At 44.5% G+C, this 62821-nt stretch overlaps 2 long non-coding RNA genes across 3 annotated transcripts; one reads left to right on the top strand and one right to left on the bottom strand.

Annotated features, from left to right (window-relative positions):
* The first annotated feature begins 18044 nt into the window (after positions 1-18044).
* LOC121001154 lies at positions 18045-27906 on the top strand. 2 transcript variants are annotated; one of them, XR_005778994.1, is made up of 4 exons: positions 18045-18139; positions 27379-27436; positions 27562-27723; positions 27850-27906. It is a non-coding gene; the product is annotated as an uncharacterized LOC121001154 (long non-coding RNA). The 2 variants fall into 2 exon arrangements; XR_005778993.1 differs by having other exon boundaries at positions 27781-27881.
* On the bottom strand, positions 27081-50481 carry LOC121001159. Its single transcript, XR_005778995.1, has 5 exons — positions 50471-50481; positions 46766-46772; positions 40033-40041; positions 36222-36227; positions 27081-27254 (listed from the first exon to the last, which is right to left on the bottom strand). It is a non-coding gene; the product is annotated as an uncharacterized LOC121001159 (long non-coding RNA).
* Positions 50482-62821: the final 12340 nt, after the last annotated feature.

Here is a 62821-nt window from a genome sequence, read left to right on the forward strand (position 1 = left end):
GGTTGCCACGAGTGCTTGGAGAGGACTACTTGCCAGCCTCTTACCATGCGATTATGGTCCCATGTTGTATGCACCGGTTTTGTGCAGAAAAGCCATGAGTACAGCCAGGCCAAAGAGACTTGTACTAACTTTTGAATTCCTGGTCTAATTCGTGTCATTTTGGGATGTGTTAAATGTCTATGTGTATTGTAAAGGGTGGGACATTGTATGTTTGAGTAAGTGATGTCTGTTCCATTGTCTCTCTGTGTGTATTGGCGATTGTCCTCTGTCCTGGAGACAACCGAGTTGTAATTCGATTGTCTCTCAGGACAGAGGGCAATGTGTATTCTCCTGCCTGTGTTGATTATGTTAACCATGGTGTCAATGTGGGTTGTAACCTTTGTGTTATGGGTTAATGTATGTTTGTTGTGGGTGTCTCCCTTGCATGGGAGCAGGGGATAAAAGCAATTGTATTTTTTCAATGTGAAGCCTTCCAGTAAAGTATTTCTAGCATTCAGCTTCGGCTAATGTATAGACTTATTTGGCGATACCGGCGATACTAGCGATAATAGCGATCTATTGCTCTGTGGATTACTTGGCGGTGCTATTTCAAGGGGAGAAGGGAACACTAGACGGTGAAACGGATGATACCGTCACAACTGGTGGCAAGCAGTGGGATTTTCCCTTCTTTTTCCCTGCACAGAGGATTCAAGGAAGGCACTAGTGTATGGTGCATGGAGGGCAACGCTGGCACTCGTGCAGCGACCCTGGCTTTGAAGGTGCTCAAGGGACAGAGCTAGCTACCGGGCAGCGTTCCTATCCACAGCAACATGGAAGAGGAGTTTCACTGGAGGTTGCAGCAGTACTTGGCCCAACAGGATGGGCCTTTATCAGAGGAGGGCATACTGGACTACAGAGATGCCACTCGAAAGGGAGAGATGCCACTCAGAGGAGGTACAGCGGCAGCGGAGAGAGAGTCTTCCCAGTGAGGAACAGAGGCTCCAGGTACTCGTGGCCCTGCGGTCACCCTTCCTAGGAAAGCAACCCTTGGCTGAGTGGGTGACAGAACTGTGGACCCTGAGTTGGAGGGAGTTGTGGCTGGACAAAGCGTACCGGGCACTAAAGTGGTATGCCACCCAGCGCAACCCATGGATGACTAACCACTATCTGCCGGAGGGAGAGGATTATAATGGTTCGGGCTTACTGTGGGAAGCCTTTGATGAGGGCGATGACTTTGGATGCCCCACAGAATGTCGGTTCTGGCACATCCACGACATCAGGGAAACCGAGCTGGACCTTCCCCGAGCGGACGACCTTGGGCCAGACCTGAATCATCTAGTCACCATAGAGTGGGAGCTGGAGCAGAGCTACCGTCAACTGTTCAACCTATCTCAACCACCATCCCTCAGCCCAGAGGATTGCCTGGAAATGATACCCTCTTTTGCCCAACCAACCTCAGAGGTGAGCAACCTCATAGACTTGCCCTGGGACGACCCACAGATGGCAGGTGGAGATGGGACCGAGGTCTCTCTACCAGCCCTACAGGGATGCTGGGCCGCCTGCCCAGATCTCCAGCGGCAGTGCATATCTGTCACGAGGGTATCAAGAGCCACGTCTGACTCCATTATACCCGGGGTCAGGAGGTCGCAGCGGGTGGCTGCGCGCTCTATATCTAAAGATCACGTTGTTTCTTAGTGATTGTTTTCTGTGTTTGCCTTGCTATCCTTTTTGTCTCAATCAGGGATCCGTAGCTTCTCCTCCTCAGCTGTTTCTTGTCTGCCACTCCCAACCTCCTTATATTCTCCCCTCACACTTCTCTAGTTGCCAGTTATAGAGCTTCCTGCCTGGACATCTATACTGACCCACTGGAGTTGTGAATCCTGGTTGTCGTTCCAGAGTGCTACCCTCCGGATCCCTGTTGGGCTTCTTGTTGTCTCCTGTTGTCGCCCACCTGGGATTATATGTTGAGTTTGTATTGTCTGTCCTTCCCTTGGTGTTTTCCTTTAGAGCTAGTGGTGCGGACTAGTGTTCCCACCGCCCTGTTCACTATCTAGGGCTCAGCTTAGGGAAAGCCAGGGCTTTAGGCACGTGATCGGCGTACGGGTGAGGAACCCGTCTAGGGACATCAGGGCAGCCAGGTTCCAGCGCTAGGTGAGTCAGGGGTCACCACCTTCCCTCTCACTTGGGCAGGGCCTTCCTTGTTCCCTCCCTCTGCGTCACGTATGTGATAGTCACGCCGACCGTGATATTATAACTGGCCTTTACTTTTTGAGAAAAAAAAAAATTTTTTTTTTTTTTTTTTTGTTGTTTTTTTTTTCTCTACTTAGAATCCAATATGGATCCTATTGCTGCCTTGGCAAAACAGCTTCAAGGCCTGTCTTTGGAGGTGGCAGGATTGAAGTCGTCTGTCCTCCAACAACAGCAGCAAATGCAGCAGACCGCACCCCCTGCGGTTGCTATGGGTAACCAGGTAGTTACAGAACCCAAGGTTGTTCTTCCTGACAGATTTTCTGGGGAAGGGACAAATTTGCGACGTTCCGTGAGGCCTGCAAATTATACTTTAAGTTGCGCCCTTACTCCTCAGGTAATGAAGAACAGCGGGTAGGGATTGTCATTTCCCTGCTTCAGGGGGACCCACAATCCTGGGCGTTCTCGTTACCCCCTGGTTCCCAGGCTCTCCGGTCAGTGGAGGGATTTTTTGGGGCTTTGGGTCTCATATATGATGATCCTGACCGAGTCGCCCTGGCTGAGTCGAAGTTACGGAGACTCCTACAGGGAGATCGGTCAGCAGAGGAATATTGCTCAGAGTTCCGTAGGTGGGCTACGGATACTCAGTGGAACGACCCGGCTCTCAGGAGTCAGTTCTGCTCTGGGTTATCTGAAAGGGTTAAGGATGCACTGGCGCTGTATGAGACCCCCCTTTCCCTTGATGCTGTTATGTCCCTCTCTATCAGAATAGATAGGCGTCTTAGGGAGAGATCGAAAATTCCTGAGCAATTGGTTACCTCTCCCAAACAACAATTAGTCTGTACTGACTTAGATGAGCCTATGCAGCTAGGCGGAACTTCTCGTCAGGTCCGTCCTCCTGAGGTTCGCCGCAGGGGGGGGGCTTGTTTTTTCTGTGGGGGGAAGGGTCATTTCATTAATGTCTGTCCCTCTTTTCTCAAAAACAAAAGACCGTCGGAAAACTACTAACCCCAGGCTGTGCGGAGGATGTCAGCCGGGGGGTATACGTTTCCTCCATACGAACATCTCAATTTGTGTTACCAGCGGTTATTGTTTTTGGTGTTAAGACGGAGTCTATTTCTTTTTTTTCTAGACAGTGGAGCAGGGGTAAATTTGATAGATGCCCATTTTGCCCGCACTATGGGTTTGTCTCTCTGCACGCTGCAGAGACCTATTCCCGTATTCGCTATAGATTCGGCTCCTCTGTCTCAGAGAAACCTCACCCACATTGTTCATAATTTACACCTTCGGGTAGGGGACCACCATAATGAGTGTCTTTCATGTTACGTTCTGGAGGGCCTTCCCTCTCCTGTGGTATTGGGTCTTCCCTGGTTGGTAGCGCACAATCCAGTGGTGGATTGGCAGGCCAGGGAGATATTGGAGTGGAGTGAGCATTGCAGAGAGAATTGCTTAAATAACAATTGCTTAATCGCCTCCATAGCTTCCCTACCTACATTTATTTCGGACTTTGAGGACGTTTTTTCTGAAAAGGGTTGTCAGAAGCTACCACCTCATCGTCCTTATGATTGCCCGGTTAACCTGATTCCCGGTGCAAAATTACCCAAGTCCAGGTTGTATAATCTTTCGGGTCCCGAGAGACAAGCCATGAAAGATTATATCTCCGAGAGTCTGGCTAAGGGACACATCAGACCCTCTTCTTCACCCGTGGCTGCAGGGTTTTTCTTTGTTAAAAAGAAAGATGGGGGCCTGCGTCCTTGCCTAGATTTCCGTGAGCTAAACCAGATAACCATCCGAGACCCATACCCTCTTCCTCTCATTCCTGACCTTTTTAATCAGATTGCGGGTGCTAGGTGGTTCTCCAAACTTGATCTTAGGGGGGCCTACAATCTGATTCGTATCAGGGAAGGGGATGAGTGGAAGACAGCTTTTAACACCCCTGAGGGGCATTATGAAAATCTAGTTATGCCTTTCGGTCTGACCAATGCCCCCGCTGTCTTCCAACATTTCGTTAATGATATTTTTAGTCATCTCATCGGCAGGTTTGTAGTCATATACCTAGATGATATCTTAATTTATTCGGCTGATCTGAAAACACATGAGGTGCATGTCAGGCAAGTACTGCAGGTCCTACGGACGAATAAATTATATGCGAAAATTTAAAAATGTGTCTTCGCCGTTCAGGAAATACAGTTCCTGTGATATCTATTATCTGCTTCAGGTTTCCGTATGGATCCTGGGAAGGTCCAGGCAATTTTAGATTGGGATCTTCCTGAAAACCTTAAAGCCCTACAACGGTTTTTGGGTTTCGCAAATTTCTATAGAAAGTTCATTAAAAATTATTCAGTGATCGTTAAACCCCTTATCGACATGACTAGGAAGGGGACTGATTTTTCCAAATGGTCTGACGCCGCTAAAAATGCATTTTCCTCTCTAAAAGAGAGGTTTACCTCGGCACCTGTTCTAATTCAACCTGATGTCTCCCAGCCTTTTATTGTTGAGGTAGATGCGTCAGAGGTGGGAGTGGGGGCTGTATTGTCTCAGGGTCCGTCTCCTGGCAAATGGCGCCCTTGCGCTTTCTTTTCCAAAAAATTATCTTCTGCAGAGAAGAACTATGATGTTGGAAATAGAGAACTGTTGGCGATTAAACTGGCGCTTGAAGAGTGGCGTCACTTCTTAGAGGGAGCAATCCACCCCGTCACGGTGATTACGGATCACAAAAACCTTCTGTACCTAGAATCGGCTAAGCGTCTCACCCCTAGACAAGCTAGGTGGTCGCTATTCTTTACCAGATTTAACTTTGTAATCACCTATCGTCCTGGGGCAAAAAATACCAAGGCAGACGCGTTATCTCGTAGTTTCCCTGGAGGGGGTAATGTTAGTGATCCGGTACCTATTTTACAAAGAGGAGTGGTTGTCTCTGCTGTACACTCTGTTCTAGAGGGAAAGGTGTTAGAGGCCCAGGGGGACGCCCCGGACTCTTGCCCCTCAGAGAAATTGTTTGTACCGTTAAACCTGCGTCTTGAATTATTAAAAGAACATCATAATTCGGCACTTGCTGGGCACCCGGGTAGTAAAGCAACCTTGGAGCTATTATCTCGTCGTTTTTGGTGGCCAAGGTTGCGTCAGGATGTAATGGATTTCGTGTCTACTTGCTCTACTTGTGCACGCGCGAAAGTCTCTCATACACGTCCAGCAGGGTCTTTATTGCCACTTTTTATCCCCAATAGGCCATGGACACATCTGTCAATGGATTTCATCACTGACTTACCGTTGTCTGCGGGTAAAAAAGTTATTTTGGTAGTAGTAGACAGGTTTAGCAAAATGGTACACTTTATTGCGCTACCCGCACTTCCTAATGCTAAAACTCTTGCTCAGGTGTTTATCAGTGAAATCGTGAAGCTTCACGGGGTTCCTTCCGATGTGGTTTCGGATCGGGGAACCCAGTTTATTTCTAAGTTTTGGAAAGCTTTTTGTTCCCGTTTGGGGGTACACTTGTCCTTTTCCTCAGCTTTCCATCCTCAGTCGAATGGACAGACTGAACGTACCAACCAAAACCTAGAAACATATTTAAGGTGTTTTGTGTCTGAAAACCAAGAGTTGTGGTCATCATATTTACCGTTAGCTGAGTTTGCCATAAATAATCATTATCAGGAGTCCACTGGCAAGTCACCATTCCTTGGTGCATACGGTTTTCATCCCCAATTTTGTACTTTCAAAGAGGGGGGGTCTTCTGGGGTTCCCGAAGAGGAAAGGTTTTCTTCATCTCTTTCATCGGTATGGCAGAAGGTGCAAGTTAACTTGAAAAAGATGAGTGGTAAATATAAATGCATGGTCGATAAGAAACGGTCGCCAGGTCCGGACCTAGGAGTGAATGACTATGTGTGGTTGTCTACTAGGAATATTAAGTTGAAGGTTCCCTCTTGGAAACTGGGCCCTAGGTTCATTGGTCCTTATAAAATAGTAGCCGTTATTAACCCTGTGGCTTTTCGCCTGGAGCTACCTCAGACTTTTAAGATCCATAACGTCTTCCATAAATCGTTACTCAAGAAGTATGTTCCACCTCTAGAACCATCACCACTGCCACCTCCTCCTGTTATTGTGGATGGTAATCTGGAGTTTCAAATAGCCAGAATTGTTGATTCTCGTCGGGTCCGCCGCTCTCTTCAGTATCTGGTGCATTGGAGGGGTTACGGTCCCGAGGAAAGAATGTGGGTTCCAGCGTCAGAGGTAAACGCCAACAGGTTAATTCAGGCTTTCCATACCTCTCATCCGGAGAGACCTGGTCCTGAGTGTCCGGAGGCCCCTCGTGAAAGGGGGGGTACTGTCACGAGGGTATCAAGAGCCACGTCTGACTCAGTTATACCCGGGGTCAGGAGGTCGCAGCGGGTGGCTGCGCGCTCTATATCTAAAGATCACGTTGTTTCTTAGTGATTGTTTTCTGTGTTTGCCTTGCTATCCTTTTTGTCTCAATCAGGGATCCGTAGCTTCTCCTCCTCAGCTGTTTCTTGTCTGCCACTCCCAACCTCCTTATATTCTCCCCTCACACTTCTCTAGTTGCCAGTTATAGAGCTCCCTGCCTGGACATCTATACTGACCCACTGGAGTTGTGAATCCTGGTTGTCGTTCCAGAGTGCTACCCTCCGGATCCCTGTTGGGCTTCTTGTTGTCTCCTGTTGTCGCCCACCTGGGATTATATGTTGAGTTTGTATTGTCTGTCCTTCCCTTGGTGTTTTCCTTTAGAGCTAGTGGTGCGGACTAGTGTTCCCACCGCCCTGTTCACTATCTAGGGCTCAGCTTAGGGAAAGCCAGGGCTTTAGGCACGTGATCGGCGTACAGGTGAGGAACCCGTCTAGGGACGTCAGGGCAGCCAGGTGCCAGCCGCTAGGTGAGTCAGGGGTCACCACCTTCCCTCTCACTTGGGCAGGGCCTTCCTTGTTCCCTCCCTCTGCGTCACGTATGTGATAGTCACGCCGACCGTGATAATATCACAGGGAGAGGAGACAACCGGTCTCTCTCCCCAGCGGCAACCTGAGTTCCAGGGGGAGGAGATGCTGGGTCCCTCTGCCCTACAGAAACCAGAGTCCTGGGGAGGAGAGGCAACCGGCCTCACCTTCCAACAGAAGCCGGAGATACCGGGAAAAGGGAAACACAAACCCCTCTACACGGGCGCAGATGAGACAGCGGGCTCTGTGCCAGTCCTACAGGGATGCTGGACGGTCGGTCCAGATCCCCAGCCATCTCCGCAGGGATATTAGGAGGAGGAGGTAAGTGAGCCCTCCCCTTCCCAGCTACTTCCCAACCGAGTTCTGGGGGCAGGGTATGAGCCTGCGATGCCCACTGATCCCTCCAGCCGAGTTCTGTTGGCAGGGGATGAGCCTGCGATACCCACTGATCCCTTCCCAGCAGAAGAGCTGGCATCCGGGCAGAGCGCCGCTAGCCTCTGCTCCACCGACCCCCTTGTTACAGGACTGGATTGCACCCCCCTCGCCCCAGCAGAAGAGCTGGCATCAGGGCAGAGCGCCGCTAGCCTCTGCTCCACCGACCCCCTTGTTACAGGACTGGCTTGCACCCCCCTCGCCCCAGCAGAAGTGCTGGCATCAGTGCAGGACACCGCTGGCCGCTTTTCCCCAAGTAGCCCTAGCGGTTTGCCTAGCTGCACCAGGGAGACTGAGGATGCGGAACTGTTTCACCACAACCTGGGACCTACAGACCAGTACTGTCCCTGGTGGGTGAGCTACCCTGTTAACTATTTACAGTGGGTGGGCAACTCTGCTAATGTTTCTTTGTGGGTGGGCTTCCCGACTAATCTAGGTACTGACCGACAGGAGGTCAGATACCTGTTTAGTCTTAACCCCAAAGGGAAGATATGTGACAAACTCCCCTCTTTTGAGGTTGCCACGAGTGCTTGGAGAGGATTACTTGCCAGCCTCTTACCATGCGATTATGGTCCCATGTTGTATGCACCGGTTTTGTGCAGAAAAGCCATGAGTACAGCCAGGCCAAAGAGACTTGTACTAACTTTTGAATTCCTGGTCTAATTCGTGTCATTTTGGGATGTGTTAAATGTCTATGTGTATTGTAAAGGGTGGGACCAGGCCCGTCGCTAACAGACAGGCAAAACAAGCAATTGCTTGGGGCCCCGCAATTGCTTGGGGCCCCGAGCTGGCCCGGGGCCAAGCAGAGCAGGTGCTTGTTTTGCTTCCTTTAAGGCTGAGTAACTCAGAAGATCCGATGGTATATTCTATCCCCCAGGCGTTCCTATGGTGACGAGGACGCTTGCCTGGGGGTTAGAATATACCATCGGATCTGCTACTCTCCCTAGGAGTGGCCATCCTGTAAAGATGACTGCAAGAGCACAGCACAGACTGCTCAATGAGGTGAAGAAGAATCCTAGAGTGTCAGCTAAAGACTTACAAAAGTCTCTGGCATATGCTAACATCCCTGTTAGCAAATCTACGATACGTAAAACACTAAACAAGAATAGATTTCATGGGAGGATACCACAGAAGAAGCCACTGTTGTCCAAAAAAAACATTGCTGCACATTTACAGTTTGCACAAGAGCACCTGGATGTTCCACAGCAGTACTGGCAAAATATTCTGTGGACACATGAAGCCAAAGTTGAGTTGTTTGGAAGAAACACACAACACTATGTGTGGAGAAAAAGAGGCACAGCACACCAACATCAAAACCTCATGCCAACTGAGAATTATGGTGGTGGGGGCATCATGGTTTGGGGCTGCTTTGCTGCATCAGGGCCTGGACGGATTGTTATCATCAAAGGAAAAATTAATTCCCAAGTTTATCAAGACATGTTGCAGGAGAACTTAAGGCCATCTGTCCACCAGCTGAAGCTCAACAGAAGATGAGTGTTGCAACAGGACAACGATCCAAAGCATAGAAGTAAATCAACAACAGAATGGCTTAAACAGAAGAAAATACGCTTTCTGGAGTGGCCCAGTCAGAGTCCTGACCTCAACCCGATTGAGATGCTGTGGCATGACCTCAAGAAAGTGATTCACACCAGACATCCCAAGAATATTGCTGAACTGAAACAGTTCTGTAAAGAGGAATGGTCAAGAATTACTCCTGACCGTTGTGCACGTCTGATCTGCAACTACAGGAAACGTTTGGTTGAAGTTATTGCTGCCAAAGGAGGTTCAACCAGTTATTAAATCCAAGGGTTCACATACCTTTTCCACCTGCACTGTGAATGTTTACATGGTGTGTTCAATAAAAACATGGTAACATTTAATTCTTTGTGTGTTATTAGTTTAAGCAGACTGTGATTGTCTATTGTTGTGACTTAGATGAAGATGAGATCACATTTTATGACCAATTTGTGCAGAAATCCATATCATTCCAAAGGGTTCACATACTTTTTCTTGCAACTGTATATATATATATTTTTTTTTAACAAAGTATCAGTGCAGATCCCAAGGCAGTGGAAGAAGATTTGTGCTGACGCATTTAACTCACAGAGAGGAATATCTACACAGACTGTAACAAACCCTCAGCTGTGAAAAGTATTAGGTCGGGTTGGAGCTTCATTCTCTGGATGTATTCAAATATCCATATTCATTGACAGTAAGCAAATCTTGAAAATAGATTGAAACACAAAGAGAGGAATTTATCACTCCCTGCACTCCAGATTTCTGGAGATTTCGCAAGATAGGGTTTTGCAACTTTTTTTGGTTACTTGCATAAAAAATTTCAGGACTTTTTGCATTCTTACACCACTCCAGTTTTGAAAAGTTGGTGGGAAAGTGGGTACAGTTAGCTATGCTAATTTCTTTCACTCCAGATTTATCACTGGGCAGCAATCATTACCTCTGTATGGGGATGAATGATAGCTACGCGATTGTTTGTTCCTATACAGTTACAGTTTCATTGTTTGTCGGCAGTACACAGGACAATGTGCTGCAGACAAACTAGGATGTTTTTGTGCTGCATAAATGAACAGATTAACCAGCAAATGAGGGATGTTAATTTCTTGCTAACACATTTACTGGCCTGACCATCTGCCTGTGTAAATGGGCCACAAAACATACCTCCAAACTTCTCAAAAGCCCAAGGCAGGAATTTTTTTTTTTACACTAAGCGTTGCATCTAACCACACCTAATGCCTATCTATACTTGCCAAAACCAATCCAGTTCCCTTTGTGCCCCCACCCAGTAATTATTCCTTCATAGTGCCCCCACTCAGTAATTATTCCTTCATAGTGCCCCCACACAGTAATTATTCCTTCTTAGTGCCCCCACACAGTAATTATTCCTTCTTAGTGCCCCCACACAGTAATTTTTCATTTTTAGTGCCCCCACACAGTAATTATTCCTTCTTAGTGCCCCACACAGTAATTATTCCTTCTTAGTGCCCCACACAGTAATTATTCCTTCTTCGTGCCCCACACAGTAATTATACCTTCTTAGTTCCCCCACACAGTAATTATTCCTTCTTAGTGCCCCCACACAGTAATTATTTCTTCTTAGTGCCCCCACACAATAATTATTCCTTCTTAGTGCCCCACACAATAATTATTCCTTCTTAGTGCCCCACACAGTAATTATTCCTTCTTAGTGCCCCACACAGTAATTATACCTTATTAGTGCCCCCACACAGTAATTATTCCTTCTTAGTGCCCCCGCATAGTAATTATTCCTTCTTAGTGCCCCCACACAGTAATTATTCCTTCTTAGTGCCCCACACAGTAATTATTCCTTCTTAGATGCCCGACACAGTAATTATTCCTTCTTAGTGCCCCCACGCAGTAATTATTCACTCTTAGTGCTCCCACACAGTAATTATTCCTTCTTAGTGCTCCCACACAGTAATTATTCCTTCTTAGTGCCCCCATACAGTAGTTATACTCCCTTAGTGTCCCCTTCACAGTAGTATGTTGAGTATTGTAATATAGTGCCCCTTTCACAGTAGTTATGCTCCCCAATGCAGGGGTGTAACTAAAGACTCATGGGCCCTGGTACAAGAGTTCAGCTAGGGTCCACCTAGCCTCAGTGTTTTGTGGGCTCAGTGCCTTCCTACTGCCTGAGGCAAAAATTGAAACGGCACCCCCCCATGCCAAATTCTTGACCTAACTACTTCCCTCCAGCCAGAGGTGTAACTTTAGCTGCATGCACTTTCTATAATACTGGTTTCTTATTATGCGACACAAGGGTCTTTGGGCGCCCTCTGGCTCCTGGGCCCGGTAGTGACTGCTACCTCTGCACTCCCTATACCCACGCCCCTGCCCCAATGCTCCCACAAGGTAGTTTTGTCACTTAGTACCCTCATAAGGTACTTATTCCCCCTTATTGCCCCTTTCACAGTAGTAATGAAACCTTAGTGCTCCCACAAATTAGTTATGTCCCTTTTGTGCCCCCTGACAATAGTTATGCTCCTCCAGTGTCCCACAGAGTAAAATGCCCCCATAGTGCCTCACATAATAGGTATTTCCCTATTACAGCAGTGCTGCCCCTCTTAGTGCCCCCTTACACTAATGTTGCCCCCTTACTGTTAATAAAATATAAAATGAATAGTCACCTAGCCCTGTTTCCCCAATTAACAGAATACATCATGCTCTCCCCTGCAGCAGGTGTGATGCCCGGTGATGTCATATGCCTGCTGAGCTGGGCAGGAGAGTGCACATGATGACTTTCTGGTTGGGGAATGATCCTTGTCCTTTGCGCACTCCTCCACAGCTCAGCAGGCATGATGACGTCACTGTATTGTGCTTGTTGCCAGCAGTGGCGTACACACAATCCATGGGGCCCCGGTGCGAAACTGATTCATGGGCCCCCCCCAGGTCTCAGGAGGGGCATTTCCCCGGGCAATAGGAGATTATGGGGCCCCTGTGTCCCCACCAGCCCTCAAACCACACACACACACAGCCCCACCCATAAATCGCGCCCATACCTCTTACATCCAGTGACGTCTCCTTCGATGTAGATGTTATCTGTCCTCGTCTTCTCCTTTCAGACCAGACCACCATTTTTACGCCGTTTTTAATCTCTGCAGTTTGACAAAAAAAAATCTTAGTTTACTACTTTTCCATCATCCTACCATCTTCTGGACAAAACATCCTACTACCCCAATACTGTGCCCTGTGGTCCCCAATAGTGCCCCCAATATTGTGCCAATATCAAGTTCCAACCGCCCCGTGTGCCAGTATCAAGTGCCATCCGCCCCCCCTCATTTTCCAGTATCAAGTGCCAACTCCCCCCCCTCATTTTCCAGTATCAAGTGCCAACCTTCCCCCCCCTTATTTTCCAGTATCAAGTGCCAACTCCCCCCCTCATTTTCCAGTATCAAGTGCCAACCTTCCCCCCCATCTTTTTCCAGTATCAAGTACCAACCTTCCCCCCCCCATTTTCCAGTATCAAGTGCCAACCTCCCCCACTCATTTTCCAGTATCAAGTAGTGCCAACCTTCCTCCCCCCCCATTTTCCAGTATCAAGTGCCAACCTCCCCCCCCCTCATTTTCCAGTATCAAGTAGTGCCAACCTTCCTCCCCCCCATTTTCCAGTATCAAGTAGTGCCAACCTTCCTTCCCCCCCCCCATTTTCCAGTATCAAGTAGTGCCAACCTTCCTTCCCCCCCCATTTTCCAGTATCAAGTAGTGCCAACCTTCCTTCCCCCCCCATTTTCCAGTATCAAGTAGTGCCAACCTTCCTTCCCTCCCCCCCATTTTCCAGTATCAAGTAGTGCCAACCTTCCTCCCCCCCCCCCCATTTTCCAGTATCAAGTAGTGCCAACCTTCCCCCCCCCCATTTTCCAGTATCAAGTAGTGCCAACCTTCCTTCCCCCCCATTTTCCAGTATCAAGTAGTGCCAACCTTCCTTCCCCCCCACCCCCTATTTTCCAGTATGAAGTGTCTCCTCATGTCCAAAGTAAAGTCCGGTATTAAAAAAATAAAATAAACCCTTATACTTACCTCCTTAGCAGCGATGCGATGCAGGCCTCTTCTGGCCTGTGTCCTGCGCTGTACAGCTCAGGCGGCGCGATGACGTCATCGCGCCGCCTACACCGCTCTGATAGGCTGCCGGCACACTATGGAGATGAGAGCTTCCACAATGGAAGCGTTCATCTCCCTGTCACCTGCCGCCGCCGCTGCCGCAGGCCCACACCTGAGTCTGAGTGGCACTACTGCAGGGGCCAGGGGTCCACAGGCGGCCGGGCCCCCTGGAGTGCCAGGCCCGGTCGCAACTGCGACCCCTGTATGTACGCCACTGGTTGCCAGTGAAGGATGGAGCAGGGAGCCAACAGCTTCCTGCTCCACCGTTGCATTCAAATATATTTGCATCCTCAAGACCAGATACAGTTGAAGTTGGGACATACATCATCTGTCTCAGGACTGCATGGTGTCATAGACTCCAATTAGTAATACCTAAGTGTAATAAAATCAAAATAAACAACCACTCAAAATTAATAATTAAGTTTTATTAATTGATTACAACACTGCGCAACAATGATTTTGCTACTGAGAGAAAAACATCTGATTTATGCTAAAATGAGCGCGCTGATTCCAAATATGAACTCGGAATTTGCCTGACACGTCTAGATTTTAAGTACATGCAAAGCCTATTCAGTTATAATATTAATGCATTATATTGGAGATATTCCAATGGACATGTCAAGAACTGTCCGGACGCACTCAGGCTGATGTTAGCAGTAAGTATATAAGGCAAGTGTGACAAACTCCCCTCTTTTGAGGTTGCCACGAGTGCTTGGAGAGGACTACTTGCCAGCCTCTTACCATGCGATTATGGTCCCATGTTGTATGCACCGGTTTTGTGCAGAAAAGCCATGAGTACAGCCAGGCCAAAGAGACTTGTACTAACTTTTGAATTCCTGGTCTAATTCGTGTCATCTTGGGATGTGTTAAATGTCTATGTGTATTGTAAAGGGTGGGACATTGTATGTTTGAGTAAGTGATGTCTGTTCCATTGTCTCTCTGTGTGTATTGGCGATTGTCCTCTGTCCTGGAGACAACCGAGTTGTAATTCGGTTGTCTCTCAGGACAGAGGGCAATGTGTATTCTCCTGCCTGTGTTGATTATGTTAACCATGGTGTCTATGTGGGTTGTAACCTTTGTGTTATGGGTTAATGTATGTTTGTTGTGGGTGTCTCCCTTGCATGGGAGCAGGGGATAAAAGCAATTGTATTTTTTCAATGTGAAGCCTTCCAGTAAAGTATTTCTAGCATTCAGCTTGGGCTAATGTATAGACTTATTTGGCGATACCGGCGATAATAGCGATCTATTGCTCTGTGGATTACTTGGCGGTGCTATTTCAAGGGGAGAAGGGAATACTAGACGGTGAAACGCAAGATACCGTCACAACTGGTGGCAAGCAGCGGGATTTTCCCTTCTTTTTCCCTGCACAGAGGATTCAAGGAAGGCACTAGTGTATGGTGCATGGAGGGCAACGCTGGCACTCGTGCAGCGACCCTGGCTTTGAAGGTGCTCAAGGGACAGAGCTAGCTACCGGGCAGCGTTCCTATCCACAGCAACATGGAAGAGGAGTTTCACTGGAGGTTGCAGCAGTACTTGGCCCAACAGGATGGGCCTTTATCAGAGGAGGGCATACTGGACTACAGAGATGCCACTCGAAAGGGGCTGTGGTATGAGATGTCCTGAGAGATTACAAATTCCTGTATCAGGGACTCATTCAGTCGCCACTGCCAGGACTTAGGTGCTGGGAGGGGAAATCTCAGAGAAGCATGGAGCATAGCGTGATCAGAGAAGGTCATATAATCCATCGAGGAGGAGGCAAGGAGGGATACTGCTGAATGCCGTATTAGAAAATAGTCTAACCTAGAGTATACATCTCTTGCAGCGGAATAATGGGTATAATCTCGAACATCCGGATTAACCGCCCTTCATACATCCACCAACTGATGAGAGTGTAGAAGGCGTTTGATACGATGGACATAAGAGTAGGCCAGGTGCGAGGCCCCTCTAGATACATCCACCAGAGGGTCCAAGGCGACATTTAAGTCCCCCCCCCCCCGACCAAGAGCACACCCTCTGCAAAACTGTCTAGTCTTGACAGGATTCCCGCTATAGCCTTGTATTGGTTGGTATTGGGTAGGTATACATTCGCTAGAGTATAGAGTTGACCCGCTAGATGGCCCTTTACAAATAGATATCTACTATTATCATCTGTCTGGGTATCTATCAATTCCCATGGGGTGGTTCTAGAGATTAGTATGCTTACTCCTCTTAATTTCGAAACTGAGTAACAGCTATGGTAAGAGTCTGGGTACCTGGGTGATCTTAAGAGAGGTAGCGCTCCCTTGCGGAAGTGTGTTTCCTGTATGAATGCATTTTGTACGTTCTTACTCCATAGGAGTCGGAGGATGGAGGATCTTTTCTCTGGTGTATTCAACCCATTGGCGTTCATAGATGCAAAGTTGATGGCAGACATGATTCTAGTCTATTTGGCAAGGGAGAGAGAGAGAGAGAGAGAGAGAAAAGAGAAAGAAAAAAAAAGGGGGGGGGAATCAAGAGGACGGGGAAGACGGCACATGGGGGTAGAGTTTTTTGGAGAACGCTATAGGGTGGCTTTATAAGCCAAACACCCAAACTAGCTAGTCCAGAGTGGATAGAATAACAATACCAAAACTTGTGGAGTAAACACCACTTAGCAAATCTCAGAGAGCCCACAAATGAGCCAACCAAGAGTTGCGTAAATATGTGGGGAGAGGGAGAGCAAATTGAGTTGCCACCCCTTCCTTTGGCCGGATAGCATACGACAGCATTAGCCCTCTAAAGAGGGTTATGATGACTCCGGTTCGGATCTAGTCTTGTAAGACAAGAGGGGAGACAAATAGTTTCCCGCTCTCTTAGTAAGTAAGGCAGTTCCCAGTTTATTTGGGATCTCTATCATAGGTGGCATCAAAACTTTGGACTAATGTGTTCAGCCACTTTCCATGGCCATTGGGACAGTTTCCATGCGTGCCTCCTGTTCCGGGGGCTATGTTCCTCGGCGAAGTCTGCATGGCAACTTCTCGCTGGTGTGCAAGGGAGGGGAGGCTGGTTGGGGCATGGAAATAGGGACATCCAGCCAGTCTGGCAGAGAGAGGGTAGTAATGTCCAGGAACCGAGCCAAGTCCTCCGTTTGGTTTGGAGAGTGCAGAGCAATGGAGATTCAGTTTTTGCGGATAATTAGATGAAAAGCGTGTCCCCATCTGTAGGTGGCTCCTGCTTCTGTGATCAATTGTAGGATTGGTTTGATGGTGTGTCTCATTAGTAGGGTTCGCCTCGACACATCTGGCAGAAGTTGGATTTGGTTCCCTGCGAACATTGTGGGGCCCTGTCTCCATGCCCGTTGTAGGATTTCCTTTTTCCCTGAAATAGTGAACCCTGTATAAAACAGTTGGGTTGTCTGGGCGTCGTAAACCTAACACTCTATGCACTCTGTCCAGTTCTATTTCGGCATCTGGAGGTCTAGCTACGGGAGAGTTGAAGATGCAGGTAACCGCTTTATACAGATCAGAGGCAGGCACCTCCTCTGGAATCCCACGTAGTTTGATGTTGCATTGACCTCTGTTTTCTTGGTCGTCCACTTGTAGTAGTATATGTCTGTTCAAAGCCTTCTGTGCTTCCAAATTTTCTTCAACTGTAGTAAGGCGGGATTTTAGTGCAGACGAGACCTGTATTTGTGTGGCTACTTGAGTGGAGATGTTGCATAGGTCTGTCTTGACAGCTGCAATGGCCTGAGCTTGTTTGGATTCAACCCGCGATATCATGGCTTTCATATTATGTTTAGTTGGAAGGTTAGCAAGGAGGGCCCATATATCTTTTAATTTCCGGCATTTGGAATGTCTGCTGCCCACTGAAAAGGCAGAGGATGAGGATTCAGAGAACTCTGAGTAAGCAGGGGTTTGGAAAAGTGCAGGAGTAGACACAAGGTCTAGCAGGTTGTCAGGTGCAGGAGAAGGTCTGCCATTAGTCTCTGGAGCAAAGTCCTTTGCCATAGGGGAAATGGAGCCCCGGTGAGTCATCTGTGTATGCGACCTGTCTTCTAGCTGGAGTGATATGTCTCCAGCTTTATCTCTGGGCAATGGCAGCATGGAATGTGGTGATTTGGTGGAGGGGCTGGGAAGCGCGCAGGTGGAGTGTCACTCACCAGGCCTGTCGCTATGCTTGTGTCCATCAGCGATAAGACTGAGGAGAGGGGCTGTGGTGTTGTTGTGGCAGAGGAGAGGGGCTGTGGTGTTGTTGTGGCAGACGCTGGGAGCTGTGGAGGCGGCTGTTCTAGGGCTGAGGGTCCTCCATGAGGAGTGGAGCTCGGCAGCACTGTTCTGGTGGCTTCCCGCTCTGCAGCCGGGCGCTCTGCGGTCAAGGTCTGGCTGAAAAAGCGGTATTTGAGGTTCTGGGGCCAGGAAAGAGGAGCCCCGGCACCCCGATCGTCTGACCATCCTTTTTTAAAACTGGTAGTGTCCGGCTGACCATTAAATAGATAAGTTGGAGAGGCTCAGGGTTCGGGAGCTCAGCGCTGTGCGTCTTCATGGCTGCATGCTCAGGCCACGCCCCTCCCAACATATAAAATTAACAAATTAGGTACAGGCCAAACTTTAGATGCTGAAAAACAAACAGAATACATGTTCCTTAGATGAAGATGAACGATACCTTTCCAAAATACAATAACATTGCTTCCTAAACCTAAATTATCTGATTTGAATTTTATTGAAGAACGTTTATTGGCCGAATCTTTTAATGCCTGAACAGGACATATTGTAGACGAATTAATTTTATTCAAACTAAACCAAATTCCATTACCTTGTTGGTCAGTTTTGGATCTTTTTATAAAATTTGGATTCTATTTGAATAAATTAATAAGTCATTAATTAATAATGGTGCTTTTGTTGTTCTATTTGCAGCTGTAAATTCACTAATGCAAAGTGCACAGAAAAAGGAAAGTAGAAAGGCCGTTTTAAAAAGGCACGTCTCATAAGGAGATGAGCAAATGGCTGGTAGGTATTCAACAAATTTTTGTAAAAATTCTAGAGGTAAAGGTATGGTTCTAGTTTTTTTAGGGAAAAACCCATATGAAGTGCTTTGTCAGAATAAAATTTACCTTCGAATTGGAAGCCTAGTGAATTATAACCAGTTGGGTTAATAGGTAACAATCTGAAGGCAGATTTAACGTCCGTTTTTGCCATAAGCGCATTTCTACCTGCTTTGTTAAGTAAGGATAGCGCTTGATCAAACGATGCATAATGTACTGTTGAAGCATTTTTATCAATTAGGTCATTTAGAGAATTATCTTTTGGGTATGATAAATTATGTATTAGGCGGTAGCTATTAACCTCCTTTTTTGGTACTAAACCAAGAGGCGAAATTCTAAAGTTAATGAAAGGGGGCTGTAAAAAAGGGCCAGCTACCCTGTTCTCTTGAACAGTTTTTTCTTGAACAGCTTTTTTTATTTACAAATTTTACGTTTTTAATCAAGGAACGACCAGAACCAACAAAAGTGGGTACATAAAACCTGTTCGTAAAACCCTCAATTAATATTTGAGCTTTCGTTTTGTCTGGGTATATTTTTAAATAGTGGATGAGTCTTGGTAGTATCAATGGTGTCACCTTCTCTATTGGATTCTGTTTTGTTTGTGTAATGTTGACCATGTTTTTTAAAAATTTTGTCGCTGGGTAATTACCGGTGCAAAAAGTGCAGTCGTGTTTGCTTGCCATCTGCATATTGACTCGTTGAAGGCGAAGCAAACCCCTTTTTTGAAAGATTGGACCTTTGAGGTAACATGAGGTTAATCCAAAGGCCCACGTCGTTGGACCCCCAATTTAGTTCCGGGTATACTGCCAATTTTTGTCAGTAGGACTCATTATAGATCCATGCATTACCTCCGAAGTTTTTATATGCTTCTAGTATACTATCTAGATGATGAAATAATCCGCTACAGTGTATCGGATGTTTCCCCTGACTTCCTTGGCAGCACATGAAGGGTTAAGTCCGTCCCATTCTCGCCCTAGGAGCGCCCACCTAGATATTACAAACAAGGTAATTAGTTACTTAGGTTATATATATCCCCCCCTCTCCCAACCTCCAATGTGTTTTTTTATTTGTCCTCATTCTGAAAAGGACAGGCCCATCGGATCGTTGGAGCCCTCATGCCGTGGGGGTGTCCCAGGCTTAAGGCTCAGAGTCCAGCTTGCCATGGGGGCTCCTTGGCGCTGCTCTGTTCGGCGTACCGCCCGCTAGCCATGCTGCCCGAGGGAGTAGTTCTGCCGCACATCGCTGCACTTCAATGGCGGCTCAGGCAGGCAATGGAACGCAGAGTGGAATGCAGCGCTCTGCGTCTGACATCATCAGCGAGCGCCCTCCCTCACGTTTTTTGCGGCAAATTCTAATATTTAAGCGGTATGTGTGTATGTTCGGCTGCCCTGGTGCCTTGGCAGCCGAGCTCTTCATCCACAAGGTATTTCTCCTGGGCCAGGTTGTTCTCTTACCCTGGCTTACAGTTGAAGCATTTAGGATATAATTATGTATAATATAATTATATGTATTCATGTCCTCCCTACAGATGTCCAGCCATTCTAGTAAAGGGGGAAAGAGAGCAAGAAAGCACAGGCACAGACTGTCAATCCTGCGACCAGCCTCTCCCTGATGATCACCGTGATGATTACTGTGGGATCTGTGTATTAGAGGTGTCTTCACATTCTCCAGAATCCTCACCCAGACGTTTAAAGAGACGGAAGAAGAAGCAGTCCCTGTGCATCTCTTGCATTAAGCCTCTTCCTGATAATTACACTTCCAATATCTGTGCAGACTGTACTCAACCTGAAGTCGTGTCTGAAGAAAATACTAAGAAACGTAGTCAGTTTTGTCTCAATCCAAGAAACGTAAGACTCATAAAAAGAAGCGAGCTGATCCTAGCCCATCTACATCAGCGGAGGGGTACTCACGCTGAGAAGGCGAAATTTTCTCAGACTCTAACTCAGAAACTGAACTAGCCACTGAAGATAATTTTTTTAATTTAGAAAAGAGGATATCAACTGTCTCATTAAAGATGTAAAACACATAATTGAATCCAAAAAGGAGACGTCGGCTGATCAGGATGAAGGAAGTTTATTTTATTTTCCGAGGAAAAAAGCTTGCGTATTTCCCAGTCATCCGGTACTAGAATCCATTATCCAGAAGGGATGGAAACATCCTATGAGAAAGTTGGATTAAGGCAGAAGGTTCAGAGCCATGTATAAAATAGACCCGGCGGAATCGGAGACATGGGAAGCACCTTCCAGGGTTGATCCTGCTGTGGCTAGACTGGCTAAAAGGTCCTTTTTTCCATCTGACGATTCCACATTACTGAAGGATCCGATGGACAAGAAGGCAGACAACCTTCTAAAGAGACTCCACACCTATTTAGCCTCTCTTAAAAAAGTCTCTATGGCTGCAGTTCCTGTAGCTCGCGCTCTAAGAGTATAGTTAAGTCAACTCGGAAGGGATATTGAAAACAGCATCCCTAGAGATGAGTTACTTCAGCAGCTGCCAACCTTGCGACTTCCCGGTCGATACTTTAAGAGGCCTAGCAAAGAATATGGCACTCTCAAGCACCATTAGAAGGTCGATCTGGTTGAAGTTATGGTCTGGTGATATCTCCTCCAAGAATAATCTATGTTCTCTTCCGTTTGAACCTGGCAGATTATTTGGCTCTCAGCTGGATAGTCTTCTCGAAGCTAATAAGGAAGATAAGGCTCTGGATTTTCCTCTATCAAAGCGTAGAGTCCAGTCAAGGGGATTTCGTCCTTATAGAAGACAGCGTTTTCAAAGATCAGACTTTCGTGGATGCTCGGGCAGAGGAAGATCTGACCGTAGATTCTTTGGCAGTTCATCCGATAAAGGCAAAAAGAGACCGTAGGTAAAATCCAGCAAGGAAGATTTCTGACGCCAGAAGCCGAAGAGTAGGGGCTCGCCTTACTCAGTTTTACGCAGCCTGGCAGGAGATTACCTCAGACAGTTGGGCTCTGGAGATTGTGAGAGTAGGATACTCGCTGGAATTTGTTCACCATCCGAGAGACCGTTTCCTTCTAAATCAAAGAGAAGATCCCCGTGTCATAAGTCTGGTAGAGGAATTTCTTCAAAAAGGTGCATTAGAGCCTGTGCCAAAACATCAAGAAGGAACAGGAGTATATTCCCGGGTGTTTCCAGTCCCCAAATCAGAAGGAAAGTGGCGACTGATTATAGACCTCCGTTATGTGAATCGTTACATCAGAAAGATACATTTCAAGATGGAGAACATAAGGTCAATCACGTCCCTGCTTCAGGAAGGACACTTCATGGCATCCTTAGACTTGAGAGATGCGTATCTTCACATCCCGATAAAAGATCATCAAGACGGTTCCTGAGAATAGCTATTGTCACAGGGGGAAAAATAAAACATCTATAATTCAGAGCTCTGCCCTTCGGCCTCTCCTCTGCACCCAGGGTCTTTACGAAGATATCGATTATTGCTGTAGCAAGCCTGCGGCTTCAAGCCTTGCAAGTGTTCCCGTATCTAGATGACTGGCTGATAGTGGCACCTACCAGAGACTTGCTGAATTCACATCTCCAGAGAGTCATCAATCTTCTTCATACCTTAGGCTTCCTGATCAATTGGGAGAAATCCGACATTCTACCATCAATGTCGAAAATATTTTTGGGGTTCCGGAAAAACACGTGCACTATGACCCTTTATCTTCCCCCCTCCAAGATAACTACAGTAACATCAGAAGTAAGGATGTTAATTGCTTGCAAAAGGCCTATATGTCATGGCGGACGTGCACTCAGTATAAAAGATGACACACCAACTAGGCTCTGGACGAGAGACAGGGGAAGGGTCACCTCCTAGTTTATCCCTGACCTCTTTCCCTGCACTGCTCAGCCCGCAGACAGACCTTGAAGGTAGGTGTGCTGTGTCCTCCAGCCTGGACTGAGAAAACTCTAAACTCCCTGAGATGGTGAAGTGGGGAGATAGGAGCAGCCTGCTCGCACAGAACCTGGATGGGATAGATGACACAAACAACCAAACAAGAAATGACACTTATCTTCTGAGAGCAGGAACTGACAGCCAACCTTCCCTCCAAACTTCCCAGACCAAAATGATCAGTATAATCCGCTCAGAGCACTTAGCTGGAGATCATTTAAACTAATGACTCCACCCAGTGCACCTGATGGGAGGTGGATCCAGCACGGCACCAAAACAAATACTAAACTCGTGCTGCAATCCTGGCCGACCTCCGCACATCGTCAGAGTGGGGCATGACACTATAGTTCGCAGAGTAATAAAAACACTGGGTCATATGACTTCGGTAATAGATGCAGTGCCGTGGGCGCGCGGATCCATATCCGAGAATTACAACAGGACCTGTTACGGGTCTGGAAACACGGTCGCAGTCTTGCAGCTCGAATCAAGTTGAGACCATCCACAATTGCGGATCTAAAATGGTGGTTGAAAGAGAGGAATTTATCCAAAGGCAAATCCTTCCTGTTTACACCTCCAGTAATTATTACCACAGATGCGTCTGCCCTGGGCTGGGGAGCCCATCTTCAAAACAAATGGGTTCAAGGTGCATGGTCCTACGCAGAACGGCAACTATCCTCGAATTTCAGGGAATTGAAGGCGATAAAGCTGGCATTACAACATTTCCAGACGGATCTAAAAGGCCAGTCGGTCAAGGTACAATCGGACAATCTCCCCGAGGTGTTTTATATAAACAAGCAGGGAGGCACAAGGAGCCTTCCCCTCCTCTCATTATGCAAGAAGATATTTGCATGGGCAGAACTGTACCTACAAAATTTGAGAGCAGTGCATATCAAAGGCTCTTTGAATATACAAGCGGATCTTCTGAGCCGGAAGAGAATCAGGCAATCAGAGTGGGAACTAAATCCGAATTACTTTCTACAGATTACAGCCAGGTGGGGGACACCAACATTGGATCTGATGGCTTCCAGACAGAACAGAAAACTACCCATGTTCTGCTCACTGAACAAATTCCACAAACCAACAGCGATAGATGCTTTCTCAATAAGCTGGAAGGACCAGTACGTTTACATCTTTCCGCCTGTCCCTCTCATTCTGAAGGTCCTATAGAAAATTCAACTGGAGAGGCCTCAAGCGATATTGATCACTCCCTTCTGGCCGCGAAGGCCTTGTTTCTCACTTCTACTCCAATTGTCGAGAGGAGTTGTGACAAACTGCCATTTGCCACTGGGCATTGTAGAGGACTTATGGCTAGCCTCCTGCCCTACGACTATGGCCCCGGGACATGTTGCCCTTCATTAACAGTGACAGAACTGTGCCGCATGTCTGGACTGTTGGTGGGACCGAACGCGGTCAGCGGTGTATGCTGGGGATTCTGTGGAGCTGGAATCGGATGCGCGGATACACGAACGCCGCTGACCCTTACCTTCTGCCATACTGAACTTTCAGCTCCGTTCGAAGATGGGACTTAGTCGTTTTTCTGCATGGAATTGACCGACCGCACAGCCCAAATCTATGGAACTGTTTTGGGCAGGAAATTGTGCTTGCGGTCGGTCATAAAGGACTTCCACTAAACTTTTGATCCGCTGGAGGGATTTGTGTGATTTTTGGAAGTGTTTATGTTTGATGTATGCAGAGTTTAAATATGTAATTTTTATGGAGATGGAATGTATGGTTTTAAAGTTACAGTGTATGTTTAAAAACTGTATTTTTACTGTCTGTGATAGTTATGTTAATCCATAATTATATCCCAGACAGAAGGGAGGATTTTGTGTATTCGGGTGGGGATTCCTCTCCTATTGTTCCCACATGTGTATTGGTGATCTCCCTTTGTCCTGGGAGATAATTGAATTGCACTTCGGGTGTCTCCAGGCAGAGAGGAGGAAACCATGATGCATTGTGGGGACCTGCATAAATACGGGCGGGTAGCCCTCAATAAAGAGTTCAGTTCCTGTTTTAACCCTTCAAAACGCAGCCTTGTCTCGTTATTGGAGGGAATTGCTGTATCACGCTGGGGATTGCTATGCTCTGCATATTCCCTGGAGGAGAGATCTTTCCCACACGGTCCTGAATGCTGGAGGTTCATTCAGGGTGGAAGGAAGACGGCGCGGCTCCAGTTAAGCTACGGCGGTTGTGGAGTCTGCGGTGCTTTTGGTGTCCAGTGCGGTGCTTGTAAACCTCGGCGCAAGCTAGGAAGCGTCCATTAACGGAAGCGGATCCGTTACAGGAGTCTACTGGAAACTTCCTTCTCACCCCGATCTACTCTTACAGAACAGCCTGTATCATCAGAATCTAAAGAGACTTCATCTCACAGCTTAGAGACTGAGAGGTCCAGATTAGAGGGCAAGGGTCTCTCCGGCCCGGTCATCAATACTTTGCTTTCCTCCAGTAAATTTTCTACCAATATAAAATATGAGAAAATATGGAGGAAGTTTACATCTTGGATGTTGGAAACTAATTGTCCGAATATTACGGTTCCCGCTATTCTTCAGTTCCTTCAGGATATATTTCAGAAGGGTTTGACCCCGAATACATTAAAAGTACATATGACAGCTATAAAAGCAAGTATGGAAATCATCCTTTAATAAATCGCTTCTTTAAAGCCGTAAAAAAACTAAGACCGGTTCTCATACATCCTATGCCTGTTTGGGATTTATCACTAGTCCTGAGAAGATTGACTGAACCTCCCTTTGAACCTTTATTGGATGTGGAACTGAAATGGCTCTCCTGCAAGGTCTTCTTCCTCATTGCCATCACTACGGCTAAAAGACTCAGGGAATTGCAGGCTTTATCTGCTAGATCACCTTACTTAAGGATTCTTCCGGACGGGGTTCTTCTATGCGCACTACCTCCCTTTTTGCCCAAAGTACCTTCCTCCATCAATGTCAACAGAGAAGCGTTCCTTCCTATATTTTTCCCAGATCCTTAGGATGAGGAACAGTCACGTCTACACACTTTGGACGTTAAAAGAGCAGTAGAGATCTATCTGCAGAGAACTGAAGAATTCAGGATAGAGGAAAATTTGTTCCTTTTATACTCTGGGCCGAATAAAGGTCACAAAGCGTCTAAGATTTCATTGGCAAGATGGATAAAATCTTTCATTATGGAAGCTTACATCATGGAAGGCGTGTCTCCTCCATTTCCTATTAGAGCCCATTGTACTAGGGCTACAGCGGCATCCTGGGCGGAACAAGCACATGTGTCCCTGGAAGACATTTGTAGAGCAGCATCTTGGTCCATTCCATCAACCTTCGTGAAACATTACTGGCTGGACATGGATGCTAAGAGCTCAGCCTTCGGCACTGGGGTTTTGAGTGCAGTCTTGCATTAGTTCCCTCCCTTTATTATTTATGCAAATCCCTTCATGTGCTGCCGAGGACGTCAGGGGAAAGTGAAAATTAGTACCTGGAATTTTGCTCTCCATGAGTCCGAAGGCAGCACATGCTTACCCTCCCTAATAAAATTATTTTTACTGCAATTTGGTCTGAATCTATTTTTTAAAACACATCGGAGGTTGGGAGAGGGGGAGATATATATAACCTAAGTAACTAATTACCTGGTTTGTATTATCTAGGTGGGCGGTCCTAGGGCGAGAATGGGACAGACTTAACCCTTCATGTGCTGCCTTCGGACTCATGGAAAGCAAAATTCCAGGTACCAATTTTCACTTTCTCACCCATTACTGCTGCGTATATGCAAAACGCTTGAAGCCAGTTTAAAAAAGTTTTTTGTTGGTTTCTTTTTCTCTCTTCCTCTTCTTTTTTATCTAATTTTACTGTTTCTTTTGAAGAAGGGAGGAGAGAAAAAATGTCAATGTATTATCTTTTACAATTTTTTTCTTTTGTTTTAAGTGACGAATGGTAACCCAGTGGGGATATCTGGCAGGGCATAGTTTCTTTTAAAGATGTTTCTTTTATCCCACAGCCAGCCTCCAAAGATGGGATTAAACATTTGTCCTTCTGAAATCCCAAATTTTCCGTAGTACAAATATTGTCTGATTTGTTTGCGTTTACATTGGGACACTCCACCGCTAAATCTCTGCCTGGTGAAGACCAGACAGAATTTGTATTTTGAGTGTTTTAATTTTGAGAAATAAAATAAATGAAATCTTTGAATAACTGAACCTTATGGCCTCTTTCACACGGGCATTGCGGGAAAATGTGCGGGTGCATTACGGGAACACCCGCAATTTTTCAGCGCGAGTGCAAAATATTGTAATGCGTTTTGCACTCGTGTGAGAAAAATCGCGCATGTTTGGTACCCAAACTCGAACTTCTTCACAGAAGTTCGGGCTTGGGTTAGGTGTTCTGTAGATTGTATTATTTCCCCTTATAACATAGTTATAAGGGAAAATAATAGCATTCTGAATATGGAATGCTTAGTAAAACATCGCTGGAGGGGTTAAAAAAATAAAACAAATTTTTTAACTCACCTTAGTCCACTTAATCGCGATGCCCGGGATCTCCTTCTGTCTCCTTTACTGAACAGGACCTGTGGTGAGCATTCATTACAGGTCAAGGACCTGTGGTGACGTCACTCAGGTCATCACATGATCCATCACCATGGTAAAAGATCATGTGATAGATCATGTGATGACCGGAGTGACGTCACCACAGGTCCTTGACCTATAATGAATGCTCACCACAGGTCCTGTTCAGTAAAGGAGACAGAAGGAGATGCCGGGCATCGCGATCAAGTGGACTAAGGTGAGTTAAATTATTATAATAATTTTTTTAACCCCTCCAGCGCTATTTTACTATGCATTCTGTATTCAGAATGCTATTATTTTCCCTTATAACCATGTTATAAGGGAAAATAATAATGATCGGGTCTCCATCCCAATCGTCTCCTAGCAACCGTGCGTGAAAATCACACCTCATCCGCACTTGCTTGCGGATGCTTGCGATTTTCACGCAACCCCATTCACTTCTATGAACGGGAAAAACGCAGAATATAGAGCATGCTGCGATTTTCACGCAACGCACAAGTGATGCGTGAAAATCACCGCTCATGTGAACAGCCCCATAGAAATGAATGGGTCGGTATTCAGTGCAGTTGCAATGCGTTCAACACACGCATCGCATCCAAGCGGAATACTCGCCCGTTTGAAAGGGGCCTATCAGTACAAAAGGTGTCAGCATTCAAAGAAATATGTCTAATTGATTGATTAGTGTCCTGCAAATTATTGTCGCTAATTGGTGTTGGTGTAATGTAATTCTCACCATCCTGTGTGTTTCTAGGTGCTGTAGCTTGATTGACAGTTGAATATGTTCTAGCTGTTGGAGATGGCGACCGTTGGTGAGTATTTAGTTTCTTCTCTTTACTCCTCGAGTTGCGTGACGCAGTGAAATTGGTATTTCTGTGTTTTACAGCTAATTGGGGAGGAGAATAACTTATTTTTTCCTTTCTGGTTCTTTTTGTAGGCGGAGAAGAAGCCGGAGCATCGTTGAAAGTGTGCGACGCGATGATGTCACTTCTAGGTGCCGGCTCTGCGCTCCCAGATGAAGAGACAGCACAGACCAGATGAATGAATCGTGGATCAAGAAATCTTCCTGGAGGCATCGTCTGTGCCAAGCTTCTCCACCGTAAGTTTCAGCTTTTGTAATCAATTGTTTGAGTAATTCTTCCATTTCTTCTTTCAGGTGCAGGTCCGGATTCTTTGCTGCCAGTTACGTGAGTGCGCAGCAACTGACATGTCTTCTCTTTTATAGGTATCCATGAGACTGACTGTCTCCAATCAAGCTGTTCTTTCACCTTCATGAGAACTTGGTATAAGGGAGGGGGGAGAGGTATAAGCAGTAGAAAGAGTGAAGTGCTTATGCCGCTGTACAGAACACTGGTGAGACCTCACTTGGAGTATTGTGCGCAGTACTGGAGGCCATATCTCCAGAAGGATATAGATACTCTAGAGAGAGTTCAGAGAAGAGCTACTAAACTAGTACATGGATTGCAGGATAAAACTTACCAGGAAAGGTTAAAGGACCTTAATATGTATAGCTTGGAAGAAAGAAGAGACAGAGGGGATATGATAGAAACTTTTAAATACATAAAGGGAATCAACTCGGTAAAGGAAGAGAGCATATTTAAAAGAAGAAAAACTACCACAAGAGGACACAGTTTTAAATTAGAGGGGCAAAGGTTTAAAAGTAATATAAGGAAGTATTACTTTACTGAGAGAGTAGTGGATGCATGGAATAGCCTTCCTGCAGAAGTGGTAGCTGCAAATACAGTGAAGGGGTTTAAGCAGGCATGGGATAGGCATAAGGCCATCCTTCATATAAGATAGGGCCGGGGGCTATCCATAGTATTCAGTATATTGGGCAGACTAGATGGGCCAAATGGTTCTTATCTGCCGACACATTCTATGTTTCTATGTTTCTATGTTAACTTCAGACTGCTCCATTCACATCTGATAATACTGATAAATATAACACTTGCACATGTAAATAGTGGGGGGTCATGACACCATGTGCCCCCTTATTTGCATCCGCTAACAAGGTCTCATCAGAACAGCTGTCGAAATGCAAGACTGTCCAGTCGGATCCGGGACAGTTGGAAGGAAGCAGTACAGTACAGGTCCCGCAGCCCAGAGCTGATAGGAAGCCATTAGGGTGGGATCACACATAGGTTTTTTTATGGTGTTTTTGTGCACTTATGCGTTTTTAGTACCTGCGTTTTCAGGTGTGTTTTTTGCGGTAACTCCAGTTCCAGATCTTAGCTGAAAATCTATGGCAAATATGAAATGAAGGACACGCAAGTATTCTTTTTTTGTTTCATCAGGTGGCATTTTATAAGGTCTCTGGCGTATTTTGAAAAGGAGCATGCTGAAGGTTTTGCCATTTTCTTCTGGCACTTTGACAACATCTAGGGAAAAAAAGTAGTGTTAAATAAACATGGTTCACACAATCATTTAGGAAAAACTGCTGCTAAAAAATTTTTTATGTGAAAATAAGTGACCAGTTTCTATGGCTTATTTTAGTAGTAGACCCTTAGGATTGTGACTGGAGTGATACAGAATTGTGAGTACAGCTCTGGATGTGTCTGGAGTATAGAACATCATGTAACAGTAGAACAGAACTGAGAGTGCAGCTCTGCACATGACTTGAGTATGGCAGAGGATAGCCACAGTTCCTCTGAATATACAGTGATGATATCTGGATGTAAGCTGTCACATGGTATTGGAGGTGGAGTTGCTCTTTATGCTGCTGCCTCTTTCCAGGATTTTGTCTGTTTCCCATATTCGGTTTTCTTCTACAGAACATTTTTCAAATGTTTGTCCGTGTTTGGAGGAGTTGGGAGGGTGACGTCCAATACAGCAATTCTCAAGTATACTGAGATAAGGTCGGCATGGCCAGAGAGTCTGGAAAGTTCCGATATTTCAGGAATGTGAAATTCCGATCACAGAAGGTTCCTGTCTTATGCCTCAGTGATATAATTGGAGATGAACTTGGATGCACTGACACACTGTGACGCAATGTCGCACACCACATGACAGTGGAAATGAATGGAGAACGTGGCCCATGACAGATCTGTCTGATCAGGAATCTGTTTTTCCTTTATAATGGCCTCACCAACATTGATCCACTATGGGTGTTGTCTGGTGACTGTTTGCTCTGTGCTGTACCTGTCATGGCTGCACCCAGAGCTACATGCTGTGTTAACCCTTAGTATACAGTTTTTAGTTATTTTTTTGCATTTTCATTTTCCTTCCCTATCTTCCTTGAGCCATAACTTTTTTTATTTTTCCGTTCACATATCCATATGAGGGCTTATTTTTTGCAGGACAAGTTGTACTTTCTAATGCCACCATTTAACTGCTTACCGACCGCCTAACGCACGGATGCGTCCTGGCGGCAGTCGATTCATTCCTCCTGGACGCATCCGTGCGTCATCTCGCGAGACGCGAGATTTCCTGTGAACGCGCGCATTCACAGGATCGGCAGGTAAGCGATTGGATCTGCAGCCTGCCAGCGGCGATCATTCGCTGGCAGGCTGTAGATGCGATTTTTTTTAACCCCTAACAGGTATATTAGACGCTGTTTTGATAACAGCGTCTAATATACCTGCTACCTGGTCCTCTGGTGGTCCCTTTTGCTTGGATCGACCACCAGAGGACACAGGCAGCTCTGTAATAAGTAGCACCAAGCACCACACTACACTACCCCCCCCCCCCTGTCACTTATTAACCCTTTATTAACCCCTGATCACCCCATATAGACTCCCTGATCACCCCTCTGTCATTGATCACCCCCCTGTAAGGCTCCATTCAGATGTCCGTATGTGTTTTACGGATCCACGGATACATGGATCGGATCCGCAAAACACATACGGAAGTCTCAATGGAGCCTTACAGGGGGGTGATCAATGACAGGGGGGTGATCACCCCATATAGACTCATTGATCACCCCTCCCGTCATTGATCACCCCCCTGTCATTGATCACCCACCTGTAAGGCTCCATTCAGACGTCCGTATGTGTTTTGCGGATCCGATCCATGGATCCGTGGATCCGCAAAACACATACGGACCTCTGAATGGAGACTTACAGGGGGGTGATCAATGACAGGGTGGTGATCATCCCATATAGACTCCCTGATCACCCCCCTGTCATTGATCACCCCCTTGTAAGGCTGGCTCCATTCAGAGGTCCGTATGTGTTTTGCGGATCCACGGATACATGGATCGGATCCGCAAAACACATACGGACATCTGAATGGAGCCTTACAGGGCGGGATCACCCCATATAGACTCCCTGATCACCCCCCTGTCATTGATCACCCCCCTGTAAGGCTCCATTCAGACGTCCGTATGTGTTTTGCGGATCCGATCCATGGATCCGTGGATCCGCAAAACACATACGGACCTTTGAATGAAGCCTTACAGGGGGGTGATCACCCCATATAGACTCCCTGATCACCCCCCTGTCATTGATCACCCCCCTGTCATTGATCACCCACCTGTAAGGCTCCATTCAGACGTCCGTATGTGTTTTGCGGATCCGAAAAACACATACGGACCTCTGAATGGAGCCTTACAGGGGGGTGATCACCCCATATAGACTCCCTGATCACCCCCCTGTCATTGATCACCCCCCTGTAAGGCTCCATTCAGATGTCCGTATGTGTTTTGCGGATCCGATCCATGGATCTGTGGATCCGCAAAACACATACGGACCTCTGAATGGAGACTTACAGGGGGGTGATCAATGACAGGGGGGTGATCAATGAAAAGGTGGTGATCACCCCATATAGACTCCCTGATCACCCCCCCGTAAGGCTCCATTCAGACATTTTTTTGGCACAAATTAGCGGCAATTGATATTTTAATTTTTTTTCTTACAAAGTCTCATATTCCACTAACTTGTGACAAAAAATAAAATCTCACATGAACTCACCATACCCCTCACAGAATCCAAATGCGTAAATTTTTTTTTGACATTTAGATTCCAGACTTCGTCTCACGCTTTAGGGCCCCTAAAATGCCAGGGCAGTATAAATACCCCACATGTGACCCCATTTTGGAAAGAAGACACCTCAAGGTATTTTGTGAAGGGCATGGGGAGTTCATGTAAAATTTTATTTTTTGTCACAAGTTAGCGGAAAGGGAGACTTTGTGAGAAAAAACAAAAAAAAATCAATTTCCGCTAACTTGTGCCAAAAAAAAAAAAATTCTATGAACTCGCCATGCCCCTCATTGAATACCTTGGGGTGTCTTCTTTCCAAAATGGGGTCACATGTGGGGTATTTATACTGCCCTGGCATTTTAGGGGCCCTAAAGCGTGAGAAGAAGTCTGGGATCCAAATGTCTAAAAATGCCCTCCTAAAAGGAATTTGGGCCCCTTTGCGCATCTAGGCTGCAAAAAAGTGTCACACATCTGGTATCCCTGTACTCAGGAGAAGTTAGGAAATGTGTTTTGGGGTATCATTTTACATATACCCATGCTGGGTGAGATAAATATCTTGGTCAAATGCCAACTTTGTATAAAAAAATGGGAAAAGTTGTCTTTTGCCGAGATATTTCTCTCACCCAGCATGGGTATATGTAAAATGACACCCCAAAACACATTGCCCAACTTCTCCTGAGTACGGCGATACCAGATGTGTGACACTTTTTTGCAGCCTACGTGGGCAAAGGGGCCCACATTCCAAAGAGCACCTTTAGGATTTCACAGGGCATTTTTTACATATTTTGATTTCAAACTACTTCCCACACATTAGGGCCCCTAAAATGCCAGGGCAGTATAACTACCCCACAAGTGACCCCATTTTGGAAAGAAGACACTCCAAGGTATTTTTGTCACAAGTTAGTGGAATATGAGACTTTGTATGGAAAAAAAGAATAAAATCAGCATTTTCCGCTAACTTGTGACAAAAAATAAAAAGTTCTATGAACTCACTATGCCTATCAGCGAATACCTTAGGGTGTCTACTTTCCGAAATGGGGTTATTTGTGGGGTTTTTCTACTGTCTGGGCATTGTAGAACCTCAGGAAACATGACAGGTGCTCAGAAAGTCAGAGCTGCTTCAAAAAGCGGAAATTCACATTTTTGTACCATAGTTTGTAAACGCTCTAACTTTTACCCAAACATTTTTTTTTTATCAAAGACATGTAGAACAATAAATTTAGAGAAAAATTTATATATGAATGTCGTTTTTTAAAAAAAAATTTACAACTGAAAGTGAAAAATGACTTTTTTTGCAAGAATTTCGTTAAATTTCGATTAATAACAAAAAAAGTAAAAATGTCAGCAGCAATGAAATACCACCAAATGAAAGCTCTATTAGTGAGAAGAAAAGGAGGTAAAATTCATTTGGGTGGTAAGTTGCATGACCGAGCAATAAACCGTGAAAGTAGTGTAGTGCAGAATTGTAAAAAGTGGTCTGGTCATTAAGGGTGTTTAGGCTAGGGATGCTGAGGTGGTTAATATGGCATACAATGTAGTGGGAAGTGGTAAAAGAAATTCTGAATGGGGTGGAATTGGAAAAAAAAAAGCAATTCTTCCTACAGGTTTTGTTCCTACAGCGTTCCCTTTGCGGCAAAACTGACCCGTGCCCTTCATTCTCTGGGTCAGTACGATTACAACGATACCACATATATATAAATTTTTTATGTCTAAATAGTGTAAAAATAAATTAAAACTTTGAAAAATATATATTTTTTTACATCATCATATTCTGACCCACATAACTTTTTTTTATAGTTATATCTACTGAGCTGTGTGAGGGGGCTCATTTTTTGCAGAGCGAACTGTAGTTTTTATTGATACCATATTGGAGTGTGTGTGACTTTTTAATCACATTTTATTACATTTTTTTTTTGGGTAAGAGAAGCAATGAAAAAATGGTGAATCAGCCATTTTGACCATTCACCGTATTGGAAAAATATTTTTATATTTTAATAGTATGGGCGTTTTTGGACACAATGGTGCCCATGATGTTTATATTTTTTGTTATTTATGTATTTATTTGTTTATCCTACGGAAATATTCTACGGAATATTACATTTTTTTTTACATATTTTTTTAAAAACTTTTTTATGGTATTGTAGCTCATGTTTGAGGCTACAAAACCAATTACCGGCATTCTCATAGGCCGCAGAGGATACCAGTAAGAAGCCCGGGAAGCGCGAGCTTCTGGGTTTTTGATCTTTTAGGTGCCATGATCACACTTGATCACGGCATCTAAAGACTTCAATGACCACGATCGGCATTATTGCCGGTAGAGGCCATTAGCCACGGGTCTCTGCTATTTGAAACAGCGGAGACCAGCCAGCCATGGTGTCTGCTGCATGAGCGAGTGGGCGCCATGTTTACCCATCAAAGGAATGTGGTAGAATAGATGCAGTGGGTACAGATATATAGTATATACAGCAGTGGACTGATATATGAGGTACATGCTGTAATTTATACCTTGTACCTCACACATACCTCCCCCTTTGGGCAGAAGTGGGCTAGTCCTGCTTCCTACCAAGCTATAGTGGTGTTGAGAGTTGGAAGGAGAGGAGATAATAAGGCGCAGTGAGGGTGCATTATCCCCCCCTGCAGCAGGAGTCCCAGGAAGCAGCTTGTAGAGCACCAAACTCCTTGCAGTTCATAGACTGAGTATTATGAGAGGGTCAAGAGTCAAAATTACCCCACTCAATGGTACCAGAAAAACTAGAAAGTCCAGTAACCAGACTGAAGCCAAAGGTTAGCATATCAGAGAAAGAGAATAACCTCTTGCTGACCTAGCTAGCTGGTGGAAATCCTAATTGGTCAGTTACAGCTAGATGCGCTTCAGGAGGTCAAGTCCTTGCCTTGGCCACAGCAAAGAACAAATGAGCAGATCCTAGACCGACTCAGTACCACTTTTGAGACTAGGACTGCCTCCGAGCTTAAGATATGCTTCTTTGGAAAGTGACAGCAGTCAAAGGAGACTTTGAGAGACTTTTCCCTGTCCCTGCAAGAAGCTCTGCAGGCTTTTATTCACATAGATCCCCTTGAGGCTGAGGTACAGGATCAAACCCTCAGAGAACAGTTTATTGAAGGTTTCCTGGATGAATCCCTCAAACATCAGCAAAAGATGCTGTCAGCTCAGCACCCAGATACTCTGTTCTTGGATTTTAAAGAATAACTGTCACATTTAGACCCTAATTTCAATTTTCATATATGTAGTTACTAATAACATGATATTCCAGAATCAGTTACTATTAGACTGACTTACCCCATATTTAATAAGATTCAGCCCTTAGCAACCAGTCTGCATAAAACTGCAATTTCACTATTCAGTTAAGATGGCCGCCACTGCCCTCACCCTGAGGCTAATACTGACTGCCCTCACTACCCACAATGCATTGAGCTCTTCACATGCACTAGCCAGTAACAATAGCCCCCCAATAATGTCAGTAACCAGAGCCCTCCCCCCTAAAGGGTTAATCTCCTGCAGCACAAAGGGGTCCTCTTACCACATGTTGCTTTCATTTATACACTGAGCAGATGGCAGATCTCCCTTCCCTGGTGTGCGCTGCTCCAACTCTGCATTCTCCAGCTCTGCTGAGTGAGGGAGCATCTGCCAAGCGCAGGGACAGGGAGAAGTGCACACAGCCCAGGCACTGTTATCAGCTGCTGGGGAGGACCTGGCTTTAATCATTTACTTACAGTCCCTGGCTGTCAGTAATGTGACCCTGCACGCAGCTTGCTTCTGCGTGCTCCGTCTATCAACAGATAGACGGACCATGCCTAACAACCCTATTTTAAGCACAGGTAAAAGTAGGCAGTACAGGAAACAAAAATGTGGAATTAAGGCTACAAAAATGTGGAATTAAGGCTACTTTCACGGAGCTCACAAGCGGCCCCCGAACGCATCCGTACTGCCCTAATGCATTCTGAGTGGACGCGGATCCGCTCAGAATGCATCAGTCTGGCAGCGTTCAGCCTCCGCTCCGCTCAGCAAGCGGACACCTGAACGCTGCTTGCAGTGTTCGGGTGTCCGCCTGGCCGTGCGGAGGCAAGCGGATCTGTCCAGACTTACAATGTAAGTCAATGGGGACGGATCCGTTTGAAGATGACACAATATGGCTCAATCTTCAAACGGATCCGTCCCCCATTGACTTTCAATGTAAAGTCTGGACGGATCCGTTCAGGCTACTTTCAGACTTAGAATTTTTTTTAAACTATAATGCAGACGGATCCGTTCTGAACGGATACAAACGTCTGCATTATAGGAGCGGATCCGTCTGTGCAGACATCAGACGGACCCGCTCTGAACGGTAGTGTGAAAGTAGCCTAAGGGGTAATTGAATACAGGGATTTAATTAACTAAAGAAAGTGACTTTTAAAATTACCTTTATTATATTAGAAAGAGTATAGGTATATATGTACCACTACAATGTGCAAAAGGACATGCAAATACTTGAATTTCTTACAGGGGAGTCATAACCCCCATGAAAACATTCATAGTGACAGGATAGAAGAAGGGGGTTCGAGGAGGAGACCAAGGTCTTGTGGAGAGGGCATGGGTAGACATTGACAAATCTCACCCTAGTTGCCCTACAGACTTCTTAGCCCAGGGCGACCCCCTGATGGTGGAGGTTCCCTGTCCCTGAACCTAATACTATCCAGTCCTTGTTAAACCCTAGAAAGGGGAATATAATTCAATAACGAGTGTCAATGGTTATCCCAACGAATGGGTACCACTGAGGCACTCCAAATAGGGAAAAGAGATCCCGACGCGTTTCACCTAGAACTTTCTAGGCTCATCAGGGGGTGATCTCAAAACAGTCATAGATATAAAGATATGATACTTAGCTCAAAGCAGGATATAGATGGTTTTGTTGACCACCAGAAATAAGGCTGTCCTACTGTGGGTACCTGGAGAGGATATATATATTCAATCAGTAAAAAAAACGGCATCATCTAGAGAAGGTATCTATTCATAGGAAGCCAAGGTATATCCAATCAGAGAGAAAAGCCTACTTACATGTGGACAAATGATACAATCCCAAAACCAAATTGCTTGAGCCATAGTATGCCTGGCCGCAGTCGCGCTATTTATTCGAACTGGTGCGCTTGCCCAGACCTGACGTCGGGACGCCAGAGAACTACTTCCGGTATTCGGACCGAACTTTGAAGCGCACGCTTTCCTTTCTGGGTAACTTCCGGTGACGTGAAACGCACCGTGAAACGCATGTTGTTCATGTGCGTCAAACCCAGAGACCGGAAGTTCTTGTACATCACTTCCGGTTTTATGGTGGAACGCATACTGAAACTCAGATTGCATTCAAAGATGCCAAGGATAGCGTAGCGATAATATAATCATTATTTGACCATGGTCTTATTAACGAGGTAAGGATCGTAGATAAAGTCCATGTTTTAGCATTCGCAATTGAAAAAGGCCAGGGAAATAATAGGACATGCACTAACAAATGTCTCCCATCGTTATAATGGATGATCGCAAAAGGATAACATACACTTGGGTCACCTCCTTGGTAACAACAAGAGAGGGGGAGAGGATACCAAATTGTAAAGGATATGGCAAACTGATATTTGTTCGCTAATTACAGGATGCTTCACGCATCTATATTGCCAGGCAAAGGGCCACATAAAAAAATTACTGAATCGAGATATATATTAAATGGACCAGGGATTCAGATAAAACATGTGAAATTTAATCTTTCATTGAGCCCAAGGGGGGACTGGGACTGGAATCGATAGATCCATGCTGTTCCTTTTTGGGGGATCTTCTTGTCCTAGTCGCCCCTCCTTTGAGGAAGAGGGACCACCTCTAAAACAGAAAAGCGTGCCGAACCCACATCACCCATATGATAGTCATTAAAATGGTGAGCCACAGGCGTGTCTTTTGATTTCTTTAAATCATTAATATGCTCGCAAAACCTTCTTCGAAGTTCTCTTTTAGTTTTGCCTATATAGTCCATAGGACATGTACATTGACAAATGTATACTACACCTTTCGTTTTGCAATTCACATAGTCCCGGATAGAAAAGGGACGTTGTGTAACGGAACAAGTTACTGTCTTTGAGGTGTTAATGAAATTACAGGCTTTGCAGGATCCACATTTAAAGACACCTAAAGGCTTACGGTCTAGCCAAGTGCCCTCTCTTTTAGGACCCTCATAGTGACTATGAACTAGTCGATCCCGTAAGCTCCTGCCTTTTCGGTAGGTAACTTGGGGATATTCCTTAATCACCTGTGCTAGATCCGGGTCCATCGTGAGTATTGGCTAGTACGTTCTCAGAATAGATACTACTTCTCTGTTACCAGAGTCAAAAGTGGAAATCAGGTGTATCAGACCCTCGTCTGTCTCGTCCCTGGACTTTGGTATCAGAAGGTCCTCCCTCTTCCTAGACTCAGCAAATTGAAAAGACTCCTTCAGAAGGTTCAGTGGGTAACCTCTCTGTGCCAGTCTATTTTAAAAAATTTTAGATTCTGAGTTAAAATTACCCCCGGAGGAACAATTTCTGCGAACCCGCAGATACTGTCCCCTGGGATACCCCTCTTCACGGCAGTGGGATGGTGACTATGCCAGTGAAGGATGCTGTTAGTAGCTGTCGGTTTCCAATGTACCGACGTGCTTAGGGTCCCCTCAGGTTTTTCTCACAACCACATCGAGGAACGTAATTTGTTCTGTCTGAGTTTCATAGGTGAAGCTCAGACCGATATCATTTTGATTCAGGATATTAATGAACTTTTGAAAGGCAATTGAATACACAGTGAAAAGTTGAAATAGGGCCACCAAGGTGATATTAATCACCACAATCCAATACTCCAAAAAAAATACGACAGTTATCCTTTAAGGAACTTACTATTGGCTAACTGGGGGAAAGTCACCAATCTGAACCCCCCCCCCCTTCAAGAGAGGAAGGTGTTGCCCATCCTTTGACCTGCTGCCCACAGCCAGATAGCTGAGCATGAGGCTCAGGCATCCACCTCAGATGCCGTCACCGCCCTCACTGCTCGTCTCCCTCCTAGCCAAGAATGTGGAGAGAATGAGGAAGCAGTTGGGATAACTAGAACAGCAGCCCAAGGCCATGAGAGGGACTCCTATACCAAGAGACCGGCCTACACCTGGTACACTAGAAGATCGTCAGCCGACTGTCAGAGCCCAGGTATCAAGAGACCAGGAAGCTTGTATGCCGGCATTGTTGTGGACACACCAAAATGGACTGCTGGGCGTTAAACCAGTATCCCCTGAGGCCAAGCACTGCTCCCTTGGGAGGAATAATACTAGGTCCCAAAGATCCAGCCTTTATGCCTAGATATGTGGGCACCCAGCCCGTTGTTAGCATCAATGGATTGATGTTTCCTGCTTTGATTGACAGTGGATCTCAAGTGACTACCATCCGTCAATTAGCATTTGAAGAATGCTGGAGCAGAGCCCAGCTGACACAACCCCCGGAATCTTGGCTCCACATCATAGCTACCAACGGTCAACTGGTAACTATACGAGGCTATTTGGAGCCTACTTTACAGATTGGAGATACTGAACTCCCACGACAAGGGGTAGTTGTGATCCAGGTACCGGAAGATGACAATTGCCCTGTGGTCCTGGGGATGAATGTACTCGGCAACTTGTCTATACATATACAAAAAAAAAAGAAAAATTTATCGCACATCCAGCTGCTATGCTATGATCTCATCCCTGCTATTTTAGCAGAAAACAGCACTAAATAGCGCATGTGTACCGCCTCCTATGCTACATGCTAAATGAGGCATTAGTGTACATTTTGATCAAAAGGCATAAGCCCACTCACCACGCCAAGGTTGCCTTTATGAGTGGGTCCTACTCTAAAATTGGTGCGGTGCTGCACGGCGACCACCGACACTGTGGCGCCTATCCGGCAGGTGGCGGGAACCAGCAGTCAAACAGCACCCCTGCTGCCCGACTATGCTAAACCTAGCACTGGGCCCCACCAACCCGCCAGAAAAACAGCACAGTGACCCTTGTGCAGCACCGCACCATGTGAACAGTTGTCAAAGCTCACCTTACCTTAAGCCCTCAGGAACTCCAACTGAGAGCATGGTAGGTTCATTTAAACCCTCATGCAAAATACCTTGCTAATTAAAATTACCTGGCCGAATGGAAGGAGTGATGATCCAGGGACAGATTGTCTATACATATACAAAAAAGAAAAGAAATTAATCACACATCCAGCTGCTATGCTATGATCTCATCGTTATTTTAGCAGAAAACAGGGACAGATTGTCTATACAGACCTTGCCCTCAATGTCCCTATGTCGTACTCCCTCAATCTAAGTGGGTCAAAGAGCATCAGCGCTTGGAGGATGCCTTTCTCCAGCCTCAAATCTGAGTCCTGATGCCAGTTGCGGAGATCACTGCTTCTACAGAACCAAGTCTGATTGCTGATCCTCCTTCACAAGTGCCAGACTCTATCTCTACCTCCAGAGACTCTGAACTGACCTTGCGGAGGTCCCAACTGGCCAAAAAGGGTAAGCCAACTGCCCGTTATTTGGAGTTCTTCAGGATGAATATTTAGGTGCGGAGACTACTGGAGCCACAACGTGGACTGCATCTGATGGGTGAGACACATTGGCCCCTGTTTTGAGTTCATATTTTGACCCTTTTTCCTTCATCCCTTCTGTGCCTGAACTTCAAGGACTCCATCCATCATCCAATAAATGTCTCCAGGTTGCGCACGTTGGCGCCAAACATCCTTTTCCCCCTTCTCAGGTTAAGTGGGAACCCTACCTACCGTGGGAATTGCTTGCTCCCCTCTAAATCACATTGCACTACCTCATTTGGATTACAAATATATTTTTTGCTATATCATGTGGATTACAAATGACTTGCACAATTCTTTTTGCACTATGTATTATGGTTTTGCAACGTTATAAGCCAGCACCCAAAGAATGGACTCAAACAAGTACCTGAGCTCTTTGTGACCTCAACTGTGATATTTTCGCACTAAGTTTTCAAAGTTTTTGCATTGTTAAAGTAGTATTTTTACTCATTATATGGACTCTTGTTTGGAGCAACAATGTGATTTTTCCTGCACTTTTTAAATGGACTTGCTGCTGTCTACTAACACAGCAGCAGACAACAGCAAAATGCTACAATATGATTGATTATGGGGTCCTTGCAGCAACTTTGAGAAGGCAGGTCCCTGGGAAAGGAGGATACTGGCTGTCCTGCCTCTGTACCTTTAAGTCATCTCAGCCACATGAATGTGTCTATAATAATAAACTGGGTAGTTTGTTAAATAATGTACCCAGTTTTTTTATATAAACCTAGGTTGGTTAAGGTACTGTAAGCTGCCTATCTATAGTGTAGTAAGTCTACTGTATCATGTGCCACTTTTGCAGGAGGTGGAAGACAAGGGGACCACCCCACCAGGGGATTCACCTGCACCCCTGTGAGCCAGTTCGAGCCAGTAGCTACCCCTCGCTCCATTGCTGTTGTGGACTGCCTCTGAGGACTCAAAAGTATTAAATGGTAATTTTGCCCTGTGTCAGTTTAGAAGGCCTAGGTATTGTGTTCGCATATGCCCTTAACCATTTTCTCCCCACAGACTTGGGAGGGGAAGGAGCCAGTATGTCCTGTGTCTTTGGGATCATGTGCTGTTGCTACACAGGAGGACCATGACATACAGCCACAAGTGGTACCATTGCTGTAAGCAATAACATTGCTATGAGCAGCAACGGTGCCTTAATATTTAAAAGGGTAACACTGCTGCCAAATATATGTGAGTTAAGCTATTTATTAGAGAGGCTTAGCGCTCACGGGAGCTAAGGATGGTGGGCTGGTTCCTTCTCCTGGTTCTAGGTTCCTTAAAGCACTATGCTGTACCTCAAAGAAAAATGAAAAACTACCAGGACGTCAAGGTGATGAGGCGTAAAGCATAATTAGACCTTGATGCAGTGAATGGAGAACAGGATGAAACAACCCTTCTATTTGCAGGCCTTCATTGTATAGTGGTGGAATTACAGAGTAATGACACACCCACGCTCCAGATACGACCCTGGCCATGTTGTACGGATTTTGGAGTAATAAGTGAACGCCTAATATTGGTATAACCTTTAAGACTAGAGAGTTCTTTAATTTTTAGAAGGCAGCAATCTCAGCTTCTATTCAGTTATGGGACCTTGGCACTTAACCCTAAAACTTAAAAGGGGACATTAGCACGTAACCCTAAGCACAAGCAGGCTTGGTTTTAATAAGGGGTTATGTAGTACCCCAGAGCGGGCACTACCATTCCTACACCCTGCTACGGTCTCTAATGGCTAAGAAATAATGTCATCTGTGTATTTTATTCAAGGTCCTTCTATATTGTGCCTTAATAATATTGCTACGTAACTTATGTAATATATTACATATAATATTTGTCCAACAGGGGGCAGTGTATATGGCAGAGAGTATCTTTAGATAGAATGAAACTTACCATTCCATTCTCCCACTTTTGGGCAGAAGTGGGCTAGTCCTGCTACCAACCAAGGGAATGGATGCAGAAAGTTATAGTGGAGTTGAGAGTTGGAAGGAGAGGAGATAACAAGGCGCAGTGAGGGGGCATCTTTCCCCCCTGCAGCAGAAGCCCAGGGAAGCAGCTTAAAGAGCACTATGACTCCTTGCAGTCATGTATTATGAGAGGGTCAACTACCAAAGGCACCCCACTCAACGGTACCAGAACCTCTAGAAAGTCCAGTAACCAGACTAAAGCCAATAAGTGTACAAGGAGAAGAAAGCACTCCAAAAAATCCAAGTTGTATTCACTCAATGTCAGACTAAAGCCAGAGGTTAGCACAGCAGAGAAAGAGAAAGTAGAGTGTTCAATTTCACCTGCCAGTCTACCCCAAAACCGGCTGGAGCCAGAGAAAGATCAAATATTATCTGGATGCAAGTTTATTCAAGTAAAACAGTTGAACTTTGTCAAGTCTGGAATTGGCTTATTCACCACCAACTATGACCCTCTTCTTTGAATGCTACAGAGCCTAACTCTGGGGATCAACGGTATCCAGGTAGGAGCACCGTGACACACAGAACTAGTAAGGCCACATCACCACTCTGCATTTTCTACACATTGGGACTCCAATCGGCCCTAGGGGCGGCACATTGCACAGTGCCACTTTAGGATGCAACAATGTGTGCCAAAATTCTGGCACAGATATCTTTCCCAAAGTAAGCCAATAGGTAAGACTAAAAATGCACTAACTTTAGCCTGTCTTAGTAAATCTGAGCTTTTGAGCCTTGACTCCAGACTGATACATTGAGCCAAACTACCAAGAGATTATGTGAAGCTGCTGATGTAATGATCCTCTTTTGGGTGGGGGCCGGCTTGGAGGGTCATTGGTTATTTCTATTAATGTTCTCTGCCTCTTCAGATCCTCCATTTTGTATTATTATAAACAGAACGGGCCCAGTATAAACCAACACTGAGCAGATGCTGCTGCTTATCTATGTGTATTATATAGAGAGATCCTGTAATCCGTCCTCTGTGTATACAGTCACCAGAATAGCGCAGCACAAACTATAGCTATATACAGAACAGTTGCATTATCAATATCAAATGCAGCATCATAAACACAGACTCCGCAGCTGGGTCCCCGATCACCTTCATATAGAAATTTAAGTATTATATATGCCTCTATATAAGGAAAATATGACAATCTGCGACATACAGTCACGTCCATAAATATTGGGACATCGACACAATTCTAACATTTTTGGCTCTATACACCACCACAATGGATTTGAAATGAAACGAACAAGATGTGCTTTAACTGCAGACTGTCAGCTTTAATTTGAGGATATGAACAGTTTGCATATGTGCCTCCCACTTTTTAAGGGACCAAAAGTAATGAGACAGAATAATAATCATAAATCAAACTTTTACTTTTTAATACTTGGTTGCAAATACTTTGCAGTCAATTACAGCCTGAAGTCTGGAACGCATAGACATCACCAGATGCTGGGTTTCATCCCTGGTGATGCTCTGCCAGGCCTCTATTGCCACTGTCTTCAGTTCCTGCTTCTTCTTGCGGCATTTTCCCTTCAGTTTTGTCTTCAGCAAGTGAAATGCATGCTCAATCGGATTCAGGTCAGGTGATTGACTTGGCCATTGCATAACATTCTACTTCTTTCCCTTAAAAAACTCTTTGGTTGCTTTTGCAGTATGCTTTGGGGCATTGTCCATCTGCACTGTGAAGCGCCGTCCAATGAGTTCTGAAGCATTTGGCTGAATATGAGCAGATAATATTGCCCGAAACACTTCAGAATTCATCCTGCTGCTTTTGTCAGCAGTCACATCATCAATAAATACAGGAGAACCAGTTCCATTGGCAGCCATACATGCCCACGCCATGACACTACCACCACCATGCTTCACTGATGAGGCGGTATGCTTAGGATCATGAGCAGTTCCTTTCCTTCTCCATACTCTTCTCTTCCCATCACTCTGGTACAAGTTGATCTTGGTCTCATCTGTCCATAGGATGTTGTTCCAGAACTGTGAAGGCTTTATTTAGATGTCGTTTGGCAAACTCTAATCTGGCCTTCCTGTTTTTGAGGCTCACCAATGGTATACATCTTGTGGTGAACCCTCTGTATTCACTCTGGTGAAGTCTTCTCATGATTGTTGACTTTGACACACATACACCTACTTCCTGGAGAGTGTTCTTGATCTGGCCAACTGTTGTGAAGGGTGTTTTCTTCACCAGGGAAAGAATTCTTCGGTCATCCACCACAGTTAATTTCCGTGGTCTTCCGGGGCTTTTGGTGTTGCTGAGCTCACCGATGCGTTCCTTCTTTTTTAGAATTTTCCAAACAGTTGTTTTGACCACGCCTAATGTCTTTCCAAACAGTTGTTTTGACCACGCCAAATGTTTTTGCTCGCTATTTGCATTTGGAATCTGTTGCTCTCAACTCTCAAGATGAGCTGTCACTATCAGTGAAGCAAGCCATCATTAGGCTGAAAAAACACAACAAACCCATCAGTTTGTTGTGTTTTTTCAGCCTAATGATGGCTTGCTTCACTGACAGTGACAGCTCATCTTGAGAGTTGAGAGCAACAGATTCCAAATGCAAATAGCACACTTGAAATGAACTCTGGGCCTTTTATCTGCTCATTGTAATTGGGATACTGAGGGAATAACACACACTTGGCCATGGAACAGCTGAGAAACCAATTGTCCCATTATTTTTGGTCCCTTAACAAGTGGGAGGCACATATGCAAACTGTTGTAATTCCTACACCGTTCACCTGATTTGGCTGTAAATACCCTCAAATTAAAGCTGACAGTCTGCAGTTAAAGCACATCTTGTTCGTTTCATTTCAAATCCATTGTGGTGGTGTATAGAGCCAAAAATGTTAGAATTGTGACGATGTCCCAATATTTATGGACCTGACTGTACACTGAAGTTATTATCATTGACACGAGCCTCAGTACAGGAAAATCACTATGTACATCCTGTGCTTTACTGATCCTTAAAGGGGTTGTACCAAGTTTTTGTAAGTTATTCCCTATCAAAAGGATAGGGGATAACTAGCTGGTCGTGGGGTCTGCCCATTGGGACCCCCACCAATCATGAAAACTGGTGTCCTGTTACCCCATTGTGCAGCCGTAGAAAATGAAGAATGAGACTTGCCTAGCGGCCCGTCCCCTTCCCTGCCCACAATTTTAGACCTGGTGTGAGCGATCTAATGTATTTTATTGGGATTTTATGCGATAGAACAACACAAAGCAATTATTTGTGAAGTGAAAAGAAAATGATACATAGTATTCTGAAAAGTGTGGTGTGCATTTGTATTCAGCCTCCTGTACTCTGATACCCCTAAATAAAATCCATTGTGACAAATTGCAACGCGCTGCCCCCCCAGGGCCGGTCGTGTCCCAGGTTTTTTAGGAGGTCCGATATGGAGGTCTGGTCTGAAGTCTAATGAAGATTGGGGGTCTGATCTGAGGTCTGATAAAAAAAATATTTTTTATGATTTTCCTTCTGTGAAACCTATGTAAACAAATATGCTAATTATATTTCCCTGAACTGTAAAAAGCAAACACTGGCTGGGAGGACAAAGTGTGACCAATTGCAACGTGCTGCCCCCCAGGGCCGATCATGTCCCAGGTTTTTTAGGATGCCGAGTGGTGATGATGCGGCCTAACTAGTTCTGTGTGTGTCACGGTGCTCCTACCTGGATACCATTGTTCCCCAGGGTTAGGTTCCAAACAAATAAAGGGGAGAGTTGTAGGAGGTGGAGAATAAGGAAAAGCTCACTAGTATGCAGGAGGAGCGGGGAGCAGTGACTGTAGCACTGCTAGCGTTGGCTGACTCTTCTCCGGGCTCGCACTATGACCTGACGCTGTGTGAGAGCGCAGCACGGGCCCAGAGAAGAACAAGTAGCGTTAGGCGCAGGAAGAGCAGCTGGATGTGCAGAACTGGTGGTGCAGTATGGAGAGGTAAATTCATTTATACATTTTTGGTCTGATATGGGGGCCTATTGGGGTTTTATCTGAGGTCTGATATGGGGGTCTGATCTGAGGTCTGATGAAGATTGAAGGTCTGATCTGAGGTCTGCAAAAAAATATATTTTTTCAGATTTTTCTTCTCTGAAACCTAGGTATGTCTTATAATCCAATGTGTCTTACAAAGTAAAAAATATGGTAATTATATTTCCCCTGAACTGTAAAAAGCAAACACTGGCTGGGAGGACACAAACACTTTAACCCCTTAAGGACTCAGCCCTATTTCACCTTAAGGACTTGGCCATTTCTTGCAAATCTGACCAGTGTCACTTTAAGTGCTGATAACTTTAAAATGCTTTGACTTATCCAGGCCATTCTGAGATTGTTTTTTCGTCACATATTGTACTTCATGACACTGGTAAAATGAAGTCAAATTTTTAAAAAAAATTGCAAATTTCCAAGTTTCAATTTCACTACTTCTATAATACATAGTAATACCTCCAAAAATAGTTATTACTTTACATTCCCCATATGTCTACTTCATGTTTGGATCATTTTGGGAATGATATTTTATTTTTTGGGGATGTTACAAGGCTTAGAAGTTTTGAAGCAAATCTTGAAATTTTTCAGAAATTTTCAAAAACCCAATTTTTAGGGACCAGTTCAGGTCTGAAGTCACTTGCGAGGCTTACATAATAGAAACCACCCATTCTATAAACTACACCCCTCAAGGTATTCAAAACTTATTTTACAAACTTTGTTAACCCTTTAGGTGTTCCACAAAAATTAATGGAAAATAGAGATACAATTTCAAAATTTCCCTTTTTTGGCAGATTTTCCATTTTAATCCATTTTTTTCAAGTTACAAAGCAAGGGTTAACAGCCAAACCAAACTCAATATTTATGGCCCTGATTCTGTAGTTTACAGAAACACCCCATATGTGGTCGTAAACCGCTGTACGGGCACACGGCAGGGCGCAGAAGGAAAGGAATGCCATACGGTTTTTAGAAGGCAGGTTTTGCTGGACTGTTTTTTTGACACCATGTCCCATTTGAAGCCCCCCTGATGCACCCCTAGAGTAGAAACTCCAAAAAAGTGACCCCATTTTTGAAACTACGAGATAGGGTGGCAATATTGTTGGTACTAGTTTAGGGTACATATGATGTTTGGTTGCTCTATATTACACTTTTTGTGAGGCAAGGTAACAAGAAATAGCTGTTTTGGCACCGTTTCTATTTTTTGTTATTTGCAAAATTCATCTGACAGGTTAGATCATGTGATATTTTTATAGACCAGGTTGTCACGAACGCTGCGATACCTAATATGTATATATTTTTTTTATTTATGTAAGTTTTACACAATGATTTCATTTTTGAAGCAAAAAAAAATCATGTTTTAGTGTTTCTATAATCTGAGAGCCATAATTTTTTCAGTTTTTGGGTGATTACCTTGGGTAGGGTATGATTTTTGCGGGATGAGATGACAGTTTTATTGGCACTATTTTGGGGTACGTGTGACTTTTTGATCGCTTGCTATTACACTTTTTGTGATGTAAGGTGACAAAAAATGGTTTATTTAGCACAGTTTTTATTTTAAATTTTTTACGGTGTTCATCTGAGGGGTTAGGTCATGTGATATTTTTATAGAGCCGGTCGAAACGGACGCGGCGATACCTAATATGTATACTTTTTTTTTATTTATGTAAGTTTTACACAATACTATCATTTTTGAAACAAAAAAAATATCATGTTTTAGTGTCTCCATATTCTGAGAGCCATAGTTTTTTCAGTTTTTGGGCGATTATCTTAGGTAGGGTCTCATTTTTTGCGGGATAAGATGATGGTTTGATTAGCACTATTTTGGGGTGCATATGACTTTTTGATCACTTGCGATTACACTTTTTGTGATGTAAGGTGACAAAAAATTGTTTATTTAGCACAGTTTTTTTTTTTTTTTTTTTACGGTGTTCATCTCAGGGGTTAGGTCATGTGATATTTTTATAGAGCCGGTCGATACGGACGCAGCAATACCTAATATGTATACTTTTTATTTATTTATTTATTTAAGTTTTACACAATAACAGCTTTTTTAAAACAAAAAAAATGATGTTTTAGTGTCTCCATATTCTGAGAGCCATAGTTTTTTCAGTTTTTGGGCGATTATCTTAGGTAGGGTCAAATTTTTTGCGGGATGAGGTGACGGTTAGATTGGTACTATTTTGGTGGGCAAACGCATTTTTGATCACTTGCTGTTGTACTTTTTGTGATGTAAGGTGACAAAAAATTGTTTATTTAGCACAGTTTTAATTTTTTATTTTTTTACGGTGTTCATCTGAGGAGTTAGGTCATGTGATATGTTAATAGAGCCGGTCGATACGAACACGGCGATACCTAATAATATGTATACTTTTTTTTCCCCCCTATTTTTAACAATTTTTTTTAGCTTTATTTGGGGAAAATGATGTTTTTGTTTATTTTTACTTGAAACTTTTAATTTTTTGGGGGGAAAACTTTATTTTTTCAACTTTTTTTTCACTTTATTTTTTGTCCCACTTTGGGACTTGAACTTTTGGGGGTCTAATCCCCTTTACAATGCATTCCAATACTTCTGTATTGGAATGCATTGGCTGTATGAGTAATACTGTGTGTATTACTCATACAGCTTCCGGCCTGTGAGATCCAGGGGGCTGGATCTCACAGGCACGTCACAGGAAGGCAGCGGTGATGCCTCAGGAAGGCATCGCGCTGCCTTCCATGCCATCGGGTCCCCCCTACAGCCGCATGGTGACCCGATGGCACCGCCGCCCGCCACATAAGGCAAAACCGCAAACCGCAGGTCTGAATTGACCTGCGGTTTGCGGCGATCGCCGATACGGGGGGGTCACATGACCCCCCCGGCGTTGTGACAGGATGCACGCTGAATGATTTCAGCGGACATCCTATTCCTATTAACCCCCGCCGCGCCGCAAGCTAGTTTTAAAGTTATGACGTACCGGTACGTCATGGGTCCTTAAGGACTCAGGAAATATGCCGTACCGGTACGTCATAAGTCCTTAAGGGGTTAAAAAAAGCTAATTTTCCCGAGTTGAGGGCAGCATTTTAGGGCATAGACTGGGAACAACTATTGTCACATAATAATACACAGGATAAATTAGAGCTTTAAATTTACACTAGATAGTTACACTGCGAAATGTGTTCCTGTGCAAGTGTAAACGGTTAAAATTAAACCACACATGGCTTACAGCTACTGTAAAAAGGGCAATAAATGACAAAAAGGGCATTTAAAAAATATAAATATACAGGTCAGCTGTAGCCTTTGACATTTACAAAAGGATTAATAAAATTTGTAAAAGATAAAATCTGCAAAAATAAAAAATGAATTCCAGATGGCCAAAGAAAACAAAAAAATTCCCAAAATTTAAAAAAAAAAAAAAAAAAATGCTAAAAAAAAAAACAATGTCAGAGCAGGTAGGTCCCCCTACATAATGGAAAATCAGGGTGGTTGCTAAAGATAAGTTTTACCTCTGTATATACAATATAAGAGAAAGGATCTGATTTTGGTGGTGCCAGGGCTGTTAGCCAGTTGAGTATATGACTGGATGTACTAACTGTAGATATGGTCAAAGCTAAGTTTAATAAGGTAAATGGGGCTTCAGGTCCAGATGTATTACACCCAATAATTATTAAAGAACTTGGTTAAGTTATTGCTCTGCGCCTGTTCATAATTTTTATAGATTCTATAAAGAATAATACATTGCCAAGTGATTGTTGAAAGGCAAATGCGGTACCCATATTGAAAAAGACCTCTAGGTCTTCCAAAAGTAATTACAGACCAGTAAACTTAATGTCTGTTGTGGGAAAAATGTTTGAAGGATTCTGCAGGGACTATATACAGTATGTGACTTTTAATAATATCATAAGTGATAATCAGCATGAGTTTACCAAGGACAGAAGTTGTCAGACTAACCTGATTTGTTTTATGAGGAGGTGACTAGAAGCCTGGACAGGAAGGTGGCTGTGGATGTAGTGTTCTTGGATTTTGCAAAGGCGCTCGTTCACGAAAATCTGCCCGAAAATTGAGCAGTGTAAATCCACCTTGAGGCTAGCAGTATAGTGTCACATATGGAACAGGGATGTTATATTGCCACTATACAAAGCTTTGTTGCGACCTCATCTGGAATATGCAGTTCAGTTCTGGGCACCAGTCCACAGAAAGGATGCCCTGGAGTTGGAAAAAGTAAACTTACTCTACCCGATATTCAGATAGATTTTCATTAATAAGCATTCATTCGAAAGCTCGTTAGCGATAATTGGCCTGTTTAAAGGTGCCGCTGATTACCCGAAGCGCTCGTTCATCGAGTAACAGATTGTTGTTGTGGTTACCTAAATTGTCATTTGTGGACAGCAGATCGTGTTGTCTAAACAGCACTCTGCTCACAAACAATGATTCTGTATGCGGAAGAGCAATGGTATTAGCGATTGTTCCTCACCATATTGTGCAGTGCATGTAAATGCTGCCTTCTCCTCCACTGAGGAACACTCCTTACCGACAATTTTCTGCTCCAACAAACAGTGTTAAAGGGGCCTTTAGTTATGAGGAAAGATTAAAAGAATTAAATGTACTATTAGTTTTGAGAAGAGGCATCTACTGGGGGACATGATTAACCCATACAAATATATAAATGAGTCGTACAAAAAATATGGTGAAAAACTGTTCAATGAAAAATACCCTCAAAGGACAAGGGGGCACTGCCTCTGACTGGAGATGAAAAAGTTCAATCTCCAGAGACGACAAGGGTTCTTCACCAGAAGAACTGTGAATCTGTGGAATAGACTACCTCCGGACGTGGTCACAGCAGGAACAGTGGACAGTTTAAAAAAAGGCTTAGATAAATTCTTAAAATTAAATAACATCAAGGGCTCATGTGCACAAACGTATTTTTTGTCCGTGTCCGTTCCGTTTTTTTTACGGCCCATATGTGGAACCATTTACTTTAATGGGACCGCAAAAAACAAACACGGGAATGACGTGTGCATTCCGTGTCTGTATATGCACATTGCTGTTCCGCTAAAAAAATAGAACATGTCCTATTATTGTCCGCATTATTAACAAGGATAGGACTGTTCTATTAGGGGCCGGCCGTTCCGTTATGCAAAATGCAGAATCCACATGGACCGCAAAACAACAACGGTCGCGTGCACGAGCCCTTATGCGTATGAAAATGTGTATAAGTTTAGGTCTTATTTTTCTCTTAGGTCCCATTCACAGTGGATTTTAACGCTGTCAAAATTCACCAAGTACACAGTGGCACAAATGACCGTGGTTTCTATTGAGGTTGTTCACTTTGGATGAGAGCAGACACATGCCACAGCTTCAAGCAGCATCTGTCCGCACACCGTGCCAAGAAGGGACATGCCTGTGAACTGCAGTACTGCTTCCCATTGAGAACAATGGGAGCCAGAAACGATGGAGCCACTGTCAGAAGTCCGTGCCAAAATTCTGCCATGTGAATGGGCACTTTACACCACCAAGGGGTAAAAAAGTAGGCGGCTACACCAAAACTAGCCCTGACACTATTAGTTCCGCCTCAGTGGTCTGATAGGAAGATTGATGTGCTATGGTGCGCTGCACTGGATCATCCAGTGTTAGAACATTATGGGAGAAAAAGTGGCGTTAAAAAGTCTTTTCAAATGCTATTTTAAAAAAAAAATGCAATGGGCAGTGTGGGGATTCGCTCGGTAGTTTGGATAAGCGGGCGCAGTACAGAGGCAAAATACAAGTTCGTGATTCAAACTTCAGTGTTTATTCACACATGATGCCAAAAACAAAACGTCACTTTTGCAGTGTTGGTGTTACTTCACACCCAATGGCAAGTTAATATAACAAAAGTCACCTTGGGGGCAGTTCTGCCTCAGAAAGTTCAAATACAGGCTTTAGACAGCCTGTTCCCCTGACATACGGGTCTCCGCTCTCCAGCCCAGCCCAGCACAGGCCTCAGTTCCCAGCACACAGACCTCCTGAGCTCCACTGTCAGACGGAGGTAATCCTCTCCACCTGGCAGTGCGGGCTGGTTATATGCCTGGCAAAACCCAGGCTGGAACGTCGGGAGTAGTCACCCACCCAGCACTTTGACTACTCCCAGTAAGAGCCGTCCCGGATCAGCTATTACAGTCATGCTAAGTACCAAGGTGTCAAATAGCAACTGCTGCTGACACATAAAAACGGTTCTTACTTCACCGAGGCCAGGAACCTCGGTGACACGTACCTATCATCCACGATGATTCCTTGTACCTTCTTACAGCAGCTTTTATGTTGCCCTCACCACTTTTTAGAAAACTGCAATGTGATACTGTACTAGCAAAGGGAACAAGATTAGACAAATCTCATACACACTTTGGGGTCGAGTTAGACGCGGTCTTAATCTCCCTGTGCTGGTGGCGGATGCGCCAAAGTTTTGTAGAGATGCAGGCCTCTACATAGCTTTGGTGCCGCCTGCCGCGCGACATGGTTTAAATTATGTAAGCTCCCTTGCTGACGTATTTTACGACCATTTTCCATGCCACAAACCGCCCATACCATGTCCCTATTTCCTCCACCTTGGAAATTGGTGTGAGCGTGGAAGTCGCCAAAAAGTGGCGTAAAAACAATCATAAATTACCCCCTTTGCTTGACCTGCTGTGCGGATTTTGAAATCCACTACATGTCAATTATTTGTGCAATACTTTTGTACGGATTTCACCCTTTTTTAATTTAAGGTTGAGATCTGTGGCAAAACTGCATCAAATCCTAATTGAAAACCGTAAGTAACACATCCGGTTTATGGTGCAAAGCCAGAAAGGTACAGAAATCTGCACTAAAAACCCCACAGATTTTGTTCTGAAACCCACACCTGTAATCAGGTACCCTAAAGGTCTTGTCCAAGAATGTATTTTTTTTTGGGGGGGTGTTGGTTGGTAAAATGATAAAAGTACCTAAACTCTCCTTCCCAGGCCCTCAGATCTGGCGCCACTAGTCCTTTCTCTTCTCTGGCCTCCAGACAATGATTTCCCATAGACCAGTAAATCATTGGCCTCAGCAGTCTAGTGCAGTACACCACAGAGGCCAGTGATTGGTTTTAGCAGTGTACTGGATTTGCAGCCCGGGGTGGTGGCCAGCCAAATTACAGACATACATGAACATAATTGCAATGCTTGCTCTGACTTGTAATCCATCTTTCCTAACACTAACTCTCTGTTTTGCAGGTAATGATGTGTAGGGGTTGTTCAATGTCATGTTGGGTGAGTAGTCTCCAGGGTGACAGAAAAGAGGGTTCATTCAGACAACCCATAGTTATAGTTTTGGAGTTTCGGCCCTGACCCTGATGCGCTGGGGACAAGGCTGGCGTGCCCCATTTTTCAAGTACTATTGTGTATGAAGTCTGGATGCTCGGACAGTATGACACTTCTCCGGGGAAATGCCTTGTGGGGCTTCTTTGTGTAGAGAGCTCCCTTTCTATTTCCAATGAATATCAAGCAGCTACAGTGAGCTCTATTTAGGTCCTGACACCAACACACAGGAAAGTTCAGGATTCAAAACCGGCTGTGAGACTTCCCGGTACAATTCCTCATGCGCCTCGATGGCAGCCCTATTCAAAACTACATATAGCCCTGTGAATGAGACAGAAGCCTGCTGAGCTCCAGCTCATCACTACTAATGCCAAAGCTCCTGCTAATCTGCCCCTTCATCATAGGCCAGGGATGCACAACCTTTTTCTGGTCCAAGGGCCGCAATAAAACATAAAGACGCTTTACCATTAGAGAAATTTATGGCACATGATTAGCATATGCCACAAATGTCTGATAGGTGCCAGTTCCACTGTAGCACTACCATCCACATAACTCTTTTCTCTGACCAGGAAAATACATGTCAGCAACCACCAGACACAGACAAGCATGTGTGTGACCAGAAGGTTGGGCGTCGCACAGAAGGGCATCGTGGATCGCACGGTTGTGCGCCTGTGCTTTAGTCTCTTGTACATGACCGTAATTAGGAGACATATGGTCCAGAACCTGAATGTGGACATAATGCATTTCAATGGCTGCTCATTGGAAACAGTCAATAAGCTATTGCTGATGGATTATTTTTACATTAAGAAACCCATAGAAAATAAAAAGTCCCTGCCAGTGTTCTGCCTAGTTGTACTCAATTGTATCTGTTTCTGTGAAAATTGAGTGACAACCCATATCATTGATATTACAGCAGGCTCACATCTAGCACATTGGAGCATGTGGATGGGTGGATACGTAACTTGGTGTATTACCTCGCCGGAGTCTGAAAAAGCTGGCCACGAATTCACAAGCAGTGTACTGGTGTTCATATTGTGTACCACCTTTTGTGGCAGTTTACATTGCTAATCCATGCAGTGTACTTATATTTGAAACTCATAACCTCACTGTCAGGACGGGTAAAGATTTCAATCAGCGTTGAGTTGGATGCCAGGAGATCAAGTGTCTTCATGCAGCGGCCCGGGAGGTAGGCAGTTTGCTGAGGCGCAGCCAAGTTGTATGTGTGGCTTGTTCTCGGAAGTGAAGCTACAAGTGTACTGCCAGAGCAATCCGCGTCCAGAGGGAGGTGTGATGAGACAGCTTGCGGAGCTACATGTTAAAACTCCTTCTCTTTCCCATCACTAGTGAGCAGTGTCCAGTACTGGCCTCTTGAGACTTCTGTGTTCTAAGACATGATAGCAATAACCTCGGCTGTCTACGACCACAGGACCATAGAAGGCACCCGATCGGGGTGGAACTAAACTATATTAAAGGAGTTATCCCATGAATTATGTAAAAAATGAAAACCATACATCATATAGTACATGGCCATCTCCTTCTAACAAAGCTAGAACCAGCCCTGTACCTCACATGGACCCAGAGGTCTCCACATTCATTGATCCAGTTGCTCTGTTAGATTTATTTCAAGCTGGCACCTTAGCGGCCTGAACTTTCTCAGGGTACATCTCCTTTCTACTTTAGCAGGTGGCAGTTCAAGGATGGGACTGAGCATGTGCTTCCGTCTCAGTGAGCAGGACAGAGAAATTAGAAAACAAGCAAACAGGAGGTGGCGCTATACAGACAGAATTCAGTAAATAACTCAGTGGCTATAATACATTTTAAATTACATACAATTTCAAAAGCGTTCAGATCCAGGTGCTGGTCTGAAACATGTAGAATAATTTGTGGGACAACCCCTTTAATACAGAATACTGACATCACAGGAATGACAACGAAACTATAAACAGTCCCCCCCCCCCCCCCCCCCCCCACAAACACACTATTAGGGCTCATGCACACAAACATATTTTTGGTCCGTATCCGATCTGCATTCTTTGTGGGTTGGATGCGGACCCATTCACTACAACCTACAGTACAGACCAAAAGTTTGGACACACCTTCTCATTCAAAGAGTTTTCATTATTTTCATGACTATGAAAATTGTAGAGTCACACTGAAGGCATCAAAACTACGAATTAACACATGTGGAATTATATACATAACAAACAAGTGTGAAACAACTGAAAATATGTCATATTCTAGGTTCTTCAAAGTAGCCACCTTTTGCTTTGATTACTGCTTTGCACACTCTTGGCATTCTCTTGATGAGCTTCAAGAGGTAGTCCCCTGAAATGGTTTTCACTTCACAGGTGTGCCCTGTCAGGTTTAATAAGTGGGATTTCTTGCCTTATAAATGGGGTTGGGACCATCAGTTGCGTTGATGAGAAGTCAGGTGGATACACAGCTGATAGTCCTACTGACTAGACTGTTAGAATTTGTATTATGGCAAGAAAAAAGCAGCTAAGTAAAGAAAAACGAGTGGCCATCATTACTTTAAGAAATGAAGGTCAGTCAGTCAGCTGAAAAATTGGGAAAACTTTGAAAGTAAGGGCTATTTGACCATGAAGGAGAGTGATGGGGTGCTGCGCCAGATGACCTGGCCTCTACAGTCACCGGACCTGAACCCAATTGAGATGGTTTGGGGTGAGCTGGACCGCAGAGTGAAGGCAAAAGGTCCAACAAGTGCTAAGCATCTCTGGGAACTCCTTCAAGACTGTTGGAAGACCATTTCAGGGGACTACCTCTTGAAGCTCATCAAGAGAATGCCAAGAGTGTGCAAAGCAGTAATCAAAGCAAAAGGTGGCTACTTTGAAGAACCTAGAATATGACATATTTTCAGTTGTTTCACACTTGTTTGTTATGTATATAATTCCACGTGTTAATTCATAGTTTTGATGCCTCCATAGTCATGAAAATAAAGAAAACTCTTTGAATGAGAAGGTGTGTCCAAACTTTTGGTCTGTACTGTATGTCCGTTCTGCGGCCACACAAAATGGACAAGGATAGGACAGGTCTATAGAGGGCAGGATGTTCCGCGAAATGCAGAACACACACAGCTAGTATTTGTGTTTTGCGGACTGCAAAAGCGGCAACGGCCATGTGCATGAGCCCTAAATGCTAATTCAAACAATATTCTAGAAGCGTTCCAGCTTACCATAGTTGCATCCATACATTTTGAGCCTTTTTATTTTGGACAGTTAGGTTTTATGACAATCTAACCCAGAGCTTTTTCTCCTGGGTAGACAGGAGGTCAGTCTCCTCTGTTACTTTGGCCCCTTTCAGACAAGCGAGTTCCACACATTGGACTTGCAGCGTGAGTATATGGCAGCTCCCGTCCTGACCTCCCAGCACTTCCAGGGTTGCACAGCATTATGCTATGTAACCCTTACAGTTCTGGAATGTATTGCATAACAGTGACAGAATGCTGTCACTGTTATCCAATACATTCCAGAACTGTAAGGGTTACATAGCACCATAAATCAATATGATGTTATGCGACCCCGGCAGGGCTGGAAGTTCAGGACGGGAGCTGTTGCAAACTCACACTGCGAGTCCGATGTGTGGAACTCGCTTGTCTGAAAGGGGCCTTTCTTTGAATTTCAGGATTATGTCTATCTACCAAACCCCTCCTGCATGGAGTGCCGCTGAAGGTATCATTTCTGTCTCAGAAGAGCACTGATATAACAGATGATTCCTACAATTATTATCTGCCATCCTAAACTCCCCTGATTCCCACTGCCTGTCTATACTGTGTGCAGAATACCTGGTGTATTATAATCAGATGTAGCTTCACGTTGCTTCCCTGCACTTTCAGGCCACCTGCACACGTTGCGGAATACGTGCAGTTTTTCCACTTGGATTTCTGTGCGGAAAAAACCTCAGCGCATTACGGTACCAGCAAAGTGTATGAGATTACACTAATCTCATGTACGCTCTGCAGATTTTTTTCTGTGTTCAAATTGACCTGCATTGCGGTTTTCAAATTTAGAGGATAACTGTCATATTTTTTATTTTTTTTTGCTAAAGTGTAGGCAAGTGATAGGTAACAATTTTGCAATAGACTTTATTTAGCCAAAATGTTTATTTTTGGTAGAGAACTGGGGCTGAAATGGCCCTTAGCAGCACTCTTCAAAAAAGCATTGCTAAGGGCCATCCGTCTCCGATTAGACAAGGGGAGACGGGCTGTGCTTCTGCCTCGTGCTTCCCTGGGAGACAGAAGGCTGGGTACAGGAGTCTTAGGAGTTAAAATTACATTTATATTCCCCCTTTCTATGCAATCTAATGCTCCGTTACATTCGCTGACCTGCGATAATAATAATAATAATATAAATGTAATTTTAACTCCTAAGACTCCTGTGCCCAGCCTTCTGTCTCCCAGGGAAGCACGAGGCAGAAGCACAGCCCGTCTCCCCTTGTCTAACCAGAGACGGATGGCCCTTAGCAACGCTCTTTTGAAGAGTGATGCTAAGGGCCATTTCAGCCCCAGTTTTCTACCAAAAATAAACGTTTTGGCTAAATAAAGTCTATTGCAAAATTGTTACCTATCACTTGCCCTACACTTTAGCAAAAAAAATATGACAGTTATCCTTTAATGGCATGTCAATTATGTTTGCAGTTTTAGCTGCGAATTTCACACATTTCAATGGAAGGGTAAAATCTGCAGCAAAACCTCATCAAATCCACACCAAAATTGCTAGACATTGTGGATATGGTGCAGAAATTTGTGCGTTCACCTGCACCCGTGTGCAGATTGCCTTAGGGTACCTGCACACCTTGCAAAATACACACACTTTTTCCGCGCAGATAAACTGCAGCATATTACAGTACCAGCAAAATGTCATGTACACTATGCGGATGTTATCTGTGCAGAAATTGACCTGCCGAGCGGATTTAGAAATCCACAGCATGTCTATTATGTTTGTGGTTTTAGCTGCAGATTTCACTCTTTTGGGTGAGATGAGCTACAAAACCATATCAACAAATGTATTATTTTTTGTTGTGAAATGGATGCAGAAACGCACAAAAATCTGCATGGAAATTCATGTGATATTTTGTACCTTTAACCACTTCCCATCTGGGCCATTTGCCCCCTTCCTGACCAGGCCAAATTTTGCAAAACTGACATATCTCACTTTATGTGGTAATAACTTTGGAACGCCTTTATTTATCCAAGTCATTCAGAGATTGTTTTCTCGTGACACATTGTACTTCATGATAATCATAAATTTGAGTCAAAATATTTCACCTTTATTTATGAAAAAATCCCAAATTTACCCAAAAATTTGAAAAATTCGCAATTTTCTAAATTTCAATTTCTCTGCTTTTAAAACAGAAAGTGATACCTCATAAAATATTTATTATTTAACATTCCCCATATGTCTACTTTATGTTGGCATCATTTTGGAAATGTCATTTTATTTTTTTAGGACGTTAGAAGGCTTAGAAGTTTAGAAGCAATTCTTCAAATTTATAAGAAAATTGCCAAAACCCACTTTAGGCTACTTTCACACTTGCGGCAGAGAGATCCGGCAAGCAGTTCCGTCGCCGGAACTGCCTGCCGGATCAGGCAAAATGTATGCTAACTGATGGCATTAGTAAGACTGATCAGGATCCTGATCAGTCTTAAAAATGCCTGATCAGTCGAAAAAATGCATTGAAATGCCGGATCCGTCTTTCCGGTGGCATCCGGCAAAAACGGATCCGGCATTTCTTTTTTCACCTTTTTTTCAGTCTGCGCATGCGCATACCGGAAGGACGGATCCGGCATTCCGGTATTCTGAATGCCGGATCCGGCACTAATACATTCCTATGGGAAAAAATGCCTGATCAGGCATTCAGGCAAGTCTTCAGTTTTTTTAGCCGGAGATAAAACCGTAGCATGCTACGGTTTTCTCTTTTGCCTGATCAGTCAAAACGACTGAACTGAAGACATCCTGATGCAAACTGAACGGATTACTCTCCATTCAGAATGCATGGGGACATACCTGATCAGTTATTTTCCGGTATAGAGCCCCTGTGACGGAACTCTATGCCGGAAAAGAACAACGCAAGTGTGAAAGTAGCCTTATAAGGACCAGTTCAGGTCTGAAGTCACTTTGTGGGGCCTACATAGTAGATACCCCCATAAATGACCCCATTGTAGAAACTACACCCCTCAAGGTATTCAAAACCGATTTTACAAACTTTGTTAACCCTTTAGGCGTTCCACAAGAATTAAAGGAAAATGGAGATCAAATTTTTAAATTTCACTTTTTTGGCAGAATTTCCATTTTAATCAATTTTTTTCTTTAACACATCGATGGTTAACAGCCAAACAAAACTCAATATTTATTACCCAGATTCTGCGGTTTACAGAAACACCCCACATGTGGTCATAAACTGCTGTATGGGCACACGGCAGGGCGCAGAAGAAAAGGAACTCCACATGGTTTTTAGATGCCATGTCCCATTTGAAGCCCCCTGATGCACCCTTACAGTAGAAACTCCCAAGAAGTGACCCCATTTTGGAAACTAGGGGATAAGGTGCCAGTTTTATTAGTACTATTTTTGGGTACATATGATTTTTTGATCATTCATTATAACACTTTATGGGCAAGGTGACCAAAAAATTGGTTGTTTTAGCACAGTTTCTATTTATTTATTTTTACAGCGTTCACCTGAGGGGTTCAGTCAAGTGACATTTTTATAGAGCAGATCGTTACTAACGTGGCGATACCTAATATGTATACTTTTTCTCATTTATTAAAGTTTTACACAATAATAGCATTTTTGAAACAAAAAAATTATGTTTTAATGTGTCCATGTTCTGAGAACTATAGTTTTTTTTATTTTTTGAGAGATTTTCTTATGTAGGGGCTCATTTTTTGCGGGATGAGGTGACGGTTTTATTGGTACTATTTTGTGGGACACACGCGTTTTTGATCACTTGGTGTTGCACCTTTTGTGATGCAAGGTGACAAAAATTGCTTGTTTTGACACAGTTTTATTTTATTTTTTTACGGTGTTCACCCGAGGGGTTAGGTCATGTGATATTTTTATAGAGCTGGTTTTTACGGACGCGGCAATACCTAATATAAGTTAGCGGAAAATGATTATTTTTTATTTCTCTTACAAAGTCTCATATTCCACTAACTTGTGACAAAAAATAAAATTTACATGATCGCCATACCCCTCACGAAATACCTTGGGTTGTCTTCTTTTCAAAATGGGGTCACTTATGGAGTATTTATACTGCCCTGGTATTTTAGGGGCCCTAAAGCGTGAGAAGTAGTTTGGAATCCAAATGCGTAAAAAATGCCCTGTGAAATCCTAAAGGTACTCATTGGAATTTGGGCCCCTTTGTGCACTTAGGCTGCAAAAAAGTGTCACACATGTGGTATCGCCGTACTCAGGAAAAGTAGGGCAATGTGTTTTGGGGTGTATTTTTACATATACCCATGCTGGGTGAGAGAAATATCTCTGTAAATGACAACTTTTCCCATTTTTTTTATACAAAGTTGTCAATTTACAGAGATATTTCTCTCACCCAGCATGGGTATATGTAAAAAGACACCCCAAAACACATTGCCCTACTTCTCCTGAGTAAGACAATACCACATGTGTGACACTTTTTCGCAGCCAAGATGCACAAAGGGGCCGAAAGTCCAACGAGTACCTTTTAGGAGGGCATTTTTAGGCATTTGGATTCCAGACTTCTTCTCACGCTCTAGGGCCCCTAAAATGCCAGGGCAGTATAAATACCCCACATGTGACCCCATTCTGGAAAGAAGACACCCCAAGGTATTCCGTGAGGGGCACGGCGAGTTCATAGAAGATTATTATTTTTGGCACAAGTTAGCGGAAATAGATTTTTTATTTTTTTTTCTCACAAAGTCTCCCTTTCCGCTAACTTGTGACAAAAAGTTCAATATTTCATGGACTCAATATGCCCCTCAGTGAATACCTTGGGGTGTCTTCTTTCCAAAATGGGGTCACTTGTGGGGTGTTTGTACTGCCCTGGCATTTGAGGGTCTCCGCAATCATTACATGTATGGCCAGCATTAGGAGTTTCTGCTATTCTCCTTAGGCCTCATGCACACGACCGTTGTTTGGGTCCGCATCCGAGCCGCCGTTTTGGCGGCTCGGATGCCGACCCATTTATTTTAATGGGGCCGCAAAAGATGCGGACAGCACTCCGTGTGCTGTCCGCATCCGTGGCTCCGTTCAGCGGCCCCGCTAAAAAAATATAACATGTCCTATTCTTGTCTGCGCTTTGCGGACAAGAATTGGCATTTATATTGCCAGTGCCCGTTCCGTTCCGCAAATTGCGGAAGTCAACACGGGCGCCTTCCGTTTTTTGCGCATCCGCGGTTTGCGGACCGCAAAAAATGGCACGGTCGTGTGCATGAGGCCTTATATTGAGCATACGGGTAATGAGATTTTTTTTTTCCGTTCAGCCTCTGGGCTGAAAGAAAAAATGAACGGCACAGATTTCTTCTTTCGCATCGATCAATGTGGATGAAAAAATCTCTGACAAAAAATGTGCAAAAAAAAAAAAAGCTGCGATCACTAATAAAGATCCAAAAAGCTCAAAAGTGATCTTTATAGCGCCGCAGCGATTTTACGGTGTTTTTGCAGTGATCAGAAAAAAAACATTTCTGTCACTGCGGTGGCACAGACTGAACGCAAGTGTGCGCACAAGTTCAGGCCTGATCGGGAGAACACTGCATTTTTTGTAGAGCCTAAGGTGACCATAATGTACTGATATAGATCTGATTGCGATCAGTCTTGATCACTTACAGATACTATATAGTACTAGTGCTGATTAGCGACAGCGATGACACTAATCAGCGACTAATCAGTGACTGCGATGCGGTGGGTGCTAACTACCTAACAAGTGGCTAACTAACTGGCGGTGATAAGGGACCCTTAGGCCCCATTCACACGTCCGCAATTCTGTTCCGCATTTTGCGGAACGGAATTGCAGACCCATTCATTTCTATGGGGACAGACTTTGTCCCGCTCGGATCCAGAATTGCGGATCTGCACTTTCGTTCCGCAAAAATATAGAACATGTCCTATTCTTGTCCGCAATTGCGGACAAGAAAAGGCATTTTCTATATAGTTCTGGCAATGTGCGGATCCGCAAAATGCGGAAAGCACATTGCCGGTGTCCGTGTTTTGCGGATCCGCAAAACAAATACGGACGTCTGAATGGAGCCTTACAGGGGGGTGATCAGGGAGTCTATATTGGGTGATCAGGGGTTAATAAGTGACAGGGGGGGTGTAGTGTAGTGATTGGTGCTACTTACAGAGCTGCCTGTGTCCTCTGGTGGTCGATCCAAGCAAAAGGGACCACCAGAGGACCAGGTAGCAAGTATATCAGACGCTGTTAACAAAACAGCGTCTAATATACCTTTCTGGGGTTAAAA

The sequence above is a fragment of the Bufo bufo genome, chromosome 1 (genome assembly GCF_905171765.1).
Source record: "Bufo bufo chromosome 1, aBufBuf1.1, whole genome shotgun sequence".
NCBI classification, from domain to species: Eukaryota; Metazoa; Chordata; class Amphibia; order Anura; family Bufonidae; genus Bufo; species Bufo bufo.